Genomic DNA, 72,089 nt, shown 5'->3' on the forward strand with positions numbered 1-72,089 from the left:
ATATCGACGATACAGGATGATTAACTGGCTTTGATAATGTTTGTCTCGGATAATGTTCACATGGTATCGCTTTTGTTGCTGATGAATGTGTTGATGGTGGAGTTCTGGCGTCACGAAAAGATATAGATAATAGCATTATGCAAATTCTACATGCAGTTAAGATACAGTATCATGGCAAATATTTGCTTGTTGAAATTCGAAAAATCGTTGATAATGCAATAATACCGCTTTGTGAAATACCATTAAGACATGCTTTTTGAGACTGAAATATAAGCGGGGTAAAAATATGAATAAATGTCTCATTTTTACGAATTCCATTTCGTAGATATAGCATCAGTTATTGTCCGGAATATTGACGGATGGCTTATCAAATATTTACAGCAAGAGTTTCAGATAACGTTTTGATAAATGTTCAAACAGTGAATGACATGTCCACCTGGTGTGAGATAGAAACCCAAAATGATACAATCATATACGACTTTGGTGAAACCAATAACCACAAACCGTCAAAATCAGGGTGAATCTAGAATCTGAAACCAACACAACACAGCTGAATCTCAAGCCATAGCATTCCAGCATACAGAGTTTTATTTGCCTGTTTGTCGTTTAACGCTGCAATATTCCAGCTATATGACGGCGGTCTGTAAATAATTGAATCTGGAACAGGCAATCCAGTGATCAACGTCATGAGCATTGATCTATGAAATTGAGACACGATGACATGTGTCAAGCAAATCAGCGAGCCTGACAGTCGATCCTGTTATACGCCTCTTACGACAAGCATGGGTTGCTGAAGTACATTTCTAACCCGGATATTCACGGGTTCGGGTTCCATTCGTCATGCGAGTGCAGGGCCCTTTACTAGGTACAGTCGTACTATATATTGGATATAGTCGTACTAGTGCTCGAGTAATTCTTAAATCATCGCGGATCTGCACGGGTATCAAGGGAGTTTCAAATTCAAGTTTAATTCTGTATGAGCGAACCCGTGAAGATCCGGGTTAGAATTGATCTTCAGTAACCCATGCTAGTAAGAGGCGACTAACGGGATCGGGTGGTCAGGCTCGCTGACTTGGTTGACACACTTCATCGTATCCCAATTGCGTAGATCGATGCTCATGCTGTTGATCACTGAATTGTCTGGTCCAGACTCAATCATTTACAGACCGCCGCCACATAACTGGAATATTGCTGAGTGCGGCGTAAAACTAAACTCACTCGCTGTGTGAGCGACGATCACTGATAAGAGTGGAAACCCTTTTGAAAGATGCTCTTATGCCACTCAATTAATGGTTGATACCATACTTTACCTAAAAAATGACATGATACTATTCTTAAAAAATAGGACATGCAATGCCAATAGTATTCCATGACCACTTCTGTCTAGTTTGGAGCACTTAACATCAAAGGTGAAAGTCACTTTTGACGACTCTTTGCAATCACGCTGAGCACTATCATATCCCTGCGGGCTTCTCAAAGTCACTTGTCGCGAGAAGTTCCGTCAGAATCCCAACAAACAAGTACTCGAGTGACAATATTGTGTCGCATCTCCTTCTGACCTCTATTTATAGCGGATGTTCCTGGAGCTTTACTCAAACTGTCACCCGCAAGCTCCTTCTACAGTCCAGAGCGAAACCTCCGGTATATCGATTGGCATATAGTACATCCGCGGCCGTTTTGATGAGTTGCATTATGTCTTTATACAGTAATGTACTTTACACAAATGATAAGCGGCGCCGTCAAAAGACAGATAATGTGTTTGTTTGTTTTTCTATTTACGAGATACACAAGTACTTTTACATATAGGATAACCGACGTCGTCAATAGACAGATCATTTGCTTCGTGTTTCTATTCACGTGATTCACCAACCGTGTTTGAATTAAGGGTGTGCCAATTGATACCTCCATATTTGATTTGAAACCGCAATTGACTTCAACTGTCTTTAAATAAATTATATCTGCATACCTTTCAGGAATACCTGACACCTGTTGGTGACTTGTTTGTCGAACTATGGAAAAAAGTTCATCGATTTGCTTGTTTAATGCAAAGAAAAGGTGATCACCATTTTCTGTTTGCCAATTGACATTTTTGTACAGACATAGGATACTTCTGCGAATCATCAACAACCATTTGTACAGCGAGTGATTTTGATCGTTATGGAGAGACACGCAATATCAACACTTGTTTCATACAGCGAGAGAGTGAGACTCATTCATAACTAGCACAAGATATGTTTCTACGATCACTATACACATATTGCATCAAAAGAATGCTTACACTAAATTCTATAACAACCTATGTCAGCGAAAAGCATGGGATGCTGAAGATTCTGCAACAATTTATGTTTTTCAAAACTAAACGTCCCTTCGCTTGAGGACGATATTGCCTCTTTTGTTGTCAATATGTAATATAACAGAAATAACAGATTAAGAAGGGAACGATACGCTGGATGCTGCGCATTATTCAGTGCGTGACATGCATCCATGCCGACATATTAAAGGATAATTACGTTGCGAATACTGAATACTCTGATTCCCTTCGTGATTGTATCATAGTACCGTCCCTTCACCAAAACTGATGTTCAAAAGAGTCAATCCCCGATAAACCGAACGGTAATTCTTAAAAACTTGCACGCGGAAATGTAACGCGTAACGCAGACGGAATCAATCAATCAATCAATTAGTGAATCATTCCAATCAATGTTAAAAATATTTATTGTCTATATGACTGACCAATCCCATACTTTAGTCATCACAGGCACAGATGTGACAGCCGGAGTTATCCTTCTTGAATCCGGACAGGCCACAGTCCAGGGTGCACGCTTCAAGGATAGGGCACGGCGTTACTGAAACAAACAGCAGCAGAGGACATCAATAAAACTACCTACAGACGTAACAATCACAAAGGGACATGTGGTCAGTGAAACATACGGGATATGACGTCACTGAAACATACAGGGCATGACGTCACTGAAACATAAGGGATATTGCGTCACTGAAACATACATGTCATGACGTAACTGAAACATACGGGATATGACGTCACTGAAACATACGGGGTATGACGTCACTGAAACATACAGGATAGACGGCACTGAAACATACGGGTCATGACGTCTCTGAAACATTCAGGATATGACGTCACTGAAACCTACAGGGCATGACAACACTGAAACGAAAATGAGGGGAAATACAACAGCTACGACTCTGAAACAATCAACGAGGCTGAGAGGCCAAATCTAGATCCAGGTAAATATCCAGTTCATAGAAAGTTTGTGTCAATTCAAAGTTTGGCTGAAACATTTGGCCGCGTGAATATTTGTATGTCATTTTACCTCGTATGATATTTCACTTTCTATTCAAATTTGTTCATCATTGATATTATCAGTAATACCTGTGCTGTTGGCATTTTTGCTTGTCTGTTTGTTTGTTTGCTTGTTGTTTAAAACCCCCTGGCTGCCGAGTTTTTTTTCAGGCGCACATTTTCATACGCTTTGAAAAGTGAACGTTGTGCGAGAATTGCTCTCGCGTGGTCCTGGATCTACGTAAGGCTATAACATTACACAGAAATGTAGAATATTAAATTTCCTATCCGTTGGTATAAATATAAGTGCAACTACCTTGGCGGTTTGAGAAATAGACCTTGCTAAATGTTGTCCAAATTTTTGTTATGCGTTAAAAAACAGTAAATTTCTCCGCTTTTTATCGCGCACCGATAAAAGCACTGTGCTAGGAATTGTTTAATGGGGCATCTTTACGGAAAGTGTGAGCGAAGAAAATACAGCCTGATATCTGAACGACATAAGTGTATATGAATTGGGTTTATGTGCTTGTGCATAACGTTATACGCTCAACATTAAAAATGACTCGCAATAAATGTCAAAAATGTATTTTCTTCTATGACGCAAACGACGACAGAGAGGTCATAAACGTATAATGATAAGGGGGCATAACTTCGTTATGCGTAACACTAGGTCAATGTAACTCAGATCACTTGGAGAAAATGTGTTGTGGATACGGACGCTATATTTTCGTTATTTTATATTCATGGTGAACCTCACTATTCCAATTCAAAGTTCCCCAATGTGAACGGATGCGCTTTGGTAGTTTCACAATTTATAAGAAAAGATGACAACGTATTACATGTGAAAGCACGTAATAGCGATTTGAAAGGCCCTATCCGATATATAAGTTAGTTCTTAGATTCCCATATTCTCCTGTTTGTGTAGATGTAATTTGACTAATTTTGCATCGTTATTACCAGAGTACTAGCCATATCTTCAAATGTAACGAAATTGCTGAAAATAATACAACATTTTAGTTGACGTCATCACTTGTTTTATGCATTTTGCGACGTTGGAAAACGACGACATTGGTATGCTGATTAGCATATATCTCACTTAATTTCCATTCATTGTATAAAAGGTCTAGACTTCTATGTCAGAATTTAACACTCTTTAGACAAAACATAAAATGACTGATTTTTCCATTTAAATAGTGTCCTGAATATATCAACAATTAGACAGTTTGACAGCGTATCTTATTGTGACCAACACGCGCACCTGTTTGGCATCAATTTAACGTAAATAGAAATAATATTTCACAACACCCGAATATTTTGTTTGGGATAAAATTTTTGTTTGTTTATGATTATGAAGCTATTTCTCTTCATACGTATGCAATGAAAGATGCATAAAGATAGCTTTTTATATATGGAACTATATATTAGAATATGGATATAAGATTTGTCCGAATTAACACATGAGATGGTATATATATTTTTCAACAATTTTCCTATAAGTAGTTAGAGTTTGATATCCTGTCATCACAATATTATTTAATCGAATATGAATTGAATATATTATCGAAAACAATGATAGAGAATCATAAAACGTTTCCAACAAACGCGCACCTGGCCGATCTATATGCATCATTCTTTTGTCTATAAAACGACACAAAATTATGCAATGAACACGACAATCCCTTTAAATATGTGTGCATGTACATTTCATACCATATATAAATCATTGTCATGAATATTATCAGTTTTGCATATAAGGTTGAATTATATCACCGTTCATTAACCTGTTCATATGAAATTGCAATATTAGTCCAAATAAATTGAATATTGTACGTCATAGGAACTAAAGTAATTGCAGTAATGGCTACGTTTGATCTTCTAACACTTGTGTAAAGGTTTAAAATATGGTGTATTGCAATAAATATGTCAATTTCTTATGTAAATATGATTCAAACAATCAAAAACTTTCAAAGAATAAAACACCGTAAACCCTATATGCATGTATGATATGATATTGAACAAGGCTAAATGTAGATACTGAAGTCAGTTTCCTGAAAAAAGTATCCGAACTATCCGCAAAATATACATCATAATACTGACAGTATAATCGGAAGGATATGGCGATTGTGTTTACTCTTGTTCAACCGACCTTCACCTCAAAGAAATTGCCTAATATGTACAACAATGTTGACGTATGACATCACTACCGCTGACCGATTTCTTACAAAATGGCGGCTTTGCTGACAAGGGTACACAGGATTTTGCGAGGACCCTTCCACTGATTCAGGGATCGTTTGTACATAAATATGAGATGTAAGTAATCAGAAGGATTCTGACTATCTGTGTATTGTTATATGTTTTTTATCGTTTTCACTATACGTAAGAGAAAAGGACAGAAATGCAGATAATTACCGTTGTCGTTCTGCGTGATTTGGCGTCAGTCATGGCGTCACGCTGCACGGAAACTTTGACAATTTCTTATGAATTATCAAATCATTGCATTGTATCTATTTATAATTTCCTATTTCTTGCTACGATACTCTTTCCATGTATATTCTAAAGGTATTGAGCCATTGCAAGCAATGAATAGACGGATGAATGTTGAAAAATTTCAGAAAATGCTGCGCAGTGTAAAATCGGAATTTGTCTTTGTTTACATTTCACACAAACGCAGTCTTTCAAGCACAGCGTTCGTTTTCACACCCAATATGTTTCGTCTCATTTTATCTAGACAGTTATTATTGGTGACACAGACCAGTTTCAAATTGATTCTAAAATGTATGGGGAATTCAGTGATGCATTTTTCGAAGCTGAATATGAAATATACGTGATGTAATAGGCGTCTCAATACCGGCCTTCGCGAAACGTGATTTTGTAAACACTATCCCAATATGGCGGAAAGCGCTCTACGGTGTTCGTGTAAGTGCATTTTCGAAAACATCCCAACCGATTCTAGATTCATCGGCAACGTTTCAGAATTATAATTAGCGAAATCATGTAAAACTGATATCAGTGATCATAAATATGTTATTTTTGAAATTCAATACTCACAGTAATTATCCGATTTTCACATTTCAAAACATACAGCAAATAACGCTGTGAATCGCGATTTCATACTGTGTCAAAAATGTCGCCATTTTCGATGAAGCCTATTTTGTAAGGTCATTTTCAGCACTTGAGCTTTGTTTAAAATAATAGTGGATGGTATCAAGAAACAGGGAATTTCCCGCAGAATTCGAAACTGTGAAGTGTATTTGTGTGCGTGGGATATTTTGATTTTTATTCGACTTCAAATTGAGGGTTGAAGGGGAAGGACATATATGTCCCTGTGGCATCCAGGGGGGTTAAGGACGCACTCAACATTACTGCATCTGGCAAGCTACTCTCGAAACGTTCGTAGCAATACGAACTTTTGAAGCCCATTCTTAACACATTGGCTACGATCAAAGTTAAGATTTCTTAAGGCTACGAACGTTTCGAGAATAAGGGCCCTGGACCTAGATTTTCGAAGCTCTTTAGCGCTAAGATAGTCGTAAGTTAATTTATGGCACTTACGACTATCTTAGCGCTAAGAGATCTTCGAAAATCTAGGCCCTGGTGGGCACGAAAACAGGTTGATCAATTTGTTTGTTTAATGCAGAGAAAATGTGATTCATCAACACTACTTTACACTAAATGACCTTTCATTACTTTATTGAGCAGCTTACATTGGCGCTATACAAATATTAGAATGTATGTATTACACAGACAGGATACTTTGTTGTTTTATGCTGCACTCCGCAATATTCCACCTATATGGCGGCGGTCTGTAATCGAGTCTTGATCACACAATCCAGTGGTCAACACCATTAGCCTCTATCTACGCACCTGGGATACGATGAAGTAAGCGAGTCTGACCACCCGATCCCGTTAGTCGCCTCTTACGACAAGCATGGTTTCCTGAAGACCAATTCTAACTAGAGTTGGGTATTGCCAATATTTTCGTATTGCGATATATTGTGGCCACTGGCCACTGTTATGATTGTACAAGAGATCAATTAAAAATGTTTCCAAATTAAAAACTTCGCTCTAAAGTTTGGAACTCGAGAAAAAGCGTCCGCCATTTTGGTTTGCTTATCCTTCCAACGAGTGCCGGTACCAATCTATTTCTTCTTATTTATACGGTTTAAAAGTCACGCAAATGTGCAAATAGCTATTAATTATATGACCAATAAACATTCTGAAAACTATCAATGTATAATAATGTAAAGGAAATACAATTGTTATTAGTACTTTTGACTACATCACGAAATGTCCGATCGTATCGGGTGAACCGGTTCGCGAAAAGTGTACCGCAATATTATATCGTATCGTGAAGTTCGAATTGCAATATACCGGTTAACCGTTATTATCTCCCAGCCCTAATTGTAACCCGGATCTTCACGGGTCTCTGTTGGATTGTATTTATCACTGTTTGAATGTAACATCTATTTATCTGTCTCCACAATTCAGCAGGATGCAGCGCAGTAATTACAGTTTGGCAGTATGAGAGAGGACACCTGAGACAGATGCTCCTTGTGAAACTAATGGACCAGATGTTGACAGCACACTTGATAAGTGAGTCGGGTTAGTTTCACGACGCTTTTAGCAGTATTCCAGCCATATCACAGCAATATAACTTAAAGGGACACCAGTAATGGACTTCACACACACGCTTTTAACCTCAGGGGCGGTGGGGTAGCCTAGTGGTTCAAGCGTTTGTTCGTCACGCCGAAGACCCGGGTTCAATTCCCCACATGGGTACAATGTGCGAAGCCCATTTCTGGTGTCTCCCGCCGTGATATTGCTAGAATATTGCTAACTTACTTTAACACCAGTAACCCCTCCACCCCGATTGATGGATGTATAATCCAGGGAGTGAGTGATTGAGTTAACATATAGTCACATCGGCCATATCGTGACTATGGCACCAACAGATCAATAAAAAACAATATTTTATGATACGAAAATCTGTCAACAAAGGACTGTAAAATAACCAGAATACCATAGCTTTAGATTCAAAACCAGCAAGTAACCAGAACATGATATTTTCTAAACGTCACAATATAAAAACAGGCTATGTGTCGCCAAGAGTGAGTGAGTGAGTATGGTTTTACGCCGCTTTTAGCAATATTCCAGCAATATCACGGCGGGGGACACCAGAAATGGGCTTCACACATTGTGCCCATGTGGGGATTCGAACCCGGGTATTCGGCGTGACGAGCGGACGCTTTAACCACTAGGCTACCCCATCGCCCCATATCCCCAAGAACTGAAGGTAGATCACCATACTCAAGACCATGGAGACTTTGCATTTTATTACCTGCATGGCCCCAAGCTGGATTTACACAGTCCCCTCAGCTGTTGGCGATTATGGACGAAGCTGGCCATGAATGAAACTTTGATATATTCTACGATTAAAAACCTGGTAGCCTTGACTTAAGTTTGAAGGCCGTGGTCTTACACGCCCTGTCACGAGGACAATACGTTTATGGTACTTCACCACTCCTGAAAATACAGCCACTAACAACCTTAGTTGTTTACTTAAAATACCAATGTTAAAACAAAAGGCATCTATCTTCAAAACATATCAATAATCAAGACCTTTAAAACAGTCAATAATTAAATAGTTAATGGGCATAAATACCCCCCACTACCACCTTTACATATTACATTTGCCCAATAACATCACACTGAAAGTTGCAAGGTAGCACTTTTTCACTGTCCCACTGGTAACACTTTACATCTTTGGGAATATTACAGTTATTTTTTCTAAGGGTTCAAACCATACTGTTTCATGTGTTGATGATATAAAACAAATACTGCAAACAAATTAACAACTCTGTTATCACAAATAAACAATCACATGGGTCACATGTTTTATTAACTTTAATAGTAAGTGGCAATGAGTTGCCAGATGACTTTAACATTCAGTGTCCAGTCCCAGGCACTGTCGGTGGATGTCACAGAATGCTGCAGAGAGTATTTCCTCAGAAAGTGACCTTTTCCTCTTCATACAGGCGTGTGACGATTTGATCTCGGCCAATATCTTCTGAAAACATTCAAACAACTTTGTGTAATATTAATGATATTTAGATTGGGGTTTACTATTATATCACTAAATATTTATGATTATGTTAGGTGACACTGACAAATCTACATTACATACCTATTACTACTACATTTTTATCATAAGTTTTGTTCAACAATTCTATCCCTTGAGCGTTCACCTGAAAGAATATTTGCATTATTTAATTAACAATAATTGATGAGGAAATAAAGATATTTTATGTGATTTTCAAATAAAGAATTGTTTAATAATCTTAATAAATACTCATTCTCAGTAAGAGTGACCATTGTATCAACCAGGCTGTTAATAAAGGTATATGATTTTTTTAAGATAATTATAACATCTCAAACATGATATTCAGTTAGTTCATATGTGCCAAAGGCATGTACCATAACACATTAATAAATGTTCCTAGGAATCTGGACTTGTTCATCATGCCAGTGTAATTGCAAAGAAGGTTAGCATTTTGATCATGGTTATTATGAATCCAGGACAAAACCCCTGCGGACAAATTCTTTCTTTCTCTCTTCATTTTTGTATTATTAGTTAATTTACTTGAAAAAAGACTGAATTCAGCATGTCAAACTAACATTCTAAACCAGTATCGTGGTCTGTTATTTGTCTGTGGACCGCCTCCGTGGTGTAGTGGTTAGAGAGTCTCTCCGGAGAGCGGAAGTTCGCGGGTTCGGTTCCCGACTAGGTCATACCAAAAGACGTTAACACATGATACTTGTTGGTCCCTGCCTGGCACTCGGCATTAACGGGTATAACAAGGTGAGGTGAGGTGAGGTGAAATTGGGTTTAACGTCGTACTTGAGAATATTTCGCTCATATGACGACGTGCATGCGTGTGTATGTGTATGTGCGGCTGCTTGTACTAGCCCAGACTGAAGCTGGTTTTATAGTGCTAGCCAACTGAGATACCATGCCGCAGTGAAGCATGAATACCCCACTCAGACACATTATACTGACTCCGAGCCGACCAGTCCTTGTTGTACCCATTAATGCCGAGCACCAGGCAGGGACCAACAAGTACCATATTTTAACGTCTTTTGGTATGACGCGGTCGGGGATCGAACCCGCGACCTTCCGCTCTCCGGGCGGAGGGTATAACAAGGACTGGTCGGCTTGGAGTCAATGTAATGTGTCTGAGTGGGGTATTCATGATTAACTGAGGCATAGTGAGCTCATAGGGGCGTGTCTCGCCTAGAAACAGCGTTAGAAAGACGTATAGGTATATAGACCCTTCCCTACACACACGCGCATGCACGTCGTCACATGAGCGAAATATTCTCAAGTACGACGTTAAACCCAATTTCACCTCACCTCACCTCTTTTTGCATGTGTCAGAAGCGCCCATAATATATGTTTTTCTGTGTCGTCTGCCTTCGACGTGCAATGCCACTTACCTTCACAATCAGTGTCGTGATATCTTCTTTAAGTAATCCATGCAAATTCCAACCACACAAAAAATAAATGCCGTGGACGAATCGCAAACAGATGATACTTTGCAAAATGCTGAACAGATTCGTGACATCTGTGGAAGAAACCCGGACAGGTCACAGAGACCCTTGAATGAAATCAGACTCGCAAATGAAATCGCGCACGTGCTTGTTGATGTAGCACGGGCAGCATGTGAGGTCCGAGAAGCTGGTATAAAATATCAAAAAGATGAACCTTGGTTCGTTATGGAACGAAATAGATTTAATAAAACGAAAAGAAAAAAACAATAAAGACAGAATTCAATAAACTGGCATATCTCCAAGACCAAAGTTAAGCAAGAAATGTAAGGCTACGAATATGATACTTCGTCAAAATCTTTACCACTCGTCTAAAATGTTTTGAACTTCCTAAGAACACGTGAGAATGAAAACAATGTGATAAATCCTAACATCAAAGCGTTCTTTATTAATTAATAAGAGCCCAACTATAAGCAGCTACATTAGAATAAGAATTTACAATGCGAAGCTCCTTTACACGATTGTAAAATTATACACGATAACGTAATGGCGGACAAAATGATATAAGTGGAACATAAACTTAAAAGAAATAAAGTATCAAGATAGGATTTTGTCGAAACTGATGCGTAATAAATATTATTGGAGTATCTGTCCAATTATAGTCGGAAATTCAATTCAATCTTCTGTAATCCCTCAAACGTGGCTAACAGGAATCCAGGCGATCCAAACTCGAACAGAGCCAATACAACACTAAGCTGTTTGGAAAACATTTTATCATAGCCCTAAATGATCGATTACTGAAATCCTCAGATATTGATAATATCCTCACTGCATTACAGTTGGGATTAGGGAACAAATACAAACTGCCGATAACATATTGGTTATCCACATATTTTGAAATTATTAAACAACAGACTTATGCGTGTACATATTTTACAAAAGCATTTGATTCTGAATGGACAGCAGGATCGTGGTCGAAAAATGCGAAAGATTGGAATTGAATCTTGAAAGAAATATTAAATCAATGGCACAATGGAATAACGCACACATTTGCAGCAGTACTCTTTTTAATTTTCTCAAATGATTTTGAATAGTATTTGGTAAAACAAGGATGTAAGGGGATTTAATTGGGTTTGGAAAATAACGTCACGATTGCTTTACAATTTATGGTACCACTTAATGCAAATGATACAGTCCTTCTTGTGAGTGTTCCATTACACAAGCAGATTAAATAGTCAGAATCTGAAGTTGGCATTTTGCTATCTTCCTTTTTCATTCATTTATAAGGGATTAGCAGTTCATAAGGTTGAACTGTACACTACTTAGACTGGTGATTTGCCTGTTATTTTGTGGTATGCGTGTATATGTATATGTTTTACGCCGCACTCAGCAATATTCCAGCTATATGGCGGCGGTCTGTAAATAATCGAGTCTGGACCAGACAATCCAGTGATCAACAGCATGAACATCGATCTACGCAATTGGGATACGATGACATGTGTCAACCAAGTCAGTGAGCCTGGCCACGCGATCCCGTCCGTCCCGTACTTTGTTGTTTTACGCCGCACTCAGCAATATTCCACCTATATGGCGGCGGTCTGTAATCGAGTCTTGATCACACAATCCAGTGATGTACAGTGCGGTACTGTACATACGGTATAATGCCTGGCAGCTGGTTGCCAACAGATTACCGCACCTAACTGGTAAGCCTGTATGTACAGTGCGGTACTGTACTTATGGTATAATGCCTGGCAGCTGGTTACCAACAGATTACCGCACCTACCTGGTAAGCCTGTATGTACAATGCAGTACTGTACTTACGGTACAACCGTTATTTAATACGGTAATCTGCTTGCAACCAGCTGCCAGGCATTATACCATAACAAAATCACGGTAATTGTTTACAGTGAACCAAGTCAGCGGGCCTGACCACCCGATACTGTTAGTCGTCTGTAACGACAAGGATGGGTTACTGAAGATCAATTCTAACCCGGATCTTCACGGGTCTGCACATGTGAATTCATTATTATGTTAAAGTGACTAAACCACTTTAGTATGCTGTCATCTTGATATGTTTTGTAGGCATAGTGCTTGTTGTATATGTATGCTGTTGTGTCAGAGTTGACTGTTTTCGGACAATAAACTGAACTGACAACCTAACAGCTTTAGTCGCTAAAATAGAAACATGGGCCGCTGAAGATTGGGCAGCTGAATGCCCTGTACGGTGTCCGGTACGCAGGTATCCTACCTGAAGTTGCAGTTGCAGTCGGCGATGTGGTAGTTGTCGTGGTTGTAGTTGTTGTGGTTGTGGCTGTAGTAGTTGTAGTCGCTGGAGAAGTAGTTGCAGCGCTGGTAGACTTAGAAGACGTGATGTTACCTAAAACAGATGACATCAAAATAAATTAGTCCTTTTGTAAATGCAACACAATCGAATTACAAGTTTCGGTAACCGTTTTTCTTGGCAATGCAGCAATCGCTTTGGTGTCAGGACGTGTATTCTGTATTCATGTTAAACTGCGGGACGGGAGCACTGACATTAGTCCTGACCAGTTTAAGAAAGGTTAAGTTTAACTCCCAGCTTATCAGTACCAACTAAACCACAAACTGTATACCAGTTCCTAAAAGTGAATAATAATCTGAAAACATACACACTTACCACCACCTTGTTTGTTTATCTGGATAAGATTCATCAAAAAGGAATTCAGACATATATATTTCAGGCAGACATAATTTCTGTTACAAAGATCGGGGGACATCCTTTTAAATAGCGATCGCTGTGCAATCCATACATGCCACAACCGTGAACATTACTATCAAAGTATTCATTCCGCTTGCTTTATACATTCTTGATTGCTTTAAAAAGATTTCATGATCAGTATCTCAACTTAAACATCGCAAAATGCGGAAATAAAACCTCTTACCAAAATAACTATTTGTAAATTACACGTAAGCCAGAGTACTTACTGAACTGGCACAAGATTTCATACCATTTCTAAGGCATTTACAGGCGCTGTGCCGGTACAATGTGGAGTAACGGTTCTTTCAGATACAAGATGGAGAAGCGGTTTACAGGACGCTTACTGTGCTGATTAAGGTTGTGCAATCAGCTACACAGGAAACTTACTGAACTGACACAGGTAGGGTAAACAGTTACTCGGAACAGATTCTGCTGCACTGGGTAAGGTTGTGAGATCAGAACAGAACAGAACAGAACAGAATTTTATTTCAGTAACAGGCCTCCGGCCCAAAATACATGTACATAAATTGATGATAAGTAGAGCACATATATATTTCATTTAGGTTGTGAGATCAGCTCCATAGGAACCTTACTGTACTGACACAGGTATGGAAAACGGTTCCTCAGACGCCTACTGTACTGGTTAAGGTTGTGGACTCAGCTATACAGGAAACTTACTGAACTGGCAGAGGTAGGGGAAACGGTTCCTCAGATGCCTACTGTACTGGGTAAGGTTGTGGACTCAGCTATACAGGAAACTTACTGAACTGGCAGAGGTAGGGGAAACGGTTGGTGCCAAATAAGAATCCTCCGTTGCAGCTGTAGTCTTTCCAGAATCCGGTGCCTGTCTCCATGACGACACAGTCCTCGTTTGTACCCAGCGGCGACCCCGGTTCTCCTCTTGCCCAGTGATGGTAGGAGTACGCCTCTCCTGCAATTATCTGTATTTACACATGGATATATTGATATATAACTTGGGGTGATAATGGGTTTTTTGGGGGTTTTTTTGAGCAAACTGTATTAGAGAGTCTTTGATTGATTGATTGCTTGTTGTCCAGTCGCAGCACTGAGCAATATTCCAGCTTTATAGCGGCGATCTGTAAATAATCGAGTCTGGACCAGACAATCCAGTGATCAACAGCATGAGCAAGAGCATGAGCAATTGGGATACGATGGCTTGTGTCAACCAAGTCAGTGAGCCTCTTACAACGAGCCCGGGTCTGCACGGGTATATGTACCTAGCCTCAGACGCTTATTGTGATATGATTAATTGTCTCAGAGACTAAACCTCCCTCCATTACCCATCATTGATCCCATTCTCTCAGTCATTCACTCTCCATATTCTCGCTTCCCTTGTTGGCAACTATCACATAATCATATATACAATGGAAACATCACACAGCCATGCATATATCCTCTCAGTGAATAACTCAGGGACATATTTTGAATTCATAATGCTCACAATTTCTTGACGTAAAGTACCTTCATTGGGTACAGTCGTACTATATATTGGGTACAGTCGTACTAGAGCTGGATCAATGCTTAAATCATCTCCCACTTATTCTCTCTCTTTTAGGGATCAATGGAAGAGATTGAATCCGGTTGTATTGCCCTGAAGACATATTTGAGTACCTAATCACGACTATACATAACAACTATATGTCCCGGCACATCAGGAGACGGGCCGACAAGGAAAGGTTAGCCCACAAGTGTCTGTCAATTACCATATGTCTGACAACGAGTTCTGTCTGAAGGTCAGAGCACGTTACACAACATCTGACAGACCTTAAACGTACAAGATCTCTGACAAGTAAGAGAGCAAGTGACTGACAGACCCTAAAATCATTTTAGCACCGAATGGGTGCACATCTTGTCTTTTCTCATGAGTGATAGAAGACAACGGTCATGTGTCATGTCATCTGGCTTACTTCTGCAATAGTGCACAATATGTTCTGATATTCCTTACAAGAAATATAAAATCTCATACATTATTTCTAAACATATTTATCATCAAAAACTGTGTTCCAGTGGATATATTGCTTGTGTGAGATCAAATGATATCTCCTCGGAGATAATCGTTTTGACAGTAGATTTTCTACAATGCTCTGACAATGGTATGGCGTCATCAACTTGATGACGTCACAATGCTATGACATCACTGCACTGCAAGTCTAATGGCAGTACACAGATGTACAGTTTTCACTGTAAACTAATGAAGAGTGATTTTTGATGATAAATAGAATATCACCCTCGTGTCTTCTGACATCAAATACATCAACACTTGTTGATTACAGTAAACATATCCTCGCATGCCTCGAATATTTCTAACTTTATCAATTCGTGTTGATATAATTGATATGAGTAGACACCTGGGTGAGATCCTCTATATGTCAATATTTTATGCAATATCGAGTGCAACATTTTCGGACTATTTCTATTTCACTCATTTAAATTGTTACACAGCTTTGCCTAAGTTAACAGTCAGTATAACTATTGAAAAAATAAGGGAAACATATCTGAGATGAGTCTTTATTAATTTCTCAGAACATTTTCCAGTACTTTTGGGGTTGGGTCCTAGCCCGGGTTCGAACCCACACTCTCAGACTCAGGCACGTAATCCCCAGCACATAAAGTTAACCAACTAACCTACACAGCCACCAATTAATACAAAAGCCAAGTCCGTCATGCATCTAGAGCGGTAACACTGTGACATAAACAAACGCCCGCCTCAGTTAACATAGCCGAGAGCTAAATCATCTTATGCATTTTTGTTAAAATAGATTTAAGACTCCTCCCAACCTAAATTTTATTGAAGAAGCTACGTGAGCATGGTCAAACCCAGGAACAACACATGACCATTACATGTCAATTCGATGTCAGCTGAAAGTACTAAAAACGTAAGACCAATCAGAGCCAACTGTGTGTTCTACTTTATGAACATTTTGGGTTATATAAAAGAAGGGCGGGGTTGTCCTAATCGCACTGTTCCTGTAACTTTGGAACGGACAAGCTGCTCTGCACCATCTGTATGTACAGCATTCGCACGTCTTCTTTAAGGTAAGCCCTATTCATGTGTTGCTATTTTTCAAACATTTGAGGAAAACAGGATTCGTTATGCAACAGTGCTTGACAACAGTATAAGAATCCATATAAATACAGGCGTTAGGAAGCGCGAATCTAGCCAGATTTACGCGTAAACCCAGTAAGTTGCAAAGCTTTATATACTACCCATCATACGTTTAGACTTACTAGTGTAAATGTAGCCACTTACTTCAGTCAACTGTTCTAACGAGATTTTGAAAAAATTTCCATACTGTTTAAAGGTACTGTTTGCACATGAACTGATGTGTTGTAAAACAAATTCGTAACGTTGAAAATATTATTGTCATGAGTTCAATAAATGATGAAACTGAGTGAAAAGTATTCGGCACTTGACATAATTTCCACAGACTTATGGGTTAATTTAGTGTAGCATAAATAATTGTCATGAATTTAATTTTCGTAAGGTCCAAGTCAAATTTTGCACATTTGTGAGGAATCATCTTACCTACAGTTTCTGTTTAACTTTCCGTTGCCTATTTATCGAATGGCAACAATTTAGTGAACATATGTACAGTGCCCTGAACTCCTTTAACATGGCGGCCTATAGGATTGTGCATTGTGGAACCATACGTAAGTTGATATATATATATATATATATATATAATGTGATGTCATTAGTTAAATAGTGGTCGGAACATTTAGCTGAAATTATGTGCGCAGAGCAGAGATGATATCGAATTTGCCTGTCAAATTTTACAAAGATCCCAAACTCACATCATGAAAATTATTTATTCTACACTAAATTAACCTGTAAGTCTATGAAAATTACGTCAAGTGGCCGAATACTTTTTGCTTGACTCTGTATATCTGCTAAAGGCACACATCACAATACCAAGATTATTAGCAGCCAGTGTGAAAAATAGTTTCCAAATTTTGTAAGCCAGTGGGACAAGGTATGCCTGAAAGTTACAAGCTCACAGAATAATTCACTCGTCCAAAATTTGAATGTAGACACGAGTTTCATCATTAAGTTGCTAATATGATATGATGATTCAAAAGTGTGTTATAACTTAACAAGTCGGAGAGAGTGATATATTTACAAAATGACCCCATGAAACTGTGTTGACCTACTGGCCCGACTGTATTTTTACTAGCCACGGGCTAGTGGGCCAGTGGCTACTTTACACACTGTTAGCAGCGGACTGAGATCGAGTTATTGGAATGTCGCAGATCTAGGAGTTTCGAACAGCCATATTGGTCGAGCGTACGAAGCAGACCTTCATTAGACTGATGAGACACGTCGGCCAGACTGTCCCAGAATATGAAAGACCGAGGGTGATAACCCATAAAGACGACCATCATCTGCGCATTGTCCATCAACGCAAGCGGATGGCCACAGTGACGTCATCAGTGACCGGTTATGCAATGATGACACGAGTCTGTGTCGGTACTGGGCCTATCGAGCATTTCGCGACGTGTCCAGACAGTCAATCTTTATTTCTGCACATTCCGTTGCACAATTACACAGTCATATAGTCTAGGCGGTAGACATTTCAGAAAGTAACATTGTTTTCGTTGTTAAAAGGCACAATGAGCGTATAATGAAACTCATTCAAAACGCCATAGGTGGGTCTAGAGAGGGGTGCAGGGGTCTCCCCCCCTCCCCTCCCTTTTGTCCTCAAAGTTTATTAAATGATCATTGAAACTCTCGTGAAAATGAAGTGTGCTTCCCCCCTTTCACAAGTTGTCGTTTATATTCATATCGTACCTATTGTTGTTTTGTATGAGTGACTCTTCGGGCTCATTTTTGAAGGTTTCATTCGTTCAAAACAAAATGGCTTTATCGTTGTGGTTTGTACAGAACGGCCCAAAATCGCCTAAAATTGTGTGGAGGCAGAAGACCAGACGTCCATGGTTATCCCTAGAGCACAAAGCAACGCGACAAACTTAGTGTCAGGGGGAAAGGTCCACCGTTTGGGCGGGAGTTGATGTTCATGGCGTGATGGCGTGTGGCCCTGTGCATAGAGCTCAGGTCTCAATCAGTTTAAGTTAAGCAACGTTGAGCGCGGAGAGTCTTTGGATGACCATGTTTGGCAGCTTGACTCCTGAGAGTTTCTAGGACTTCCCCACAACGAAGAACATGTGACACATGTGATCTCACCTTAGGCAAGTGAGTTTGTTCAAAATTGCCTCTGTTCAACAGCTGAAAATGGGTACCCGGTGGGACAGGTCATGAGACCAAAAGTTTCAAGACGGTTTTTTATCACATTTGTGATTATCGTAAACCACATCGAATATACACGTCGCGTTTTACTTCAAACAGAAGACACTTTAGTTTAGATAGGTACATCTACATCAAACCGACTAGTTATTCCACGGAGGAATGTGGGCGTATATGTACTTAGGTGGGGTAGCCTAGTGGTCATAGCGTTCGCTCGTCACGTTGAAGACCCGGGTTCGATTCCCCACATGGGTACAATGTGTGGAGCCCATTTCTGGTGTCCCCCGCAGCGATATTGCTGGAATGTATGTCCGTTATCGCCATAACACCAGATCATGGATGACCAGTGAATTATTCAATGACTGGTTGCGACACTGAACCATGCGTCTGAAAGGTCGTAAGGTCATCCTACTTTTAGACAATGCTGCCAGCCATAATCACAAAGACGTTCGACTGACCAACTTCACTGTACACTTCCTTCTTCCCAACACCAGTGCTCACAAGCAGCCGATGGACGCTCGTATCATCAGGAACTTTAAAGCCCTTTACAAGAAGTCGGTAGTAAAACATCGTCAATACGTTTTGCTTGTTTGATCCAGTTAACTGGACGCCTCGCTATCCGGACGATTCCCGAGTGTAACCAAAATGTACGGATAAATGAGGTTAGACTGTTATCAACAACCGGAAACACGTGACTTTTAAGCAAAGCGAATATATTCTCACACATGAGCCAAACAGTTTCGTATTTGAGCGACATATTTTGATAACGCTACAAATTGTCAGAATTGAATATAATAAGCTCAATTTTGTGTCATGATACACTGACTGACTGACTGAGTTTGGTTTCACGCCGCTTTTAGTAATATTCCAGCAACATCACGGCGGGGGACACCAGAAATGGGCTTCACACATTGTACCCATGTGGGGATTCGAACCCGGTCATGATACATGTACATGATACTGTCAGCCAGCAACCCATGCTTGTCGTAAGAGGCGACTAACGGGATCGGGTGGTCAGGCTCGCCTTATATGGTATCCCAATTGCGTTGATCGATGTTCATGCTGTTGATCACTGGACTGTCTGGTCCAGATTCGATTATTTACAGACCGCCACCATAAAGCTGGGATATGGCAGAGTGCGGCGTTCAACAACAGAAAAAAACAACAACCTGTAATACGATATCATGAGTATGTGAAGAAAAGCACTCGTGTACTCACCATTGTCCCACTTCCATTGCCCCTCCGTCTCCGCGTCCGACAGACCGATCCACACATCATTTCCTGAAAACCTGAGCACCTTGACCAATCCGTCGTGCACGCACACCAGCGAAACCCAGTCAGGAATGGTCACCAAGTTACCTCCGTTTGTACCACAGGCTTTCTTCGCGTCAACACCCTCCGCTGCGAGAGTCGTTAGCTGATAGGTATTGGCACCGAAACCGAACGTGTCGCGTGAGGGTCTGGTGATTGTGTAGGGGCAGGTGTTGATGGATGAGGGGTCTGCAACATAGAAATGGAGATATCACCGCGATGTTCAGGATGTAGTTTCAATTTAGTAGTCTTCGGCGAGACAAGCGAACACTTTTACCACTAAGCTACCCCACCGCCATTCAGCTAAAGATAGTAGTCCCAGAAATCATTGAGAAAGTTGTTTCGGTAAATATCTAATAAATGTATATAAACTACTCAAGTTTTACTCAAATGAATATGTTGAGATATGATTCTCTCACAGTCAAAGTGTCTTTTCAGTATTTTGTGAGATCTCCTTGCCCTGCAATACACGACTGAATGCACCTAGGTACGCTACCGATCAAAGTTTGTAGGGAATCGTGTGACAGCGTATCCCAATATTCGACCACTTCTTTCTTCATATCCTCAATATTTCTAAGTCCTTTTTGGTTTATTCTGTCCTTCATTATAGTCTGTTTGCAGTGAAAACGTACCGGTGAATTGCACTTTAAACAAAAATGTAAAACGAATAAAGTGAAATTAAGATTGCAAATCCTCATAATTCTACCTTGCCAATTGAACATGTAAATCTTAGATTTTTATTCAACTTATGAAAAAAGTTGTTTAACAAACGATCATAGTTTCAAATCGCTTATATTGGTTTGTATTACAAGGGGGTAAGCGCAGTAGTTGGAACAGTGAAACAAATGCACGTGCGGTACGTGATGGGCGTTAACTTAGACCAACCCTACTTGATCTCGGTGTTTCATTTTATGTGCATACCCCCTTGTAATACAAACCAATAATGCCGATTTGAAACTATGATCGTTTGTTAAACAACTTTCATCCCAAGTTGAATAAAATTCTGAGATTAAATTTTCAAATGGTAAGGTAAAATTATGAGGATTCGCAATCTTAATTTCACTATATTTGACTTACCGTTTTGTTTAAAGTGAAATTCATCGGTACGTTTTCACCGCAAACAGACATTTGTCCCCTCACATTCTCAATAGGGTTAAGATGTGGGCTGAAGCTGGGCCAGTCTAAACCTTGGACATTTCCGTCCGACAACCACTGTTTTGTGTAGCCCGCAGTGTTGGACAATCCAATTATCTTCATACAGTGTTTGGGCCGTTGGAAGGAGGTGATCATATAAGATGTCCACATATCGTTCCTTCGTCAAAGTTCCAGTGAAAATACACAACTGCGTCTCTCCACGCGATGATATCCAACCCCACATGTGACATTTCGGGCTATGTTTGGGGCGTTGGTAGATTGGTTTCACGGTATGTTTTATCCAAATTTTCTCACAGTTCGGAAAAAGCCAAACAGAACTTTCACCAGAAAAGAAAATATTCTCCCAATCTTGATTTTCTTGAGGCCTACACCAGTTTAATCGTCTTTCTTTTTGTGCATCTTTCATCACTGGTGAGGACATTCCGCGCTTTTTCACCCAGATAAGTCTTTGTAATTCTTGTCTTAGGGTTTGATCACATACCTGAGGACTTCCTCTATTAATTATCTCATTTCTGATATTCCCAACGCTTTTCAATTTTCCCCTACTCACAATCTGACCAAGTCACCGGTGAGCCGTAGTACTGAACTTCCTTGGCCTCCCTGTCCCATGTCTTGTGCTTAATCCCAACTCCTGACTGAACATTCTTCAAAGTTCTGTATACTGCAGACAGAGGAATGTCATGTCTAACAGTTACCTCTTTTGCATTAGTCACACCCCTTTCAAAGCTTTCTTTTCTCTTCTGCTGTCAAATCTGCCAGGTCATCAAAGGAAGCCCTCTGCTACACCAGGGGAGATAACTCTTGATGTAGGAAGGTTCATGCTTAAGCCTACAAGAGTTGCCTCCCATATTGAGTACGTTACTACATACTGTCAACAAAGGAAGCCGTCTGCTACACCAGGGGAGATAACTCTTGATGCAGTAAGGTTCATTCTTAAGCCTACAAGCGTTGCCTCCCATATTGAGTACGTTACTACATAATGTCAACAAAGGAAGCCGTCTGCTACACCAGGGGGGATAACTCTTGATGTAGGAAGGTTCATTCTTAAGCCTACAAGAATTGCCTCCCATATTGAGTACCTCACTACATAATGTAACACCTATTTCAAAATTCTATTAGTAGTATTAGGAAACAAAGATTTTCTCAATAACTTCTGGGAAAACTGTATGTCACGAGACCACCCTGTCACCGTGACGAGTTGATGTGGCGGTTTAGCCAGTGGTCAAACTGTACACAAGTGTATGACATTTGTGTTTATCTGACGTAAAATGTACCGCAATATTCCAGCTAAGTGACGTCGGTTAAACGAGTTTGGACCAGTCAATCCAGTGATCAACATTCAGTTACGAAATTTGAATACGATGACATTATTAACCAAGTCAATGAGTCCGATCAGCCGATCCCGGTTGTCGCCTCTTATGAGCTGCTAAAGATCAGTCCAAACCAGAGGTAGTTATGTATTACAATGGTATATCAAAACAGAAGGTTTCGCTCAGAAAGCGCTACGTCTGAATTTACAGCAGGTGAGTATACAGGTAGACTAACGCTTATTCATAATTTTGACAGAAACAGATAATTACTTTTATACTTAAAGAAGTGAGTGAGTCAGTGAGTTCAGTTTTACGCCGCAATCAGCAATATTCCAGCTATATGGCGGCGGTCTGTAAATAATCGAGTCTGGACCAGACAATTCGGTGATCAACAACATTATTATTATAGAATATGTATATAGCGCACATATCCAGGCAGCTAGTGCATGTTCAAGGCGCTGGTATTTTTTCCCTCGATCATTGGATGTCAATTTCAACAGCACATCGTATTATCAATCTCAACTCCCTGGGGAGTATACAACTCTTGCAGCCACTAGGCGCACCGAGTTATTGTGGCTTTCTCATCCTAACGAGGTCCCCATTCACAGCTGGGTGGACTGGGACATGAGCATCAATCTACGTAATTGGGATGCGATGACATGTGTCGCCTCTTACGACAAGTATGGGTTACTGAAGATCAATTCTAACCCGGATCTTCACGGGTTAAACTGAAAGGAGCCCCAGTGAGATGGGAGATCCTGAACCTGAGGAAACCTACACCTCCTTGATTTACTCCATTCTTAAGCCTATGATAAACTATAGAGTTACGACAGGTCGTAACGTTACGAACGCTTTGTGGATCGGGGCCCAGCATTACAAACAAGGCTGGGCGAACGGGGAAGTAATGCGGTTCAGGGACTGTGAGACAGACGAAGTGTGCAGGAAGTAGTGTCTGTATGTATCTGTTCCGACAGCTATTTGGATTTGAGCCTTCAGCAGATCCCAGCTGTCTAGGGACACAACTGAGTGATGCCATCTCTTAACCACCAGACCCGTGAAGATCCGGGTTAGAATTGATCTTCAGTAACCCATGCTTGTCGTAAGAGGCGACTAACGGAATCGGGTGGTCTGGCTCGCTGACTTGGTTGACACATTCCCGTTACCCAGTTGCGAAATTATGTGGATAGTTTTAAATAACTAAATTTCCTCCACAGGATACGAATTCGAAAGTATGGACGTCATTGATATGTCTGTGTAAAAGATACCATACCTTTCGTAGTGCGTTGGGGTTGAACTGTAACTGCAGTCGAAGACAGAGTCCCTACAATATTAGAATAGAATTGAAATTATGCTTCATTCTAGAATTTATATACATTTGTACACGAAATGTCGTGACCATAGGATTGAATAAAATAACCCAAAAACAAAATCGTAATAGTGGATTGATAATATGGATTTTTTTCATAGAACACGTGTAACATGATTTAGACAAAAGTTAGTATCGATTCTCTGACGGAATAACATTAAACATAAACTCTTAAAAAAGTAGAAACGCACAGGTCAAAAATGCATTGTCATTGTCAGCGGTAATTATAATTCAGTTCACTCACTGCACATGTGTGGCGTTCAGCTCAGTACCTGATGACATCACCCAATGCAGCCGTCACTACTCTCTCTCTCTCTCTTTTTCTCTCTCCCTATCTCTCTCTCTTTAATAAACTGGGTTGAATTTGGATGCATCTAATTCGCCCACCCCCTCTCTGTCTCTCTCTCTGTTTCTCTCTCACTATCTCTCTCTCTTTAATAAACTGGGTTGAATTTGGATGCATCTAATTCGCCCACCCCCTCTCTGTCTTTCTCTCTGTTTCTCTCTCCCTATCTCTCCCTCTTTAATAAACTGGGTTGAATTTGGATGCATCTAGTTCGCCCGCCCCCCACTCTGTCTCTCTCTGTGTCTCTCTGTCTCTTTCTCTCTGTCTCTCTCTCTCTTATGAACTGGGGTTGTTTTGGTTGCATCTTATTATCTGTCATGAATTGAGGTATTTTGGATGCATTTCACACTCTGTGTCTCGCCACACACACAGACACTATTGCCGCATGCACAGCTACGTTGTGCACAGCACCGTGTACAAGCTGCCACATGCTTACTGAATTCACATATGTAGTTGAGTGTCACGTAGACAGGGATGAGGAAGCCGGACGAGGAGCACAAGGCGTCATGCCACTTCCACGTCCCCGTCGCCATGTACACACAGTCCTTGTGACTGTCGTATATATTGCTGGACGGCGATCCCGTGGCCCAGTTCGTGTACTTGTCGGTGGAACCTGCAGGGTGGAAACACACTGTCAAATCACTGTCTCTTGGCGGGCACGGGCGGTGCAGTCTGCAGCGTCTCGACTGTGCGAGTGACTCTGAGCATTGTTTTACCCCGCCTTTAGCCCCATACTAGCAATATCACGGCGGGGGAGACCAGAAATGAATTTCACACATTTTACCCATGTGGGGAATCGAACCCGGGGTTTCGTCATGACAAGCCAAATCTCTACCTCTTGTCCAGATCCGCCCTGTGCCAACCTACTGCTCGCTAAAATCTCCCCTGCAACAACTTTACCAATTGTCCAGATCCACACTCTACCACGTGTATCTACCGCTTGGACAGAATCGTCTAGATCCACTCCGCGCACCCTTACCACTTGTCAAGGTCCACCCAACTGCTTGACTAGATACACCCTGCCCCACATTCCCTCTTGTCCGGATCCACCAACTGCCACCTTACCACTTAGATCCACTCTGTCCTACGTTATTACTTGTCCAGATCTACCCTGTGCCACCCGACCGCTGGTCCAGATCCAGACACCCTACTAGTCCAGATCTCACATGTGCCACCCCGTCATTTGTCTTCATCCATCCCGTACCACCTTACCACTTGTCCAGATCCACTCCATGCCACCTTGCCACTTGTCCAGACCCACCCCATGCCACCTTGCCACTTGTCTAGATGCACCCCGTGCCACCTTACTACTTTTCTCGATCCACCCTATCCTACTTTACCGTTTGTCATGATCCACTTGTTGTTGGACTCAGTGATGCCGATCCACACTCCCGTCCCCACGTATCTGGTCTGCAAAACCGACTCCAGGTACCGCTGCATGGGCTCACTGTCCACGTCTACCAGATGACCTCCCCTTTGTCTGTGAGGAAAATGAAATGCTGTTTTCAACCACGTCCATTGACAATCTACTTCGTCTCTTTCCGTTACCACAGCAAGAAAACGGCTCGGCTGTGAAGGTGGTCAACCTCCTCCACACATTTTCAAGACTTAAGTCTTAATGTCGCAAACTATTTGCACTGTATAACCTTTTCCCTTTTAAATGCAAATATTTATTATGTGAATATAGAACGTCAGTGCAAATGAATACCCAGTCTTGACGATTTCAGAAACAAATTTCTGTTTGAAGGGAAAATAGATGTGAAAATGATATGAATGGATTCCTGAAAATCAGTGATGACACCAGGTATTCGTGAAACAGTAAGCACGTGCCGCTCTACCGGTAACACCCGGCTTTCACAAAATGTGCACCAAAATGGAAGTATTTTTCGCCTGTGAACAAACTTGACAATAGGTTCGTAGGTCACGGCACCTGGCGAGACCGGGGACAAAATACGTACACTTGGTCCGGTCTAGTAAAATCAGATTTGGGGGTCGCACAATTTGGAACCAAAAACTGGTTCTTGAAGATACGCTTCACCGGAAATCTCATACCGGAAGTAATATGGCCCCAATCTCGCAAGTTGGTGCGCGCAAAGGAAGTCGGGAACCAGCTTAGTATCGGAAGTAGCGCCTCGCGAGACTTTCAGGCCCTATCATGTGATCTTTTTAACAGAAAGTAGAGTTAGATCATTTTACGTTACGACTGTGTAGAAGTTCTGACATTCCGATGCTTATAAGTAACGAAAACCCTCTGGGGAATAGATCTGTTTTACAACACATTGGGGGTCAGTTTCGGATCAAGTATGTCTTTTGTAGTCGACTCCGCATACTTTAACATGCTACTGAGCTAATAAGAATCTCGGGACCGGGTTAGTATTAGTTGTCTTCAGCAACCAATGCGTGTCGTAAGAGACGACTAACGGGATCGGGTGGTCAGGCTCGCTGGGTTGGTTGACACATGTCATCGTATTCCAATTGCGTAGGTTAATGCTCATGCTGTTGATCACTGGATTGTCTGGTCCAGACTCGATGTCAAACGATGTCAAACAAACAAACAAATAAGATTCTCGGGACTTCAAAGAAATGTTTCTCCTTTTCCATCGCGGTAGGTCTTTTTTCAGAAATAATTCAACTAAAATGATTGACAGCTAAAGTGCGTTATATAAACAGTTAGAATAAATTAAAAGTGACCTGAAACAGTGACCTGAAATCTTCACATGGAGCATAAACGTCTCACTATAATCAAGACAAGGACATTAAGTTTCGACCTTGACATAATCAACATTTTTAAACGAAATAAGTGTTGTCACATACATATGCATGCTACGATTTACTGTCAGTATTTTGTTGATTTAGATGAGTAAATGTTCAATAAACAGCAATAAACACATCATAACCCAGTACAAGATTCTCGATGATACGTCGCATGTTTTTCGCACTTAAAACCTTTTCATCTAAAGCCCTCTTCCCCGAGCAAGATGTCATCTTTACTTCAAATGAGTGTCTAAAATAGATTATTCGTGGATTGTATGAGCCCAGATTGAAATGTACAAACGCAGTCATTCTATTTAGATGGTAAGTGTCTACTATGTCTAAGAAGTCTTAACTGATAAAGGGGACGGTAGGGTAGCCTAGTGGGTAAAGCGTTCGCTCGTCACGCCGAAGACCCAGGTTCGATTCCCCACATGGGTACATTGTGTGAAGCCCTTTTCTGGTGTCCCTCGCCGTGATATTGCTCGAAAATTGCTAAAAGCGGCGTAAAACCAAACTTGTTCTCTCACTTAACTGAAAATATATAGTTCATAACTGACAATTAAATTGGAATTTTCCATTTAGTTTAGTTGTCTTTAGCATACACTAATCACCAACCAAGAAAGACATACTCGCAGTCTCGCTCTGCAGCTATCCATGTATCCGGCTTGCTGAGGACGAACTCAAGACAACGCTTCTGGAACATCTTCATCAGGGAACTGGGTGCTGCTGGCGTTGGACAGTCACTTGTCTCGGCGGTGCATCCTTTCAAGCAGCAAACAGTGAGTGAACCTTTTGATTGCGATATATCAGTGAGATGACAATAGGTTAGAGTGTAAAATGCCACATATGACTCTCTGGCTGACACAACATAGGGCTCTACATGCTCCAAAATAGTACAACATACGGCTCGCAACACTGGGTTCTACGTGCCCAAATATGACACAGCATACGATACATAACATAGGGCTCTACATGCTCCAAGATGGCACATCATACGATACATAACATAGGGCTCTACATGCTCCAAGATGACACATCATACGATACATAACATAGGGCTCTACATGCTCCAAGATGACACAGCATACGATACATAACATAGGGCTCTACATGCTCCAAAATAGCACAACATACGGCTCGCAACATGGGGTTCTACGTGCCCCAAGATGACACAGCATACGATACATAACATGAGGCTCTACATGCTCCAAAATAGCACAACATACGGCTCGCAACATGGGGCTCTACATGCTCCAAAATAGCACAACATACGGCTCGCAATATGGGGCTCTACATGCTCCAAAATAGCACAACATACGACTCGCAACGTGGGGCTCTACATGCTCCAAGATGGCACAGCATACGATACATAACATGAGGCTCTACATGCTCTTAAATAGCACAACATACGGCTCGCAACGTGGGGCTCTACATGCTCCAAGATGGCACAGCATACGATACATAACATGAGGCTCTACATGCTCTTAAATAGCACAACATACGGCTCGCAACATGGGGCTCTACGTGCTCCAAGATGACACAGCATACGATACATAACATGAGGCTCTACATGCTCCAAAATAGCACAACAAACGGCTCGCAACATGGGGTTCTACATGCTCCAAGATGGCACATCATACGATACATAACATGAGGCTCTACATGCTCTTAAATAGCACAACATACGGCTCGCAACGTGGGGCTCTACATGCTCCAAGATGGCACATCATACGATACATAACATGAGGCTCTACATGCTCCAAAATAGCACAACATACGGCTCGCAACATGGGGCTCTACGTGCTCCAAGATGACACAGCATACGATACATAACATGAGGCTCTACATGCTCCAAAATAGCACAACAAACGGCTCGCAACATGGGGCTCTACATGCTCCAAGATGGCACATCATACGATACATAACATAGGGCTCTACATGCTCCAAAATAGTACAACATACGGCTCGCAATATGAGGCTCTACATGCTCCAAAATAGCACAACATACGGCTCGCAACGTGGGGCTCTACATGCTCCAAGAAGGCACAGCATACGATACATAACATGAGGCTCTACATGCTCCAAAATAGCACAACATACGGCTCGCAACGTGGGGCTCTACATGCTCCAAGATGGCACAGCATACGATACATAACATGAGGCTCTACATGCTCCAAAATAGCACAACATACGACTCGCAACATTGTGTTCTACATGCTCCAAAACAGCACAACATACGAATCGGATACATAACATGAGGCTCTACATGCTGCCTAGATGGCACAGTAAATAGCACAGAACATGGGACACTACATGCACCCTACATGACACAATATCAGGTAAATTTCAAATAAATGCTCCATTTTCGCTCTCCATATAGTTCACACGGTACACAACATTGAAGCATTCATCGAACACGAAGTGCTCTCCGGATGGCACAGAGCACAACATGGCACACTCTCCGACCTTCTGGATGGCTCTCAATATACTCTGAAAACACGACCTATCACATTCCTTCATTCAACAACACCCTTGGACATCTGAATTAGAAATGATCCTCAGCAACTCAGATGCCACCAATGGGGTCGGGTGATCATGCTTGTGATTGAGTTGATGATACAGGTCATCGTGTCCCAGTTGCGTAGATCGATGTTCATGCTGCAAGTCACTGCAATGTCTGGACCACGCTCCAATATTTACATACTACCATCACGTAGCTGGTAGATTGACGAGTGTGGCAAACGTAAAGCGAGTTTTATTGATCATGTTCACGTCTTGTCATTACATACCTTAAAGTCAACGTCACAAGCATGACAAACAAATAAACAAAGATCACACAAACACGCACACAGAACTGTCATCTAGACACGCCTTACATTCCAAGTACAATCTCACCTGCTGCAAGACAGAGCAGAATTCCAACAAAGCTCCACAACTTCATTATTGCACTGAAATACTAATTCCTCCCTTCAGACACGCCCTGCTGAAGAGCTGTGTGGAGTTGAAGATAGAGGACAAGCATGTCTGTGTACCTGGAGATGAAACTACGTCGTAGGTCTTGGGAAAGACCTCACTGGTTGTGGCCCTGAACCATACAACGCGCCATGTCTCACGCAATGGTCAACAGAAGAGGTATGTTGTAAGAAGGACGAGTTGAGATAGAAAGATAAACAGGAGGCGATAAGATGTTGAATCGTCGTTTAAGACCTATATTGCCCAGACCCCTTTCTTGTGACCTCAATGGATGTCTCGTGTTGTTTAATCTCCAGATAACAGAATATACATATTAGTGTAACCGGTTAAGTTGTAATCAGCCATATCTCAGTTTTAGTTCTAACCTGAAATTAGCGACATGCTATATTAAACAATTAGCCAGCTGGTTGAAGCGGTAACTCGTATAACTGGATGCCTCGATTCCATTTCAGTCTGGTGTTCCTTGCCGTGATGTTGCTGGAAGTAGTAAATACTAAACACACTCTTTTTCTAAAACATGTATTTTGGTTGATCAGTGCTGGTTATTTCTCACCCGTGTTCGATGTTTGATAAGATTCATTAACCCTCAGGCGAGAAGTGGAATGGGAAGAGAATTTGCCTTCAGATAACGACATGCCAATGATTGACATGACCATTATGTGTTTTCACAATTTAGACGGTCCCCATATCTCGAGATTCCTTTCCTCAAAATTACTGTTATCTCGAACACATTCTCCGATGCTGAACTCCCAAATATTAATACATATATCACTTGTCCGCTTACTTTCGAATTTGGCGTAAAACCAAACTCACTCATTCACTCGTACCCATCATAGGTTTCTCCAAGCGCACGTAACTTAACTGCGCGGCGAACTGTGGACCTATGGTGATCACACGAAGCGTTGATAAAATCTACCATTTAATCAACAGTCAAGTGCACGATACCTGAGTTTGGTATGCCAGTGCCAGATCTTGTTTGACTGAGGCCATATGTATGCTTAGAAGGTATACACAGAATATGGTCAACCACATGACTGTCAACTGTCTGAAGGCATAGTTAGATTACATAAACCGTTATTCATCCTAAATCAACATCGCAGCCATGCGTTCAGGTACTCAGAGAAGTCAACGTGGTCTTTCGCAAAGCTCGCCATTGTTCAAAGAGAGAGAGAGAGAGAGAGAGAGAGAGAGAGAGAGAGAGAGAGAGAGAGAGAGAGAGAGAGAGAGAGAGGAGAGAGAGAGAGAGAGAGAGAGAGAGAGAGAGAGGAAGGAGGAAGAGAAATCTAATACATTTCGTTATTTTGACCTGGAGAGGAGGAAGATGCAACCAAAAGAGAGAGAGAGAGGGAAGGAGGGGGAGAAATCTAATACATTTCGTTATTTTTGACCTGAGAGAGGAAGATGCAACCAAAATAGAGAGAGAGAGAGGGAAGGAGGGGGGAGAATCTAATACATTTCGTTATTTTTTTGACCTGGAGAGAGGAAGATGCAACCAAAAGAGAGAGAGAGAGAAGGAGGGGAGAAATCTAATACATTTCGTTATTTTTGACCTGGAGAGAGGAAGATGCAACCAAAAGAGAGAGAGAGAGGGAAGGAGGGGGGAGAAATCTAATACATTTCGTTATTTTTGACCTGGAGAGAGGAAGATGCAAACCAAAAGAGAGAGAGAGAGAGAGAGGGGGGAGAAATCTAATACATTTCGTTATTTTTGACCTGGAGAGGAAGATGCAACCAAAAAGAGAGAGAGAGAGAGAAAAGGAGGGAGAAATCTAATACATTTCGTTATTTTTGACCTGGAGAGAGGAAGATGCAACCAAAAGAGAGAGGAGAGATGGGGGAGAAATCCATTTCGTTATTTTTGACCTGGAGAGAGAGATGCAAACATTTCGTTAAAAGAGAGAGAGAGAGAGGGAAGGAGGGGGGGGAGAAATCTAATACATTTCGTTATTTTTGACCTGGAGAGAGGAAGATGCAAACCAAAAGAGAGAGAGAGAGAGGGAAGGAGGGGGAAAATCTAATACATTTCGTTATTTTTGACCTGGAGAGAGGAAGATGCAACCAAAAGAGAGAGAGAGAGAGAGAGGGAAGGAGGGAAAATCTAATACATTTCGTTATTTTGACCTGGAGAGAGGAAGATGCAAACCAAAAGAGAGAGAGAGAGGGAAGAAGGGGGAGAAATCTAATACATTTCGTTATTTTTGACCTGGAGAGAGGAAGATGCAACCAAAAGAGAGAGAGAGAGAGAGGAAGGGGAGGGAGAAATCTACATACATTTCGTTATTTTGACCTGGAGAGGAAGATGCAACCAAAAGAGAGAGAGAGAGAGAGAGGGGAAGGAGGGGAGAAATCTAATACATTTCGTTATTTTTGACCTGGAGAGAGGAAGATGCAACCAAAAGAGAGAGAGAGAGAGGGAAGGGAGGGGGGAAGAAATCTAATACATATCGTTATTTTGACCTGGAGAGAGGAAGATGCAACCAAAAGAGAGAGAGAGAGGAGGAAGGAGGGGGGAGAAATCTAATACATTTCGTTATTTTTGACCTGGAGAGAGGAAGATGCAACCAAAAGAGAGAGAGAGAGAGAGAGAGAGAGGAGGGAAGGAGGGGGGGAAATCTAATACATATCGTTATTTTTGACCTGGAGAGGAAGATGCAAACAAAAAGAGAGAGAGAGAGGGGGAAGGAGGGGAGAAATCTAATACATTTCGAGATTTTGCAACCCTGGAGAGAGAAGATGCAATACATTTCGTTAACCTGGAGAGAGGAAGATGCAACCAAGAGAGAGAGAGAGGAGAGGAGGGGGAGAAATCTAATACATATCGTTATTTTGACCTGGAGAGAGGAAGATGCAAACAAAAGAGAGAGAGAGGGAAGGAAGGAGGGGAAAATCTAATACATTTCGTTATTTTGACCTGGAGAGAGGAAGATGCAAACAAAAGAGAGAGAGAGAGGGAAGGAGGGGGAAAAATCTAATACATTTCGTTATTTTGACCTGGAGAGGAAGATGCAACCAAAAGAGAGAGAGGGAAGGAGGGGAGAAATCTAATACATATCGTTGTTATTTTGACCTGGAGAGAGGAAGAGGCAACCAAAAGAGAGAGAGAGAGAGGGGGGAAGGAGGGGGGGGGGATCTAATACATTTCGTTATTTTTGACCTGGAGAGAGGAAGATGCAACCAAAAGAGAGAGAGAGAGTGAGGGAAGGAGGGGGGAGAAATCTAATACATATCGTTATTTTTGACCTGGAGAGAGGAAGATGCAACCAAAACGACCCCAATTCATGTGAGAAGAAGGTTATGATGTAACCAAAACGAGAAACCAGAGGCAACCCCACCGGCCTTTGCGATTATGTCTTGAAGAGCGTGCTTGTGAGTGTGATGGTGAGAATACTGGTGCGTGTGTTAGTCTTGGTGAGTGTTTGTTACTCTTGGTGACAGTGCTTCTGTGGTTCTGTATTTGGTTTCAGTACACATGTTTGTGGAGTAGTGGTTAGAAACAATGAAACCAAACGTGCGTTATGCTATTTAATCATATCAAGCAAATTAGTTTCATGATGAATTTAGTTTCAATATTTATTCTGTTTTCAATAGTTATTGTATGGATATATTCTAAGGAACTCTTCAACGTTCATGAATCGTTTTGAAAATATGAAATTGGAAAATTGCCTCAGACCGGACTTGAATTACACGGTCATTGATCATTGTATCATCGACCCGATGCCAAAACGCTACAGGTTCAATATTATCTTATATCAGTTTGTTACTTGTTCACCGACATTCCGCGCAATATTTCATGTTTTAACAGCTGTTCGCGTCCAGAGGACCATTTATTACGAGGAAAAGGCCACGTGGTCGGGTTACGATACGACGTGAGATAGTTAACGTTGTTTCTTTACGTACGCTGCAAGATAACTGTTTACATAAAAATACCCGTAGCCGTATGAGCGTTCTCAGCAAATATCATGACAAAGGCCGTCACTATTACAGCTATTTCTAAATGTAAGCGACTTCCCTTTTGCAATAATATAGTTCTGGCTTGTTTCCCCATCACCACGTTTAGTTTTCTTTCCGTTTACAACAAAGGTTTCAATATTCAACGTTCAAAATAAAAAAGGGTGTATTCTGTCTCTTTCAAGTCTTTTTAGGGTAAAAAAGAACAAGAATATATGACAGTTCGTAAATTATCTTCATCCTTCAAGGCATAACAGTCAAGTGATATTTGAATAAATACTCCATAGATCAGTTCGTTACCTTACGTCTGTCTGAGCGATTCATCGAGTGCGCCAGCGATGTTTACATCTCATTATTCCCGCACTGTACCCGCGTTTGGTTAGTGAACCCAGCTTTTCGGCGTGACGAGTTAACCCATTTACTACGAGGTTACCCCACATCGCTTTCCTGCTTTCTGAGTATTTGGACAAACTACTTTATCACAATAATGCCAAGCATTATTTCACCTTCTGCGTGAGCAATTTATTGAGCGAGCGAGTTTTACGCCGCAATATCCGCGCAATATCACACTGAAACTCCTGCAACTGATTTCGGACATTGTAGCTATGTTTGGAGCAAACCCAGGTCGTCGGCCTGACAAGTTGAGACATTAACCAGATGCACGAGGTTACCTCACTTCTTCCAGGATATGAAACTGCCAAAAATTTCAGCCAGACCACAGGGCTGGTTAGATGTAAAGCTTGCTAGCCCTGACCAAAACTTACCTGCCCACAAGATATTTACATGTCTACATTTTAACCCGACCGTCGGGCAGGTGAATTTGAGAATCTGGCAGTCCGTGTTGAAAATAACCCGTCCCGGGCGGTCGGGCAGGCCGGTATTTCGAACGCTGCTTCATCCCTAGTTTCAGGGTGATTGGACAAACTACTTTATCACAATAATGCCAAGCGTTATTTTACCTTCTGTGTAAGCGATTCAATGAGCTAGCGGGTTTTACACCGCAATATACTGACTGACTGACTGACTGAGTTTGGTTTTACGCCGCTTTTAGCAATATTCCAGCAACATCACGGCGGGGGACACCAGAAATGGGCTTCAAACATTGTACCCATGTGGGGATTCGAACCCGGGTCTTCGGCGTGAGCCGCAATATACCCGCAATATCACACTGAAACTCCTGAAACAGGTTTCATACACTGCACCCATGTTTGGAGCGAACCCAGGTGTTCGGCGTGACGAGTTAACGCTTTTACCACAAGGTTACCCAAACTCCATTTTCGCTTTCTTAGTGTTTGGTCTATAGGATAAACTACTTTACCTGTGAAAACTGGGGTTTTAAACTGGATCCTTCGTAAATAGTTCCAGTGAGTGAGTGAAGTTAGTTTTACGCCACTATGGTCCCGCAATATCATTGCGGGGGACACTAGAAATGGGCTTCACTCATTGTACCCATGTGGAGAATCGAACCTGGACGTGGCGAGCGAACGCTTTAACCACTAGGCTACCCCACTGTCCCGAAAATCTCTCGAAATTCCATAAATCCATTGATGCAGGAGTAGCATGGGGGTTGGGGTATTTTCAAGTTTTATTTTTAGAAGCTGATTGAGCAGTGGGGTAGCCTTGTGGTTAAAGCGTTCGCTCGTCACGCCGAAGGCCCGGGTTCGATTCCCCTCATGGGTATAATGTGTGAAGCCCATTTCCGTTACCCCCGCTGTGATGTTGCTTGAATATTGCTAAACAGTGTAGGCCAAAGAACATTTTATGACAAATCTTCAGCTTTCACACGCCTCGTATTTCAATGTGGAAAAGGCATCGAGGACGTCTTTCAACACGTTTTACATTTTGAACCTAATTCATCTTAGTATACGTAAAATGCACAAAATTTTATTCATATATTCATTTCTCTTGAAAGGCCATTGTTGGAAATGTATGACACGCTATTAACATACATCACAAAATTCTCTCAACTCGCGATTGTCGAGCCTTTGCATTAGTTCGGCAAACACACTACCCAAAAATGCGTCGTGTCGATGTCCGTCCGCTATTGTACATCAAATTCGTATTGGATGGTTTAAACAACAATTAAAGTTTGAATATCTTTCTGTATTGTACAAGATTTGCTTCAAATGCTTTTTCGTTAAACGTTGCACGCAACTATATGGCATAGTCGACCTGTTTTCTCTTGTTTCTTTCACCCGTGAAGATCCGGGTTAGAATTTATCTTCAGTGACCAATTCGTGTCGTAAGAGGCGACTAACGGGATCGGGTGGTCAGGCTCGCTGACTTGGTAAACACATGTCATGGTATCTCAATTGCGTAGATCGATGCTCATGCTGTTGATAACTGGATTGTCTGGTCCAGACACGATTATTTACAGACCGCCGCCATATTGCTGAGTGCGGCGTAAAACTAAACTCACTCACTATTGTCTCTGCTGATGCCAAAATGCTATGGAATATTCTCTTACATTAGTTTGTTTCTTGTTTACCGACACACTGGTGAGGTGAGGTGAAATGGGGTTTAACGTCGTAGTTAAGAATATTTCGCTCATATGACGACATGCATGCATGTGTATCTGTGGCTGCTTGTACTAGCCCAAACGTAAGCTGGTTTTATAGTGCTAGCTCACTGAGATACCATGCCGCAGTTAAGCTTGAATACCCGACTCAGACACATTATACTGACTCCGAGCCGACCAGTCCTTGTTGTACCCATTTATGCCGATCGCCAGGCAGGGACCAACACATACTATATTTTAACGTCTTTTGGCATGACGCGGCCGGGGATCGAACCCGTGTCCTTCCGCTCTCCGAGCGGACCGACAGACTGCAATATTTCATCTGTTCGAGTCTTCATTGATATCATAAGTGAAAGCTCATTTGGGATACGATGGTTTGGTGTCAACCACGAGTCACAGACACCGATCACTTTAGTGGACACATAAAACAAAGGCTGTTCAGTACGTGCGACTTGAACCCCAGAGGGGATTTCTTTCATATAGTAGTCACAGTAGTGTCCTTAAGATGAGTGTTACATGAACTAATTAATCAAGTGAACGTCGAGAGTTCATATTTATTTTCATTCGGTAAATTTACAGACTTCATAAACATGTCATCTGAGCGCCACAGCTGCATCACGTGACGCTCCTGTGTGGATAAAAGAAGCACAGATTCGAAAGGGAGTTTGGCAGAGGACTTGACACAGACACATCTCCGACGATACCCTTCCAGAATGATCCTGCAAGCAGCACTACTCCTCGCTGGTCTGTCTGTTGCCAGCGGCAGTCTTTGTTGTCCTCCATCCCAATTCAACGCATTGCAGTATGTCACCTTTGCCAACTCCACGACAAGAATGCGTGTAAGTACAAAGTCCGTTAGCCTTGCTTGTCAAATGTACTAACTCTCCCCTTTCCGTTAACTGAATCTGGCGTAGCGGTGTGGTAGCCTTGTGGTTAAAGCGTTCGCTCGTCACGCCGAAGGCCCGGGTTGGATTCCCCACATGGGTACAATGTGTGAAGCCCATTTCTTGTGTCCCCCGTCGTGAAATTGCTGGAATATTGCTAAAAGCGACGTAAAACTTTACTCACTCACTGGCGTAGCGATATACCGTTAGAGTCCTCCTTACGAATATATTTTTGTGTATTTTTTTATATAACATCAAGTTTCCCATTCATCTTATTTTGAAATCACCTTTAACATTAAGGACTTTCGACATTTCGACCAGTGAAGATCCGGGTTAGAATTGATCTTCAGTAACCCATGCTTGTCGTAAGACGCGACTAACGGGATCGGGTGGTCAGGCTTGCTGACTTGGTTGAACCATGTCATCGGTTCCCAATTGCGTAGATCGATGCTCATGCTGTTGATAACTGGATTGTCTGGTCCAGACCGCCGCCACATAGCTGAAATATTGCGGCGTAAAACTAAACTCACACTCACTCACTTTCGACATTTCACTCTTGTAGTTCTAGAACCACCCGAATCGAGATTCGTGTAATTCAGAGGCCGTTCGATCAATCATCTGTTATTCTGAATGGTAAAATAACAGCAACTGTCACTTTGGTACATTTTGGATAAAAGATGTTTATATAAGCAGGAAATTTAAATATAGGAGGAAAGAATCTTTTGATTTGTCATGTTTTGGCACATTCACTGACCAACAGATTGGCCGTCTTCTTGTTAACAGGGAGGAGAGGGTTTTGCATGCCTGTTGCCTCATAGAATTATTATGGTTACATTTGTAATATTGTCAGGGGTATTTCGCAATTCAGCCTCTATATTGACAATTGGCATTCTCCTGAAACAGACAACCACTGTTTACACTGTATAGTGTCTTTGTATCCAAAACTGGCTTCCAAACGAGATATCGCTTTGGACCAATGTGACGTCATCGCCACGATGACGTCACAATCAAATGACGTAACTGATACATATGTAACTAATACATTTGGTTTTACCAAAATTGAAAACAGTTCATGTTGTAAGTTATATATAGAATATAAGAGTATTCTTGAGCCAGATGGGTATCTGTCTTCCAATTTGGAATATAAATTACGTAAAGTATTGGTCAAATCCAGTCTTACGTTTATAGGATAACGTAGGAAGGTGGTAAAACATTGATACATCTCAAAGAAATTGTCCTGTATGTAAAGTAGATTTAGAACATGAATATCACTTGAAATTGTTGAAATGTCCAGCTTAAAAAAAACCTTCGGGGTAGATTATTGCCAAACTTAAACAAAACAAAACTGAAGACATTAACAATCTATTTTTATATATTATGCATACTAAATGAGAGAAAAGTTAGAAAAATAGGTATTAAAATTCCAGTACAGCTATACATATATATATTCTGAGAAATTGTTTCCTCTTTTCGTTCACGCCTTCGTACCTGTTGGAAATATAAATATTTATTTTATTATTAATCTGTATATATGGGCCTGTGGACTTCATACTTAATACAGATTTTGATGATAATTAACAGTATCTGAAGTCAATCAGTTAAATTTAATCAAAGCAAGAGTCGCGGAGCATTCAACAAATATACCATATGACGTGTCACAACGTACATGGGTGTCCACAGAATAACGTTGTAACAACGAAAGCTTGACGTGCGCAAACGTCGACGCACTGTATCGGCACTAATGGGTCTGTTGTGAGTCCCAATGGTCTAGCGTGTGGTTTCTGTCGCTCTGGTGAAGCGATCCGGCAGAATCTGTCGGTCTTGACGTTGTGAAGTTACTGAACGTCTTTGATGCTGTTAGTGGCCTGATACCGGTCCTGCATTCGGTAGATTGTCCTAACGTGAACATTAAAATGACTGGCTACCCTCCATGCAGCCTGGCCAACTTGCAATCGTCCCAAGACTTGGTTCTTCTGATCCCTCGTAAGTCGTGACATGGCTATTGTGTCAAAACAAAAATGATTTCAGGCGAGTTTGGGACTCGCATGGGTAGGGTTGTCACGATATGTACGTGCATTTTCATTTTCATGAATGAACCGTTTACCACGTCTGTCTTTTAAGGTACGTTTGGTCGATATGCTTTTTCATCAGAAAATACCCTGATGTCGGTAATACATACAATTAGGATTGAAAAACGTGTTAACAAAACGGTACAATCATAATAAAAACACCACCTTGTAAGAACAAAATTTTGCATTTGGTTTTGAAAGGTGACGTTTCTTTTGCGGTTCAGTATATATAAACGTCGCTACAGTAACTAGCTTGATCAAGGAGGCAAATAATGCCATATATGATACCAGAATATTAAATCTGCCCAAACCATTAATTAGTGCTAACACCTTTTGTCTTGACTTTAAAATCCTTAAAGACATGTCTATTCCTCTTTTCCATTGGATTCTAAAGCTCCATAACATAGAGAGATATGTTGTTTTACCACCATGTCTCAAAGATTCACCATAATCCTTAATACTTAAGGAAGGCCTTCTCTATGATCACAGAAAGTATTTGAGACAAGTGCATGTAATATCATTTGGATCCTCAAACCTTAAAGGATTTACTTGACGTTTTAAGAATCTCAGAACTTCAGGGTTCAGTTCTCTTAAAATATTTTTATTTAACATTTGATACCAGCATTCCACGTGAGTTTCCTTTCCTTGCATATCCTTTGCGCGAACACCTGGTGGCATCATTATCGGATAATGGTCCATACATATATATATGAACAAACACATGCTCATATTACAGTTGGAAACGTACAATTCCTTATTATTCTTGCAGTATCTTCTTTGAGAGGCATTTAGGAGCTTGATTAATAAGGAAGGATGACAACATATGGATGAACAAATGAACAACGTTAACTTCTTCATTACAGTGAGAGCAACGTTTCAGTGTAGGTTCTAACACTGTTATCAAGCAAGTGTTAGCTTGTTCACCGAAACGTCACTCTCACTGTAATAAAGCTGTTGATCATCCATATATAGTGTATGGTCATCTTCCTTATATTTACAGTGTATAGTCACAGGGACTTAAGACGAGACTTTCAGAGTTAACACAAAACAAAGAGGTATTTGACATGAAGAGTGAGTAAACTCTCGACAATAGAAAATTACTTGACCTGAACTAGGCAACCCCGGGAAATCTTGTTATTCACGGATTACTAGAACACGTCACAATTTAACTCTGGAAACCCAGTTGTCAAAAAACTCTCCTCACTGTGGTCAGTTTATGACATGATTTGAGATAAATTCAGCATGCTATTATCATGGATGGATGCTAAGGATGGATAAATAAGAAACTCGATAACTCAACATTTAAACTACCTCGTACAACTACCTTTCAGTGGTCAAAACTAGGATGAATAAATAAGAAACTAGGATGAATAAATAAGAAACTCGATAACTCAACATTTAAACTACCTCGTACAACTACCTTTCAGTGGTCAAAACTAGGATGAATAAATAAGAAACTAGGATGAATAAATAAGAAACTCGATAACTCAAAATTTAGACTACCTCGTACAACTACCTTTCAGTGGTCAAAACTAGGATGAATAAATAAGAAACTAGGATGAATAAATAAGAAACTCGATAACTCAACATTTAAACTACCTCGTACAACTACCTTTCAGTGGTCAAAACTAGGATGAATAAATAAGAAACTAGGATGAATAAATAAGAAACTCGATAACTCAAAATTTAAACTACCTGGTTCAACTACCTTTCAGTGGTCAAAACGAGTAGGTTTATTTGTTTGAAATTAAATGAACATGTGTCTTCAAGTATCATGTGGGGTGGTCGGTTAGCCCAGAGGTAAAAGCGTTCGCTCGTCACGCCTAAGAACCGGGTTCGATTCCCCACATGGGCACAATGTGTGAAGCCCATTTCTGGTGTCGCCCGCCGTGATATTGCTGGAATATTGCTAAAAACTACGTAAAACTAAACTCACTCATTCAAGTATCATGTCACACGATTCAACTCATTGTGACTCAATTCAGCGAAGATGTAGATTTTTAATTATTAAGTCCATGTGTGAGAATATATTCCCATGTGTTTGGGGTTTTAAATGGATGAAACTGTATTTTCATGTATCATGATACAATATTCAACTGATTTAATTTAATTCTGACGATTTATAACGCTGTCAAAATATATTACCCATGGACGAAACTGTTTGGCCCATGTGCGAGAATATATTCACTTTGCTTAAAAGTCACGTGTTTCCGGTTCTTGGTGCATGAAAGTGTGTTTATACGTATCTTGACACAAACTTCAACCTATTTTAATTTAATTCTGCTAATTTATAGCGTTATTAGAATTATGTCGCCGATGGGCGAAAACGGTTTAGTCTTTGGACTTATTTCCATTTATTCAAAGCGCATGTTCCTTAAAATTGCAAATACTTATATGAATAAATTATGACGCACAATTCAGCTTATTTAACTGCTTTCGGTTTATATATTTTATGATTAATATCTGGCCTCAGGGTGAAACATGTTGGCCAAAGTGTGGCATTTATCTTGTTCGAGGTTGTACTGACTCTATACACTATACCGAACCGGTAAAGACACTATACTTTTAGGGTTCCAGAAATAACACGTCCCCCTTCTGAAATTTTACAGATTTCTCTATTTAAATATTTCTACAATGACAAATCAAAATATCTCCTGGACACATTTTTGCATATTTTCAGGCCTTGTATAACATCGTCTACGACGGTCCAAACCAACGATACCTCATCACCGGCAACCGCCTAAACAATTTTATCGGGACCACCAAAGTAATCTACGACTACAAGAAGGTAAGGGAGACAACCGATGTGCTTTACGACTGGATTTGATTGATTGTTGTTTAACGCCGCAATCAGCAATATTCCAGCTATATGGTGGCGGTCTGTAAATAGGACCAGACAAGCCAGTGATCAACAGCATGAGCATCGATCTACGCAACCGGGATACGATGACGTGTCAGACAAGTCAGAGAGATTGTATCCATGATAAACTGCGGCATGGTACCCCAGTGGACAAGAACGATTAGTTTTATGTAACTTTCTTTCATTCATTTGTTTTTACGGGAGGTTAAACTTCCATTCTCTTAACTATACTCAGCAAAACAATTAAGGACCACCCCAATATTCATTATTTAAGTATTACTTTAATATTGAAAATTGGGATGGTCCTTAACTTTTTTGTTGAGTATATTTGCACTTTCAAGACATATAGGTGTTTCTTTGATCATAATGATGAGTAAGGACATATCTCACAGAGACTTGTTTCTTTAAAATTTCTAAATAATAATGTTTGTTTACAGAGAACTGCTTACAGTATAGACGCACAGGCACGTACTTGTACAACATTCCCCATTCACGGAAATTTCGAGGATCAGGAGAATATCTGTGTTCCACGTAAGTCATTTCAAAATATATGGACAAATGTTTGAATTTTCAATCCATAGATCATAACCTTCGATCAGACGTCAGTGTTGGCATCCCATAACCTTTGAATTTCCCAAGAGTAGACTAAAACGGTTAGGAATAGATTATGTGTCATCACACCATCAACCACTAGTTTACCTGGTTCAGTTGGCCTCTGTTCACCCAGCAGAAAATGGGTACCCGGTGGGATACGTCATGTGACTCTTAACCTTCTGGCGCCTAACAGGCTGCTTGGGTTATCCGGGGTAATAATAATAATCAGATTGTGCTATGAGCATTCACCATGTGAATGGACTTCAGCACGTTATAAATGCATTTTTTAGATTAAAATTCACAGACTTCTTTTAAATTGCAAGAAAATTGATGACCAATTTGTGACCGCTCACGAGTGCCCAGCAAGCAGCTTAGCATGAATATTCAGGCACCCCAACTTACAAAGAACTGCGTCGTCCTTGTTCCATCTTATCAATACAAGCGAAAATGGAGACAGCACAAGTGCCATTTTAACGTCCATTAGTACAACAAGACCAGGTGATCAATAAACTCTGGCAAACAATCCACCCGCTACACCATGGAGACGGTTCATAGACGACCGAACACAATGCGAACAGTTATAGAGTGACGGCAAACCTTTTTTATCTGAAATAAATATTTCAGAAATAACGAAACTTGCAAAGTGCTTATTTTACAAACTATTTATTTTGTTGGCGATAAACATCGTCACTATAATTTGATAGCCGAAAACAATTTTGAATTGTCAAAAAAACATGTTCTTGCAAACTACTATCCAGGGCATCTTGGGTATCACCTGAAATGGTGGCATCCTATCTTTGTTCTAAATTGCCTCTGTTCACCCAGCAGAAAATGGGTACCCGGAGGGATATCGATATGACATGTGACTATTCACCTTCTGGCGCGCCTCACAGGCAGCTTGGGTTATCCGGGGTAATAATACTTGTTCCATCTTATCAATACAAGCGAAAATGGAGACAGCACAAGTGCCATTTTAACGTCCATTAGTACAACAAGACCAGGTGATCAATAAACTCTGGCAAACAATCCACCCGCTACACCATGGAGACGGTTCATAGACGACCGAACACAATGCGAACAGTTATAGAGTGACGGCAAACCTTTTTTATCTGAAATAAATATTTCAGAAATAACGAAACTTGCAAAGTGCTTATTTTACAAACTATTTATTTTGTTGGCGATAAACATCGTCACTATAATTTGATAGCCGAAAACAATTTTGAATTGTCAAAAAAACATGTTCTTGCAAACTACTATCCAGGGCATCTTGGGTATCACCTGAAATGGTGGCATCCTATCTTTGTTCTAAATTGCCTCTGTTCACCCAGCAGAAAATGGGTACCCGGAGAGATATCGATATGACATGTGACTATTCACCTTCCAACGCCTCACAGGCAGCTTGGGTTATCCGGGGTAATAATGAGCAGGATATGACGTTATAATTACTCATTATCATTATCATTATTATCATCATAAATAATGATCTTTAATCTCAGGCGACGCTTTGAACACCGGCAATTTCTTCTATGGCTACAATCGGGCGTCAGTGCATACATTGTCATACGAGTACAACACCACCACCGTCGACGGAAGGCAACAGAGTGTGGTGACCACCGTCACGAAGGACGACTGCATACCAGTAGTCATCACAAGGAGCTCAACAGACAGCGCAGGTGAGTGAGGGGATGAGTGAGTTTAGTTTTACGCCGCTTTTAGCAATGTTCCAGCAATATCACAGCGGGGGACACCAGAAATGAGGTTGGTATGTGTGACTGAGTGAGTGAGTTAATATTAAGCGTCACATCGCAATATTTCAGCCAAATCGCGACGAGAAACTGTGTATATTAAAATAAATAAATTCAGAGTTTAAAAACCTGTCATCGATGGACAGTAAAAATATATTGATCCTTTTTTTAAAAAAGCTGACAGCGAAGAACAGTATTACAACTAGATTATCACAAATTAATTAAAACTAGTTTGAATTCAGTGTAAAATGATTAATCATATCCAAACAACACAATATACAATCGGGCTATAGATCGCCAGCAATTGAAGGTTGATCGCCATGCTAGGGAAGATAGGGACTTATATTACTTTTGCTACCTGCATGGACCCTAGGTAGATTTACTCGTTCATTTTTCCAGCAGTATGGGTGAGTGAGTGAGTTGAGTTGAGTGAGTGAGTAACAGTACTAATGGGTGAGATAGTGAGTGAGCGAGGATGAAAGCCCGCCTGGAACAGTGTTTCAGCAATAGAGACGATTGTCAGCATAAAACTTTAAAGAAAGTGAAATATTAACGCCAGTTTGGTCATTATTCCCTTTACATTAAGCCGCGCCATCCTCATTTAGAAAGCGTGGCAAACTGTTGGCGGCATCTCTGCTTCTATGTGAGCTCAACGAGAAAACGACAAGAGTATTGTAATGCCACTTTGAACGCTAATTGAACACCACGGCGTCTCAGCTGAATTCGGAGAGTGTGGGTGAGTTTGTGAATACGACATGGACCAATCAATGGCAGACAGACAGACAATTGTTTATTTATGTCTCACTTCTGTACAACATATTAAACACATATATAGAACATAAATAAAAGTACGGAACCACACAATATGAGTTTTGAGAGACAATAGTTTCACAATCTTAAAACTTACAAGCATATATAAAATATAGTAAATGCATAAAACTGGTAACAATTCCTTCACTGTAATATGAAAAAGCAGGTTTTAGCAAAATAAGAACAAACTATCAGCACTTTGACACAACAAAAGTTTTCCAACATTTGTTAAAACATAAAAGTCCGCATCATAGGATTAACAAAATGAAACACGTTTTACTCTAATATCATTATATACATCTCAGTGAAACAGTACATGAAACTCGTCTTCGAGACAATCTGTACAATGAATGAATTGATTAAATAGCTGAACGTTAACGTCTTGGCAAATTAAAAGAAACCTAAGGTTCAGGGTTAAAAAGTTTAATAAGCCTATATTATCTCAGCTTGTTAGAAGCCCTTCGACCTTCTTCCTTATTTAACAAATATTGCCAATTCTAAATATATTCTTCCATAAATTTACTTTTTTACTTCTGTAGAAATAAATATTTAACTTGGGCTGTAGGATGGATTTAAAACATACGACATATTGGAATCAGACCTTCATTACCATACAATACTTTTCTGAGTGAAAGTGAGAATCAGGTCGGAGCTTTCTGAACAACATATTTTTCTGCATCTCGACAACCAGGTTGAAGGACGATGTCCAAATGGCGATAACGAAAAGGCCTCGCCAACTGATTATTTTGGATATCTAATTATTCCTGTCGTTTTGTGAGAGCTTCCGTTCTTGTTCTTTAAATGGAAATTTCCGTATTGAAGTGGTAAAGACGTGAAGCTGAATTCTTTTGGAAGGAAAACTATTGAGGCATTGTCAGATCTTCACAGATCTCCATACTCCATTCTTCCTGATAAGACGTGTACAGTACACTTTTCCACAATTCTAAGAGTATATGAAAAAAAGTATGAGTGGACAACCTAAAATCTGCAGATATATTAAGAAAATGGACACAACAGAATACCTGCCACGGTCCTGGACGCCAGCTTTGTCCCTTCTGTGTGTGCCTTAAACTGAAACACATTTTGTGATGAGGCTGTCCTGCCAACGATGACATCTTGTCTCAAGATGACAGAAATACTCTCACATAACTTAATCCTGTTCTACAGAGATTACACTGGCTTCCCATATCAGACAGAATCCAATACAAACTCAACCTTTTTTGTTTTCAAGTGTCTCAATAACCTCGCTCCAAGTATCTATCTGACCTGATCACCAGATATCAGCCCAACCGAAGTCTCCGATCTGAAAATCTTGGTCTTCTTGTTCCCCTACACGTTAGGTCCGGTACCAAGTTTGGGGATCGATCATTTCAGGTGGCAGGACCCACTCTCTGGAATCAACTTCCACTGGAGTTAAAGACAATTAACAACCTCAAGATTTTCAAATCCAATCTGAAGTCATACCTTTTTAAGAAAACATACAGTGTCTAACTTTTCATTCTCGAGTTGTTCGGAGAGGGCTACTGAGCAGTACTTCTTGACTAGAACTGGTGCTATCTAAATGGGTTTTTTTATGATGATGATGATGATGATGATGATGATGATGATGATGATGACATCAGATACAAACTTTAGAAACAAAACTCGATATAGACTGAGTTTTCAAACCTCAGCTCATCTGAAAAGTTGATATAGTTAATGAACAGAACACAGCAGCTGACGTCTCGTATATTTTGTATATCATAGAAAATAATCTTGGTAAACAAACTTGAATTTCCCTCTCGTATTGCTATCAAGTCAGTGTTTCTGTAAATAGCTGTTGGTCAACGTCACTGTGAAGATTATGATTACTTTGTGTCAATGTTTAAATAATGTTTGAGTAATAATGTATTATTTCATATGAAATTACCTTTTTATCTTGTTTGAAAGTATATGGATTAAGAACTGTATATGTTCAATTATTTCCCCACCCGTGAAGGTCCGGGTTGGAATTGGTCTTCAGCAACCCATGTTTGTCGTAAGAGGCGATTAACGAGATCACGTGGTCAGGCTTGCTGACTTGGTTGACACATGTCATCGTATCCCAGTTCCGGAGGTCCATGCTCATGCTGTTGATCACTGGATTCTCTGGTCCAGACTCGATTATGTACAGACCGCCGCCATATAGCTGGAGTAAAGCTGAGTGCGGCGTTAAACAACAAACAAAAAGGCAAACTCGCTCACCGTGAAATATATACTTACTCTCCAGGAGGAAACTCTCTTTACGTTCTCGGGTACAACAACTTCTATCCAGGCATCCAGGACGCCAGTATTTTGGACATTCCATCATACTGTCGGTTCTGATACCGTAAGTATATCGCCAATAAGAAGCATTTTGGCAGTACCGTGTGTGTGCAGTGCACCAATTTTTAACATGTCACTCAATAATATACAAACATTCACTCTGTTAAAAATGAAATAACAATGGTTCACTTGAAGACACAACAGTGAACACCACATACCCAAATTTCTGTAACTAACACAAATGTTATTACCAGTACTATACCCGTGAAGATCCGGGTCAGAATTGATCCTCAGCAACCCATGCTTGTCGCAAGAGGCGATTAACGAGATCGGGTGGTCAGGCTCGCTGCCTTGGTTAACGGACGTCATCGTATCCCAATTGCGTTGATTACTGCTTGTGTTGTTGATCACAGGCTTGTCTGGTCCAGACTCGATTAATTTGAGCCCGCTGCCATATATGTGAAATATTGCTGAGTGCAGCGTTAAACAAACAAACAAACAACAACCAAATACTAACTTTGCACTCAGTCGCACTATCAGAATCAAATACCTTCTTTTCATGCAGTGTTACAGTCAACATAACAACCACCCTATTCCTCAGTGACTCATTCAACATAAGACACACACTTTCCACTCAAAGACAAACATTTATGAATAAATTTAATGCATTATAATGTTATTTAAGACGAGTAGTTAGGTCCGGGACAATAATACATGGTATTACATCATGCTCATGAATGTGATACAATTTAACATAAAAAAACGCATTTGGCCGAAACTAGACCTTATCTGCAACTACACGAACTGAAAAGTAGTAGAATATGCCGTTCCCATATCACTGTGAACATGTTCCCTGCACAACTTCATGATGTAACAATAAAACCTATCACTCTGTCAGAACATCAAATACTACCTATTTGACACAGTCAACATGAAATACTAACATTTCACTCAGCGCCACAATCAACATTAAATCATATCTTTTCACCCAACAGCAAAACAGTGTCAAAACATCAAATAGTGACATTTCACTCAATGTCCAGCTTTTTCTTCAGAGGCACAGTATGAAATATTATCCATTTATTCAATGACATATTCAACTGCTAACATTATAATTACACTTAATGCCACAGTGAACTTCATGTGTTTTCATCGAATAGTACAACAGTAAAAAATTCAACAAATTTCACATCGTAGAACATTCAACTTTAAACTCTTTTCCACCCCATGACACGGCAGTGATATTGCCGAGTAATTGTGTTCTTTTACTTTATTCAGTCAGTTTTAACCTATGATTCTACGACATTCAACTTCCAATAACATCTTTGGACAAAGCACAGTCCGTCTGTAGCTACATGAACCTGTGTATGTTTCTGTTTCAGACCATTCCTGAAAAGAAACACCAGGATCCGTCGTACCCCAATCTCTGTGAATATGTTTCCTCTGAACAACTTCGTGATATAGCAATAAAAAAAAAATGAGAAGCGGTTCCTTATTTTGTATTTATGCTTATCGACAATGCTAAACGTCCCATATTCCGGACCAGACAATCCAGCGATCAACAGCATGAACATCGAACTCCGCAGTTGGGATACCATGAGATGTGTCAGCCACGTCAGCGAACCTGACCACCCAATCCCGTTAGTCGCCTCTTACGACAAGCATAAGTTACTGAAGACCAATTCTAGCCCGGATCTTCAAGGGTGCTATATAGAATTATAAATTTAACAGCTGCCTCTACTGCTTGAAAGTCGCAAACAGGGAGAACTCCAAGGAGGTCGTATTATCACATTACTAATTAGGGCTGCTCAAGGAAGTATTTAACTAAGGCAATAACCTGCACACTTTATTGTATGTTAAGTAAATCTTCAAGAGTGAGTGAGTAAGTTTAGCTTTACGCAATATAACGGCGGGGGACACCAGAAATGGGCTTCACACATTGTACCCATGTGGGGAATCGAACCCGGGTTTTCGACGTGACGAGCGAACACTTTAACCACTCTGCTACCCCACCGACCCTAAATCTTCAAGAACAATCAGTATGTGGGGAAATTACTTGAGCGGTTACATCAATGTCATTGTGCATTTTACACCATAGACACACTCTACATGTAAATATAGTCTGTACATGGAATTTGAAAAGAAATGTGTTATATTTGTTGCTGTTATTTAACCTCTTTGACATATATGTTCTGTACAAATATGTAAACACAAATGAAACCAACAGCGGTGGTACAGGAACAAATGTCCAATGTTACAGAATACATCAAGATGGCAGTTTCCATGTAAAGATTGAATAGTTTTTTAATACCTTCAAGAGAGTGCTCTAAATCTTGATTAACTGTTTTCATCATATATTTGGCAAAATAACAGTTCACAAAATTTGTGGAAATAGCAGAACTGACCCGAGTCAACAGAAAACAGTTTGCCAACGGTGTGAAAATAGTAGAACTTGACCCTAGTCAATCTGGGAAAATTGATGCATTTTACATCAATAAATACTTCCGGTAGTAAGCTGGTTCCCGGCTCCCTTTGTGCGCGCCACCTTGCGATATACAAGACGGGGACCAGCTTACTTCCGGTACCAGAACGCCAGTTACAAGCGTATATTCAAGAACCATTACGATGGCGGTCTGTAAATAATCGAGTCTGGATCAGATAATTCAGTGACTGACATCATAAGCTTCGATCTACGCAACTGGGATGCGATGACATGTGTCAACCAAGTCCGCGAGTCTGACCACCCGATGCCGTTAGTCGGCTCTTACAACAAGCATGGGTTGCTTAAGGCCCATTCTAACCCGAATCTTTACGGATAAAATGAGCTTGTTTTTTTAAGTCACTCAAAAATAAACAACAACAGAAATACAAGAGATGCTTGAAATAATTCAGCTTTTACACCCTTCCTTACATTGACACTAGATAAAGTTAATATTAAAAGAGGGAATCCTGGAAAAAACAACAGAAAACGTGAAACTGAAAGATGTAGTAAAATCTACCAATCATATGAATACACACATCTGCAAAAGCGTAAGAAGGAGCTGTAGAAAGTTAGAGTGAGTGAGTGAGTGAGTTGAGTTTTACGCCGCACTCAGCAATATTCTAGCTATATGGCGGCGGTCTGTAAATAATCGAGTCTGGAATAATCAATCCAGTGATCAACAACATGAGTCTCGATCAACGCAATTCGGAACCAATGACAAATGTCAACCAAGACAGCGAGCCTGACCACCCGATCCCGTTAGTCGCCTCTTACGACAAGCATGGGTGTAGAATTTGGGATATTTAGATATTTGGGATAACTTGAAATCCTTTTCTCGTGTAACCACTAAATGTAATCTCAATAAGCTAATACAAAACACCAAACTATGTAACATGTTCACACCTAAACTAACAATCCCTAAAACAGACGCACCACTCCCCTATAAAATAAATAAACCCCAACATTGTCGAAACCACTACACTGGCATACAGACAGGAACATTGGCAATCGACACTGGCAGGTCCTCTGGCCTGCGCTCAAAGTGAAGAAGAGAAGAAGAAACATATCTTCTTTGCGTTCCACAGGCTGTTCATGTCATAAAACCAATAAAATCTATATAAAACAAACATCCAGCCCTACAACATACATATCCTCCTTCTCTCTCTGTGCACACACACGCACTCACTCACACACACACACACACACACACACAGACACACTCACGCACGCACGCACGCACGCACACTAATGCATACACCCACGAATTCCTTCCCGCATGGATCTTCACCCCATACGGATTCACTCACTCAAGGACACGCTCGCGTGATCACCCCATGCAGATTCATTGACCGTATAATGCAGAAACTCAAATTTTAATAAGGTAATACTTAACATTGATAATATAGTTAATATATAAAATATTAGTACACACGTTACAATCTTGTGTAACGACGATGATGTAACATTTTACATACAATTGCGAGTGAAGAATTACAAAGCTTATCATTTTGCATTGAATAAATTAAAAGTGCACAGGCTTTGGCATCAACATATCACAATCTACTGGGCAATCCTACTAATGGAGTTTGAGGTTCCCAGACAAACAATCCGTTGTCTTAACGGCCAAACCTATGGTCACTGCAACTGTTTTGCGGGCTCCGAGCAATTAAAACAAAAAAAACAACAACAAGAACAAAAAACAACAACAGAAAAACAAAACAAAAAAAACCAAAAAAAACCCACCAAAGCAAAACAAAACAAAGAAACAAAAAACAAACACGCGCCCTAAACTAGTAAACCAAATAAAGAAAAGCACACAACATTTAAATAAAACCTTGGATCCATGCCCACGTCGGAGCTACCAACAATAAGCCTATATCTACTACTATATAACAGCTAGGTCAAAGGCCCCTCTTTACAGACATGTTTCCAACAGTGTGCAAGTAATTACCACAATACAAGTCCCGAACTAAAACAGGTATTCAAAACGCCATTTTAATACTAACAATTTACCATCGATCAAAGAAGAAAGAGTGGGCAATACCAAACCAACAAACATCCCCTACAAAACTGAGCTCCCACCAACAATGAAATGATAAAACACCAAACAGGTTAATGTACATGTACACACTGCAAACAAACAGAAACAGTAGAACATGCCCTATTACACTGCACGCACTACAAACAACACATGATATTTAAAAGCTCACTCGACTTCAGCACACACCAAGCAAAAAGAAAGCACCAATGAGCTCATTACACAACACACATTTGACGCCTCAGTCATCTAAGGGCAACATTTATTATTTGTGTATTTCTCGTCGCCCGACTGAACGTAATTTGGCCGCCGACCCGACAAAAAAAACACCTTTTTATTGCCATCGACTTGAACGCAAAACGTTTAGCCTACCGACTGATTCAATTGCTTCCTCTCTGTGTCGGTGCTGAGATGGTGGTTGCAGGTATAGGACAAGTGAACATTCACAAGAATGTTTAGCGCTAGGTATTAACATTCTTCTTTCTTTACATCCCCTTTATTAATACACTATCATACACAAATGAGTTGTCAACGCGTATATGTGTCGTCAGCCAGGGGAACTAGCTCTGAATTAAGACGTAGTGTTCGTTGACAAAGACGAAGGACAGGTTGAGTTCAAACCTCTTTAGTTACATGACAAACAAATACACAAGACAGTAATGAGCTGGGTTGTTGGCTCAGACATAAATGAAGTGAGCAAAGTTCCTGCTCAACGCCGGGGCGTTTCTTAGGAGGGCAGTATCCTGCTCGCGGTCGTCCCCACACAGACAATTGGAATACCGGACTGCAAGACAATGTAGATATGAACATATAGTTATCATCAACAATGGACAGACGAAGACTTAACAATGGACAGGTAAATAATCAATAGCACTTCCTTGCACCAGTTGATGTGATGGCAGACACGGCCAAGGTGGATGACCAATTAAGGCTAAACAGGTCATATACAGTAATAAATGATAGAGACAGAGCGGTATGCGTTGGCTGCAGATTAGCAACATATAAATAATTACAATTCAGTCCAAAGTGGCTTGGCTACATAGTGTTTAGTCTTTAGAAATATTTGGACGATAACAGTCCTGAATTAGTCGCAATGACAGAGTAAAGACACTTTTAATAATCGAGGTGACAAACTTTAAGTGAGGAACAGCTGATTCCATCTATTTTTATGTTCTCTGCTAATTGTGTTCTCTGCTGCGTTGACTTGCAGTGCATCTGTGTTAAGGATTCAAATTCAAATTTGACAACGAATGATATGATTGTATATATTTTTTTGTATTTCCCGAATACCATGTAAAATAGAAAAATAGTTTTTAAGGCCATTTTTTTCTCCTTTTCCAGAGGGAGATTTCCCATAGCCACCCATAAACAGGCAACATAAAGCAGAATCAAAGTTACAGATGTTTTTGTCTTCTTTTCATTTATTTTTTTAAAACCAATTGACCGACTGACCGATCTTTACATCACGGTGGCTACCTGAAATATATATCGTGTCCCAATTGCATAGATCAATGCTCATGATGTTAACCACTGGTTTGTCTGGTCCAGACTCGATTACTTACAGACTGCCGCCATATAGTTGAAATATTGCTGAGTGCAGCGTTAAACAACAAACCAACCAACCAGCCTGAAATATATAAATAAAAATGCTGAACTAAATGCGATTTACCTTCCATTCCGAAAAATAATTACACCCAAATTACAAACAATCTGAAAACCCAAACTCAAACAATCACTGAACCAATTTATACTACCTCCAACATCCTTTCTTCATCCATATCCCACCCCAACACCTGGTTCTAAGTTGAATCGTCCAACGTTCAAATTCCTCTTCTCACACCACCCCAATGAATTAATAGCTTGTGAAAGAGAAAAGTACTATGTCGGAAGGAGTACGTAAAATCTCCAAACGAAGCGAAAGCCAATCTTTATCTGTCTTTCTTCTCTTGTAAAGCAGCTGAACTGAATGGGATGATGATTTTGGAGATTTTACGTGCGCTTTAGGACATAATGCGTATTTCGCGCACTTAAAGCCAAGAGTACTCTATTTAAAAACTTAAATCCCTTTTTTCTTTCTTCCGTCTATGGGTAACGAATTATAATAGGATTGCCTACTTCAGGTAAATTACCTCTCAATTGTCGTGAGTCAGGTTACTCTTTTGGTCAAGTACGTGTATGCTCAACAGCTTCTTGTGTGGAGTGAGTGAGTGAGTATGGTTTTACGCCGCTTTTTAGCAATATTCCAGCAACATCACGGCGGGGGACACCAGAAATGGGCTTCACACATTGTACCCATGTGGGGAATCGAACCCGGGTCTTCGGCGTGACGAGCGAACGCTTTAACCACTAGGCTACCCCACCGTCCCTGCTTCTTTGATGGACATTTTAGGTGATGAAGTATGATGGTAATTATATGGATATACAACTTCTTCATTCTGTGAAAGACGACGTTTCGACATAGATTCTAATGTCACTTTCAAGAATGAAGACGCTGTATATCCATATAATTATCATAATTCATTATGCTCTAGAAGTTTAGAATTTCCTTGGTCAGTCCAATCCACTGAAGAATCGACGCATGAAGATCCGGGTTAGAAACGGTCTTAAGTTAGAGTCATAAGAGGCCGTGAATGTCCGGGTTAGAATTGGTCTTCAGCAACCCCATATTTGTCATAAGTAACGGGATCGGGTTGTCAGGCTCGCTGACTTTGTTGACGCATGTCATCGTATCCCAAATGCGTAAGTCGATGCTCATGATGTTGATCACTGCATTGTCTGGTCCAGATTCGATTATGTACAGACCGCCGCCATATAGCTGGAATATTGCTGAGTGCGGCGTAAAACTAAACTCACTCACTCATTCATTGATCTATCCCAATCTGCATTTACCGTTGTATTACCCTTTAGGATTTCATTCATTGTTTGCCGATATAAAGGAACAACCAAACAACGACGACATGTGTCAACCAAGTCAGCGAATCTGACCACCCGATCCCGTTAGTCTTCTCTTACGACAAGTATGGCGTTGCTGAAGACCAATTCTAACCCGTGACGGGAGTGTTGGAGGATGGGAAAGCAAGGACGTGACTGTGTGAATGACGATGTTCTGGGTAGGTTGGTGAGTATTGTTGCAATCAGTATGTGAGTGCAGCGTTTTACGTTGTATTCAAAGTGTTCGATCAATGTCGCAATGGCCGTATGCAAGTTCTCTTCCCAATTACTCCGTCATATCTTCCTACATAACCTCTGTTCTAATACGACCCTTTCTTGGTGTCAGCGTTCTCTTCAAGCCGATTTAGTTGTGCATTCAGCGCGTTGCATTCGCAAACCTCGTAATTTCCGTTGCTTCGGGAAAACTACAACCTCTTCCCGAACGTTTCTTCTAGACAGAACTCAGTCATGTAATGGCGTATCAATGGCGTCTCCATCGCCCTCGTTGACAACGGACAAGCTAGCCATTAAACGTCTTGTGTGTAACATCAACACAATTCCCCGGCAGATGGGGGATATTTGTGGCCCCGCATTTGCTTGTGTTAGTCAAATTGAATCTAAGTCGATGTAACACGTGTTCTGATTGGATAGAAAGAAGGGAGATAATTCGTGTTGCGATCTTTTGCCGCTAGGGGATTTTACGAGGACCGGGAAATATGGCCGTATTAGAACAGAGGTTATGTAGGAAGATATGACAGGAGTAACCTCTGTAGGAAGAGAATGGTATGCAAGTAGCTGAATATGTGAGTGTTTGAGAGTGTGGGTGTGTGACTGTTAGTATGTGCACGTGAACTCTTTAACTGACTGTGTGACCATGTGAATGTGTTTTGCAAATTTGGGTGTGTGAGTATGGCTCTATGTCCAGTATGGGCAGCATTTTTATTTTCTGCGTTTTCCATCGCGCGACCGAAACTTTGTTTTTTCATTCCAACACCGCGGAAAATGTCCCTTGACAACAGGCCGGCCATGATGTCTGCTACTGCCACAGCAGACGAAAACGAAAACAATTGTTTATCTTTTTTTCAGTCGCTGTCACAAATTTGAAGTTCAGAGAACGCGAGAAATTGTAATAAGAATTACAATAAATGAGAATCAAGAACACTACTCAGATACTGTTGTCTTTGTCCAGAATTTCGTAGCTGCGTGAGACATGATGACCTATTCCAACAAGATCACAACTGAGGTTTTAACATTTCACCAATATGAAGGGGTATGAATTAGCAGCCTGCTGGTTGGGACAGTTGTGTTCATGTTTAAGTTGTCCAAAGAGGATAGTTTTATATCATGTTCGATTTTACGATATGTTATTACTATATGGCCAAGGAGCCATTCTTGTTTAATCTGGATTGACGAGTGATCGTTGTTACCACTGGGCTATACATCATATGTGTTTGACCATTGTAACCATGTGGGGAATCAAACTCAGACATGTCAGCATGAGGATCGGACACATTGACAAGTCAACTCAACCACCACAACCCATTTTAATCATAAAACCAAGAAATATACTCCTCATCAAAAGAGTAGGCTCACTATGTAAATATAGCCATTTACTTCAGTCAACTGTTCTAAACTAAATTTTGTAAAATATACCATATTGTTTAAAGGTTCTGTTTGCACATGAACAGATGTATTGTAAAACAAATTCGTAACGTTGAAAAGATTATTGTCATGAGTTCAGTAAATGATGAAAATCAGTGACAATTGGTGAATTCGTAACAAAATTGTACACCAAATCGCAGTGTTCACATGCACGATATTTACACATGCTTTTTAGAAAATTGATGCATGATCCTCGTGCAATTCATCTGCATAAGGTTTTGAAGTTGGTTCCCCCAAATTAGTGGAGAAATACATCTTCGATGTAACCGTATATATATATATATAACATATAGTGACTGCTGTGAGTGAGTCTAAACTTTTGATGGGTAGTATAGTATTGAAGAAAGAAAAACGATCGGCATCGATCCTTATCAATGAGTTCAACCAATTAAACATAATAAACATGATCATGGACATATTTATCGATTTATCGCAGAAATACCGGACCTAACCTATTTGTGAAAGTGCAAAGGTTTCAAACTGGGAATTTCAGTTTCTTGGATGGGTTACATGCAATAGTGTACTCTTTTGAGGAAGCCCAAGGACATATAAACTCAAACATGCTCTTGTCTCTTCGTATTAACATATATCAAGGTGGAAAAAGGAAACCAAACAAGCAGGTACATATTTTATACACATATGAAGGATGCCTTTCAACAAGTTCATATATTAACCCTGATTCAACTTCAGTAAAATGCACAAATTTATTCATAAATGTATTGCTTCTACAATGGCCATGAAGGATGCCTTTCAATAAGTTTCATATATTAACCCTGATTCAACGTAAGTAAAATGTACAAATTTATTCATAAATGCATTGCTTGTAAAACGGCCTTTGTTGAAATTGTATGTATTAATATACCTATTTACCCAACACGTCACACATCTGATATATGTGTTGGGAATGTGTCATCGTATCTGATGCCTGATATTTTTGTGACTGGAGCGATATTGGCTCACACTTCTCGTGCAATGTGTCATGTATGTCTGATATTAGTAAGCCTAATAAATTGGTTATTGTGGATTGTGAATGGTATTCACCGTCCGCACACTTCATATGTGTCCATTGAAATTATGGCTGATTTGATGTCAGATATTCACCGTCAGACACGTCATACGTGATGTGCCGATGTGATCCTTGTGTGAAATTATGGCTGATTTGGTTTCCGATATTCACCGTCAGACACTTCATATGTGGTGTGCCCATGTGTCCCTTGTGTGAAATTATGGCTGATTTGGTTTCCGATATTCACCGTCACACAGTTCATATATGGTGTGCCGATGTGTCCCTTGTGTGAAATTACGGCTGATTTGGTTTCTGATATTCACCGTCACACAGTTCATATATGGTGTGCCGATGTGTCCCTTGTGTGAAATTATGGCCGATTTGGTTTCCGATATTCACCGTCACACAGTTCATATGTGATGTGCCGATGTGTCCCTTGTGTGAAATTATGGCCGATTTGGTTTCCGATATTCACCGTCACACAGTTCATATATGGTGTGCCGATGCGTCCCTTGTGTGAAATTATGGCTGATTTGGTTTCCGATATTCACCGTCACACAGTTCATATATGGTGTGCCGATGTGTCCCTTGTGTGAAATTATGGCTGATTTGGTTTCCGATATTCACCGTCACACAGTTCATATGTGATGTGCCGATGTGTCCCTTGTGTGAAATTATGGCTGATTTGGTTTCCGATATTCACCGTCACACAGTTCATATATGGTGTGCCGATGTGTCCCTTGTGTGAAATTATGGCTGATTTGGTTTCCGATATTCACCGTCACACAGTTCATATATGGTGTGCCGATGTGTCCCTTGTGTGAAATTATGGCTGATTTGGTTTCCGATATTCACCGTCACACAGTTCATATATGGTGTGCCGATGTGTCCCTTGTGTGAAATTATGGCAGATTTGGTTTCCGATATTCACCGTCACACAGTTCATATATGGTGTGCCGAAGTGTCCCTTGTGTGAAATTATGGCAGATTTGGTTTCCGATATTCACCGTCACACAGTTCATATATGGTGTGCCGATGTGTCCCTTATTGTGAAATTATGGCTGATTTGGTTTCCGATATTCACCGTCACACAGTTCATATATGGTGTGCCGAAGTGTCCCTTTGTGTGAAATTATGGCAGATTTGGTTTCCGATATTCACCGTCACACAGTTCATATATGGTGTGCCGATGTGTCCCTTATGTGAAATTATGGCTGATTTGGTTTCCGATATTCACCGTCACACAGTTCATATATGGTGTGCCGATGTGTCCCTTTGTGTGAAATTATGGCTGATTTGGTTTCCGATATTCACCGTCACACAGTTCATATATGGTGTGCCGATGTGTCCCTTGTGTGAAATTATGGCAGATTTGGTTTCCGATATTCACCGTCACACAGTTCATATATGGTGTGCCGAAGTGTCCCTTATGTGAAATTATGGCAGATTTGGTTTCCGATATTCACCGTCACACAGTTCATATATGGTGTGCCGATGTGTCCCTTTTATGTGAAATTATGGCTGATTTGGTTTCCGATATTCACCGTCACACAGTTCATATATGGTGTGCCGATGTGTCCCTTTGTGTGAAATTATGGCAGATTTGGTTTCCGATATTCACCGTCACACAGTTCATATGTGATGTGCCGATGTGTCCCTTGTGTGAAATTATGGCTGATTTGGTTTCCGATATTCACCGTCACACAGTTCATATATGGTGTGCCGATGTGTCCCTTGTGTGAAATTATGGCTGATTTGGTTTCTGATATTCACCGTCACACAGTTCATATATGGTGTGCCGATGTGTCCCTTATTATTGAAATTATGGCTGATTTGGTTTCCGATATTCACCGTCACACAGTTCATATGTGATGTGCTGATGTGTCCCTTGTGTGAAATTATGGCTGATTTGGTTTCCGATATTCACCGTCACACAGTTCATATATGGTGTGCCGATGTGTCCCTTATTGTGAAATTATGGCTGATTTGGTTTCCGATATTCACCGTCACACAGTTCATATGTGATGTGCGGATGTGTCCCTTGTGTGAAATTATGGCTGATTTGGTTTCCGATATTCACCGTCACACAGTTCATATATGGTGTGCCGATGTGTCCCTTGTGTGAAATTATGGCTGATTTGGTTTCCGATATTCACCGTCACACAGTTCATATATGGTGTGCCGATGTGTCCCTTGTGTGAAATTATGGCTGATTTGGTTTCCGATATTCACCGTCACACAGTTCATATGTGATGTGCCGATGTGTCCCTTGTGTGAAATTATGGCTGATTTGGTTTCCGATATTCACCGTCACACAGTTCATATATGGTGTGCCGATGTGTCCCTTGTGTGAAATTATGGCTGATTTGGTTTCCGATATTCACCGTCACACAGTTCATATATGGTGTGCCGATGTGTCCCTTGTGTGAAATTATGGCTGATTTGGTTTCCGATATTCACCGTCACACAGTTCATATATGGTGTGCCGATGTGTCCCTTGTGTGAAATTATGGCCGATTTGGTTTCCGATATTCACCGTCACACAGTTCATATATGGTGTGCCGAAGTGTCCCTTGTGTGAAATTATGGCTGATTTGGTTTCCGATATTCACCGTCACACAGTTCATATATGGTGTGCCGATGTGTCCCTTGTGTGAAATTATGGCTGATTTGGTTTCCGATATTCACCGTCACACAGTTCATATATGGTGTGCCGATGTGTCCCTTGTGTGAAATTATGGCAGATTTGGTTTCCGATATTCACCGTCACACAGTTCATATGTGATGTGCCGATGTGTCCCTTGTGTGAAATTATGGCCGATTTGGTTTCCGATATTCACCGTCACACAGTTCATATGTGATGTTTCGATGTGTCCCTTGTGTGAAATTATAATCGGCACTCTTTACTAAAACAAGGGGAGGGAAGTCAGTTTTACTACAGATCTTACATGTGCAGTTGGTAACCAACACTGTATACGATGGCACAAAATTATATACATTTAGAATTTTGGCAAGCCTATAACCATACACCTGTTCGCTGTTCAAACGACACAGATCTACAATGTTACCAATATAGATCGTTACACCATATTTTACCAACAAACAGTAGACTATTTAAGATGGGATACGTTGACCATGATACTTGGAGCTACTGTTCAACCTTTAAAGAAACTGCTTCACACCTCTTTACAAATTGGGGGCGGTGAGGTAGCCTAATAGTTAAAGCGTTGGCTCATCACGCCGAAGACCCGGGTTCGAATCCCCACATGGGTACAATGTGTGAAGCCCATTTCTGGTGTTCCCCGCCGTGATGTTGCTGGAATATTGCTAAAAGCGGCGTAAAACCAAAGTCAGTCAGTCAGTCAGTCTTTACAAATTGAAGCAAGGTAACGCCACTTTGGCAACAGCTGCAATATTGGCTCAACGATAAACTAGATACAAGACTCATCCTATCTAGACAACACATTCTTCTCGGATTTTGCCACAGAAACAATGATCCAATTAACGTAATCATAATACTTTTCAAATATGTACTAGTACTATTCAAATATAAATCTACCAAGCTTTCCAGGCTTTGCAACAGGAACTTAACAAATATTATCTTCTTACTAAATATTCAGCCATTTTAAGCTACAAATTCAATACCATTTATACCTTTGGTCATTGTGTGATAACCAATGCTGTCAATTGTTTGATTATCTCTCTTTGTAGCTTTGTTGATTTTCTGACCACAACTATAAGTAAATGCAACAAAAAAATAAAAATAATATGCATAAAACAATTATTAACACCACACAGGAAAATATATAGTCGATGTGTATCTCGTAGGACCATGTTATTAAGTCAGTAAGTTTAGTTTTACGCCGCTCTTAGCAATATTCCAGCAATCTCAAAGCGGGAACACGAGAAATGGTTCTTACACATTGTTCCCATGTGGGGAATCGAACCCACGTCTTCGGGGTGACGAACGAAAGCTTTAACCACTAGGCTCCTCCATCGCCCCTCCATGGTATTGAGAAAGAATCGTGTTTGTTAACTTCGCTCGACTGTTCTTTCAGTCACTGCTACAAAACAATTTTGTGTTTTGTACTAAGAAAGGGGGAGCTCAACAATATATTTTCTGTTCACACATTTTGTTACAGGACATTCAGTATTTTGTTCATGTAAATCACTTTATTCTATTTCTTCTGTAACATATGATCGCAAAATATCATAGCTTGTTCCATGTTTCAAACCATACATACATATTCATGTACACGTAGGTCATGCTCAGAATAACTTGTAAACATCGTTTACTTAGCTTTCGATTTTAAATTCGTAATTCGTTTGACAATATTTTTTAATTGGAATGTTTACTCAAAATGTGGCAAAACTAACTGATCCTGACCACCTGATCCCGTTACTCGTCTCTTACGGCAAACATGGGTTACTGAAGATCCAATCTTTACGGGATTCTGTTTGTTGAAACCATACATAAAAGATGTACCTGTAGAGCCATTTGAGCATACATACTCGTGTACGCTTGTCTCCTCTTGATGAACTAATGCATTCCGTGTCACAATCAGCTGTTGCGTGACTGGCATACGAACTTAACGCAATTGTGTAATACATCCTTCAAGGTCTAAAAATTACTTTGTGGTGTGATAACTTGGTAGGACACATCTTGACACATCTTGAAGATGATTTATGAGCTTTCAAGACCTAGAAGAACACAATGATGCTCCACAAGACGGTGTTATGTTCCGTGTCAGCGTATGCGCATGTTGTCCATAGTTGATATACGGTGAAGCCGTGAAAATGTCATCTTTGCGTCAAATGAATATCTAATACGAATATGAGGAAGTGTTCATTTTCCTGGACAGTATATTATTTGTTGACTTTACGATCCTATTTTACATTTTTACGAACTCATGATACCTGTGGAGGTGACTGCCCTTTGTGTCTGAATAGGCTTTAATGTAGGCCTGGCTAAAAAGATCGATAATTGGAAATATCGTTGATGGGAATAAGTATTAATGATTATCGATAAGAAATTATGTAATCGATTACATCGTAAATAAACAATTGTGAAAATATAATGTTAAAATTTATTCAGATAATACACAAAGTTAGGTCTTTATTCATTGGGAGGTTCTAAAGTATGTTCAGGGCGGCGTGTTGCTGGTAATCCAAGCCTCAATGTGTCACCACACACCAATGGTGTGAACTATGTTGATTCCTTTCATATTTGTAGTCGTTTTTGCTCAAAGTTACCTCTCCGATATTTATCGATAATCGATCAATATTCATTTAACGATGAACGACCTGTATGATCCATACTTTAATAAGAAACAAAATAATTCAGAACTGATATTGCACATGCCTATTTATTGTTGTAATACAACAATAACTGTCCTAATCAACACACATGCACTCAGCGTTTCGCATCCTTTAAATCGGCAAACAATGAATGAATTCTTTGTAAAGGGTACTACAACGCACACAGCAATATTCCAGCTATATGGCGGCGGTTTGTAAATCATCGAGTCTGGACCAGACAATCCAGTGATCGACAGCATGAGCTTTGATCTACGCAATTTGGGTACGATGACATGTATCAACCAAGTCAGTGAGCCTGACCACCTAGATCCCCTAAGTCGCATCTTACCACAAGCATGGGTTACAGAAGATCAATATTCTAGCCCGAATCTTCAGGGGTCATAGATCAGTGAGAGGACACATACTCTCTGGTTCACACAGTACTCGACATTCCCTGTCTCACACTACATGACTTTCTATCCGTGAAGATCCGGGTTAGAATAGGTCTTCAGCAACTCAGCCTGTTGTTAGAGGCGACTAACGGGATCAGGTGGTCAGGCTCTCTGATTTGGTTAACACAACATGTCATCGTATCCGAATTGCGTAGATAGATGCTCATGATGTTAATCACTGGTTTGTCTGGTTTAGTCGATTATTTACAGACTGCCGCCATATAGCTGGAATATTCCTGAGTGCGGTGTAAAGCAAGCAAGCAAGATACCAACCAATAAAGTCACTTTTCGTATAGGTACAAATTACTTAAAGCTCCGTAACATGGATTGTACTTTGTACTAGATCCACTGACAGATCGCAGCGGTTTATTGCGTGTCATACAATTTTTGCAGCAACGTAACAAGGCTATTTCAGTGGAGTACAATTTCTAATTGACACCTGTCATAAAAGACAGCTGCAGACAGTTTGGGTTTGTGTTCAGGGACGCTACATTTAAAACATTCTATTTTAGGATAAGCATGATTACTTTAACGGAGATAAAAGTATCTTCTTCGATGACGAAAATGTCTTCTACGGAGATAATTAGAACAGTTTAGACTGTGGTCCTTATATACGAAATATTTTTTCAGCGACATTTCTCGTTGCTTTGTCGGCGCCTGGTAGTATTTCCTCGCTATTTCAATTATTTCCTCGTTGCTTCCTGTATTTGCTCGTTATTTCGATTAACCTCTCGTTGATTCGAGAATTTTCTTGTTGCTTCGAGTATTATTTTGTTCCTTCGATTAATTTCTCATTAATTCCATTAATTTCTGGTTGCTTCGAGTATTTTCTCGTTCTTTCAAAAACTTGAAAATTCGAATATTTTCCCGTTGTTTCAATTAATTTCTCGTTGCTTCAATTTTCTTCCAAAAACTCAAACGTGAAGTAACGAGAAAATACACGAAGCAACGAAAAAATATTCGCAGCAACGAGAAAAAAATCGAAATTTCAAGTTTTTGACAGAAACTCGAAGTAACGACGAAAATACTGGAAGCAGCGAGAAAATAGTTGAAGCAGCCAGAAAATAATCGAAACAACGAGTACATACGAGGAATTAATCGAATCAACGAGAAAATATTCGAATCAACGAGAAAATAATTGAAAACAATGAGAAAATAATTAAAACAACGAGATCTTTCGCTGAATTTTTGTTCAGGCTACAAAATTGGCAGCATTAGGCATTTGTACTTACACTCTTTCATAGTATATTATTGAAGGATTTCATCAGAAAATCCGTGGGGTGCTATAGCGTCTGCAACCCACTTGGGAGATAACGGCCTACATCATACGTCAGTGAAGCATTAATCACACTGTTGACGCTATACTTAAACAGTAAATATGGAAAATAACAACGTTGAAGGTTGTGAAAATAGTGGTAACTTATCACGGAAATATTGAAATACAATGTAACAGAAAAAGCTTTAACTATAACTGTTTCATTTCATATATTCTTGAGTGTATATACAAGAAATAAAATTGCCCAAATAATGAATTGCAAACCAAAATAGTTAGCAAGCATATTAAATAATTTTACAGGTTATGAAATATTACATTATGTTTGCTTTAAAATATTTGGTACCAAAATAAGCGCGATCCTGTTTTATGTGGGGCCTTAAATATATGGACGTTATGTATGGTGCTTGTATAAGCATGTAAATTGTTTCGGGGAGGAAAATCCAGAACACAAAAAGCAAGGTTGTATAACTGATGTTGGCGTTTGTTCCCATTGCTGTATTTAGAGCGCATTGTATTTCTGGGTCATGTCACTCAGTATCTCATCTACACGATATTCAGGCAGATATCATGTTGCAATGTTTCTCGAAAATGGGAAAACATTGGACACAACAGTGAATGAGTTTAGTTTTACACCGCACTCGTAAATATTCCAGCCTATGGCGGCGAGCTGTTAATAACCGAGTCTGGACCAGACAATCCAGTGATCAACAGTATGAACATCGATCTACGCAATTGGGATACGTTGACATGTGTCAACCCTGTCAGCGAGCCTGACAACCCGATCCCGTTAGTCGCCTCTTACGACAAGCATTGGTTGCTAAAGATTGGACAGTGCTATCTATTTTCTGTCATTCAGACATAACTGATCCTCACCTATTCCTAAACATTTTGCATTACATTACGGACGTGCTGAGTCGAACATGGATGATTTATATGTCATTTGCCGCATACTTAAAAACTATGTACATCCGAAAATGATATGGTTCCTTGTCCTGTTCCAGAAAAGCTAAATATTTCACTTCATCTTCAATAATGCATATTTGCTTTCAAGATACGACAGTGCTTTGAATCTGATACTGCGACAGGGAAACACGCCAAGGAATCAGTATGATACACATATATGTTGACAAACAAATTGTAATTGTGAACAATATGTTGTTAAGATAGAAAAAAAGATATACAACACAAATAGTACAAACGGGTTAATTGTAAAACTGATGGCGTACGAAGAGAAGTAACAAAGATGTAAAGTACGAGTATTTACAGAGGAAAAACCGACAAGGAGAAATCGAAATTTAGACCCTTTCGACTTAAGATTGGGAAAAAGTAAACATCCTCCGTATACACAAAACCGTATTTAAAAGTGAGAAATTCTGAAATGTTGAAATTTTGGCAGCTCAGCTGGTGAATGAGTTTATATAAAACTCACCTTTCCGTTGGAACCGACATCCTAAAAAGTTGCCTTCCAGCATAAGTATTCTGTTTTCGTTCTGTAATGTGAAGTGTCGGAGCCAGAGATTAAAACGAACTGAAAACTGGTGTTTATTATCACACAACACTTATAATTCATTCACAATTTAACATTATATTTGGAGGGTTTTGCCAAGGCCAGCCTCACGATGACAGTCCCGTTAATCCCAGGACTATTAGCAATTTAACAGCCGTTTTTCTGCAGAATAAACAGTGTTATTTGCATTTTACTGCATATGTACAAGCTGACATACAAGGAACGACCACTAACAGAAGACCGCTTGTTCCATAGCTATAATATTTGTAGCTCCTGCAAAAATGCACAAACTTGAAAGAACAGAAGTGTTACGAATAATTATAAGAAACAAAACATAACATTCAGAAAACTTACAAATATCATTGATGATAACGATTTAAACCAAAAAGTGAAACTAAATGTTTTCAAATAAAGGATTTTGTTACCGTAGTCTTAAGGTAAAACAATTATATGGTAAGGGATAGTACGCAATTCGTTATGGAAACATTTCTACATAAGGAGTAAGTTTTACATTGACAGTATCAAAGTCTAATAGTTAAACAGTAGTTGGGAGATTGCGTCTCAGCCAGTGATATAAATTCCAATTTCTCTTCATTATGTTTCATCAAACAGTTTTACTTTCTGTATTTGTTTATTATCAGGGTGTTGCTGCGTTTTGATGATTCAGAGGGTCTTACACAATGTCATTATTAATGAGTTTCATACATAGATTATGAATATTGTCACATCAAATACCTTGAGCGAGTTTTCTTCTTACAAACATCACACAAACGCACACAATCACTCAAACGCGCACTCACTCATTCACTCACTCTGGGCATGATGAACGGGATGCACTCACGCACTCACTCATTCACACGCGTGATGAACGGGATGCACACACGTATTCAACGCGCTTCAACACGGGTATCACACGCGTGATGAACAAGATGCACTCACGTATTCAACGCGCTTCACACGGGTATCAAACGCGCGATGAACGGGATGCACACACGTAGTCAACGCACTTCACACGGGTATCACACTCGCGATGAACGGGATGTACACACGTATTCAACGCGCTTCACACGAGTACAACACGCGTTTCAGATGAATTCCACAAAAGTGACCAACGCAGTGCACATGATTTGCGTAAAGCGTTGTCTTGGGATGCAGGTTTTTAGTGATTGGATTGTGTGTCGGTGACTGGTGAGAGTGTTTGTAAGCGTCTTTTTGAACTCGTTTGTTCTTGAAAATATGCTACTGTCGCAAGTGTTATGGCACAGCTTTTTCATAAATCGTTCCATAACATCTTTAATAGCTGAGAAACATTTATTTAGGACAACGAAAACGTTTTGACGGAAATACTTTGCCAATAATGTGACCCAGTGAACATGTTTTCATAGTATTCGTCCCTGAGAAGTATATTGTTGCACATTAAGCAAAGCCAAATATTATGATAATTTAAAGAACATGACGTTAGTCTATATACATAACATCTTTATTCCAGTACTCACAAGGCCACGAGCCTATAGTACAATCCAATATTAGCACAATATGAAACTTCATGGAACATATAGGCCGTGGTATAGCCTAGTGGTTAAAGCGTTCACTCATCACGCCGAAGACCCGGGTTCGATTCCCCACATGGGTACAGTGTGTGAAGCCCATTTCTGGCGTCCTTCGCCGTGATATTGCTGGAATATTGCGTAAAGCGGCGTAAAACTAAACTCACTCACTCATGGAACATATACATACTTACATTAAATCATACCCAGCGTAGGTATTCATGTATCCAATTATTCCTGCATGAGAAGGCACAATATATAAACATTGATAAATCCTTAAGTAGTTTTACATTTGAATTTGCTAACAACAGTGAAAATGTAGTGGTGTTTGGGTAATTATATTAATATGAGGGGTATATTTTTCTCTGAGTGATATGTATAATGGACAAACAAGTAAAAAGTGGTATTCGTTTTCAATCAATTTTAAGTTATATAGTCTGCAAAAAAAATATTCTCGGTTGATATTTGTATAACGGCCAGTTTGAACAAGGAGATCATGGGATGAGCAAAGGAGACGAGGCAACGATATTCTAAAAATTTTAACGGATATACTAGTTAAGTAGTCTTTACTGAAATAAGTTTTGAAAAGTATATAATGGTCTATAAAAGAAGACAAAAGCGATCGTGACGTGTCCCTGACTCTAGCATAGGACAAACCTAATTTGTGAAAATGCAGAGGTTATTAACTGGGTCCTTCTTAAATGTAAGAATCGCTTTCAAAGATAATTGAAATGTACTCGTCATAAAATCTCTCATGACCAGGGACAGATAATACAGAGCTATTTTGGTTTCGAAGGAATCACGGAAGCGTCACTGACAGTGCCAAGGGGAGGTCATAGACATCATGGATACATTGTTGGCTGGAGATAGGGGTGGGGAGGGGGGCTTGTCAAGGACATTGCAATACCTATCTGCACTTGTCACTAAAAGGTGAAAAAGGAAACCAGATTAAAGGGACGTCGCATTTTGACCCTGATTCAGCTACACGAAAAAACAGTTAACTCATTGCACTTAAAAGGGATTCTGTTTAAACTGCAGGTTCTTATATACCAATTTACTCAACACGTCTCATATACTTAAAATATATTCAGATGGTGTGTCAATTTGTCTGCTGCATGATGTGTTCCTGATATAGCCAATGCTATTCTCTGTCTGCCACTTAATAAATGTTCTTTTGTTTTTTTCATGTTTTTATTCCCAGAGTTTTGTTTACAGATTTTACATCAGTTATACCGTACGGGTAGCTTCACAGTACATAAGTACAGTATAAATAGCTCTATAGTACATAAGTACAGCATAAGTAGCTTCATACTACATAAGTACAGTATAGGTAGCTTCATACTACATAAGTACAGTATAGGTAGCTTCATACTACATAAGTACAGTATAGGTAGCTTCATACTACATAAGAACAGTATAGGTAGCTTCATAGGACATAAGTACAGTAAAGGTAGCCTCATACTACATAAGAGGAGTATAGGTGGCTTCATAGGACATAAGTGCAGTATAAGTAGCTTTATAGTACATAAGTACAGTATAGGTAGCTTCATACTACATAAGTACAGAGTAGGTAGCTTCATACTACATAAGTACAGAGTAGGTAGCTTCATAGTACATAATAAGTAGCTTCATAGTACATAAGTACAGAGTAGGTAGATTCATAGTACATAAGTACAGTATAGGTAGCTTCATAGTACATAAGTGCAGTAAAGGTAGCTTCATACTACATAAGTGCAGTAAAGGTAGCTTCATAGGACATAAGTGCAGTAAAGGTAGCTTCATACTACATAAGTGCAGTATAGGTAGCTTCATAGGACATAAGTGCAGTATAAGTAGCTTTATAGTACATAAGTACAGTATAGGTAGCTTCATAGAACATAAGTGCAGTATAGGTAGGTTTGCTTGTTTTTCATGTTTTTATTCCAAGAGTTTTGTTTACAGACTTTACATCAGGTATACCGTATGGGTAGCTTCACAGTACATAAGTACAGTATAAATAGCTCTATAGTACCTAAGTACAGCATAAGTAGCTTCATACTACATAAGTACAGTATAAGTAGCTTCATAGTAAATAAGTACAGTATAGGTAGCTTCACAGTACATAAGTACAGAGAAGGTAGATTCACAGTACATAAGTACATTATAAGTAGCTTCATACTACATAAGTACAGTATAGGTAGCTTCATAGTACATAAGTACAGTAAAGGTAGCTTCATACTACATAAGTGCAGTATAAGTAGCTTTATAGTACATAAGTACAGTATAGGTAGCTTAATAGAACATAAGTGCAGTATAGGTAGCTTCATAGAACATAAGTGCAGTATAGGTAGGTTTGTAGGACATAAGTGCAGTATAAGTAGCTTCATAGGACATAAGTGCAGTATAAGTAACTTCATAGTACATAAGTACAGTATAGGTAGCTTCATAGGACATAAGTACAAGATAGGTAGCTTCATAGTACATAAGTACAGTGTAGGTAGCTTCATGGGACATACGTGCAGTATAGGTAGCTTCACAGGACATAAGTACGGTATAGGTAGCTTCATAGTACATAAGTGCAGTATAGGTAGCTACATAGGGCATAAGTACAGTATAGGTAGCTACATAGGACATAAGTACAGTATAGGTAGCTACATAGGACATAAGTACGGTATAGGTAGCTTCATGGGGCATAAGTGCAGTATAGGTAGCTTCATGGGGCATAAGTGCAGTATAGGTAGCTTCATGGGACATAAGTACGGTATAGGTAGCTTCATAGGACATAAGTGCAGTATTGGTAGCTACATAGGACATAAGTACAGTATAGGTAGCTACATAGGACATAAGTACAGTATAGGTAGCTACATAGGACATAAGTACGGTATAGGTAGCTTCATGGGGCATAAGTGCAGTATAGGTAGCTTCATGGGACATAAGTACAGTGTAGGTAGCTACATAGGACATAAGTACAGTATAGGTAGCTTCATGGGACATAAGTACAGTGTAGGAAGCTACATAGGACATAAGTACAGTATAGGTAGCTTCATGGGACATAAGTACAGTATAGGTAGCTACATAGGATATAAGTACAGTGTAGGTAGCTTCATGGGACATAAGTGCAGTATAGGTAGCTACATAGGACATAAGTACGGTATAGGTAGCTTCATGGGGCATAAGTGCAGTATAGGTAGCTTCATAGGACATAAGTACAGTGTAGGTAGCTTCATGGGACATAAGTGCAGTATAGGTAGCTTCACAGGACATAAGTACGGTATAGGTAGCTTCATAGTACATAAGTGCAGTATAGGTAGCTACATAGGACATAAGTACAGTATAGGTAGCTACATAGGACATAAGTGCAGTATAGGTAGCTACATAGGACATAAGTGCAGTATAGGTAGCTACATAGGACATAAGTACAGTATAGATAAGCTACATAGGATATAAGTACAGTATAGATAGCTTCATAGTACATACGTACATGTTAGGTAGCTTCATAGGACATAAGTACAGTATAGGTAGCTTCATAGTACATAAGTACAGGATAGGTAGCTTCATACTACATAAGTACAGTATAGTAGCTTCATAGTACATAAGTACAGTATAGGTAGCTTCATAGTACATAAGTTCAGTATAGGTAGCTTCATACTACATAAGTACATAAGTTCAGTATAGGTAGCTTCATACTACATAAGTACAGTATAGGTAGCTTCATACTACATAAATACAGTATAGGTAGCTTCATACTACATAAGTACAGTATAGGTAGCTTCATACTACATAAGTACAGTATAGGTAGCTTCATACTACATAAGTACAGTATAGGTAGCTTCATACTACATAAATACAGTATAGGTAGCTTCATACTACATAAGTACAGTATAGGTAGCTTCATAGGACATAAGTGCAGAGTACAGTAAGGTGGCCTCATGCTACATAAATTACAGGTATAGAGTGGCTTCATACTACATAAGTGCAGTATGGAAGTACATAAAGTTACAGTATAGGTGGCTTCATGGGACATAAGTACAGTATAAGTAGCTTTTGAGTATACTACATAAATTACAGTATAGGTAGCTTCATAGTACATAAATTACAGTATACTACATAGAGGTACAGAGTAGGTGGCTTCATAA

General features: G+C 40.1%; 1 protein-coding gene and 3 long non-coding RNA genes across 5 annotated transcripts; 2 read left to right on the forward strand and 2 right to left on the reverse strand.

The window, feature by feature from the left end:
* Positions 1-2,697: 2,697 nt before the first annotated feature.
* On the reverse strand, positions 2,698-30,193 carry LOC124287036 (macrophage mannose receptor 1-like). Its single transcript, XM_046723500.1, has 9 exons — positions 29,987-30,193; positions 27,721-27,853; positions 25,678-25,817; positions 24,774-24,950; positions 23,896-23,946; positions 20,068-20,349; positions 14,350-14,517; positions 13,098-13,226; positions 2,698-2,846 (listed from the first exon to the last, which is right to left on the reverse strand). The coding sequence occupies exons 1-9, from the start codon at positions 30,030-30,032 to the stop codon at positions 2,746-2,748; spliced, it is 1,227 nt and encodes a 408-aa protein (XP_046579456.1). The 5' UTR covers positions 30,033-30,193; the 3' UTR covers positions 2,698-2,745.
* Positions 9,168-11,053, reverse strand: LOC124287037. The gene is made up of 2 exons (XR_006901183.1): positions 10,799-11,053; positions 9,168-9,371 (listed from the first exon to the last, which is right to left on the reverse strand). It is a non-coding gene; the product is annotated as an uncharacterized LOC124287037 (long non-coding RNA).
* Positions 30,194-42,786: 12,593 nt separating the features above from the next.
* LOC124287038 lies at positions 42,787-49,233 on the forward strand. Its single transcript, XR_006901184.1, has 4 exons — positions 42,787-42,874; positions 44,434-44,610; positions 47,741-47,839; positions 49,158-49,233. It is a non-coding gene; the product is annotated as an uncharacterized LOC124287038 (long non-coding RNA).
* Positions 49,234-69,310: 20,077 nt separating this feature from the next.
* Positions 69,311-71,485, forward strand: LOC124287186. 2 transcript variants are annotated; one of them, XR_006901210.1, is made up of 6 exons: positions 69,311-69,424; positions 69,627-69,866; positions 70,151-70,304; positions 70,335-70,450; positions 71,051-71,080; positions 71,442-71,485. It is a non-coding gene; the product is annotated as an uncharacterized LOC124287186 (long non-coding RNA). The 2 variants fall into 2 exon arrangements; XR_006901209.1 differs by having other exon boundaries at positions 70,151-70,450.
* The last annotated feature ends 604 nt before the right edge of the window (positions 71,486-72,089 follow it).

Source organism: Haliotis rubra, unplaced genomic scaffold, assembly GCF_003918875.1.
Source record: "Haliotis rubra isolate DU_JTF1 unplaced genomic scaffold, ASM391887v1 Scf4, whole genome shotgun sequence".
Taxonomy (NCBI): domain Eukaryota; kingdom Metazoa; phylum Mollusca; class Gastropoda; order Lepetellida; family Haliotidae; genus Haliotis; species Haliotis rubra.

Coding starts and splice junctions, on each gene's coding strand:
- LOC124287036 (XM_046723500.1), bottom strand. CDS start 30,032: ATGAAGTTGTGGAGCTTTGTTGGAATTCTGCTCTGTCTTGCAGCAG. Junction 27,854..29,986: donor TCTGCTCTGTCTTGCAGCAG/GTGAGATTGTAC, acceptor GCTGCTTGAAAG/GATGCACCGCCGAGACAAGT. Junction 24,951..25,677: donor CAAGTGGATCATGACAAACG/GTAAAGTAGGAT, acceptor TCCACCCTGCAG/GTTCCACCGACAAGTACACG.